Below are 60125 nucleotides of genomic sequence, written 5' to 3'. Positions count from 1 at the left end.
AGTTAACAAAATAAATTAGATATTTTTTATACGGAAAAGAATGTGATGATAAATCAATGCACCATATGTTTTCACTGCAGTAAAACAATCGGCTATCATAAGACATGAGAGCAGTTTTCTACCGACATGTCCATACCTAAGCTCACTTGTAGTAAAAGGAAAGGAGCGTAAATGCAATAGGCGATGGGGGAGAGGAAAGAAATACCAAAACAAACAGGACATATACGTGACATAAAATACGAAGCGGACAAAAACAACTTGAAAATAGGGGCACTGCCTTGGAACGGTCAATAACCTATATAAGAAAAGGACGTGTGTGTTGTGATGCGACGCACGTACTTCTGCTTTTTAACAGCTGCCTCTAGTCTGTGTCATTTATTATATGTTTTTCAGTCAATTATTCATTATTAGGGTGAAATGTATCTGGTATTATCACTGTTATGTTTTTCAATGGTAAAAATCTTTTAACTGGGTCAATTTAGACAAAATATGAAATAAAAAGAAAATTTGTTTTGTTTTACATGTAAGATAAATATTTTATTTCACTCATAAAGACCATCTCTTACATTTTCATTCGTGGCTATGTTACTCGTGAAAATATAGCATCCAGTGTTCGCTCGTCAAAGATATTTCAGTCTTGCACTAAAACAAACAAATACGTGATTAGCAATGAATCAAAAATGAGAAAAGGAAAGCCTAAATTGTACATATAAGGAATGAATTGTGACTTGCATATACAATACATTTGGCTGTTTAAAGTACACATTAATGCTTTTGACCTCATCACACATTAAACATTATTTTAAATTCCGACGACAACTTATTTTTCAGTTATACAAAAATAAACGCGGCTTTTAAGCACAAAAAAAAAACAGTGTCTTAGGTGACAGTCATTTAAAGTTATAAGCGTTAACCTCAGAAAACAGTTCTAATCCTTTAAGACATTCAGGTCAGGGCTGATATGATATAGTTCATGAACATGCTACGAGTAAAAACTAATGCTTGAAATAGGTAACTACGTAAATTTATATGAACCGAACAAACACTTGTATACTGATTTCTTACTTTTTTTCTTTTTGCATTTGTGCCAACACATGGTAACATACTGGCTGAATCAAATTGTGGAACAGGTGCTTTTTGTTATTTCATTACGAGCAACATGATCTTTACCTACAAAATAGCAGTCATTATTTATGTTTAGGTAAGCTGTGCAGTGTCGAAGACACAGTGTCCTTAAAACACATATTCATATCTCATTTATGTTAATAAAATGACGAGAAGGATTTTAGCTTATGCAGACTGACAGATTTATGGTCTGAAACATCCCTTTGCACTTTTTTCGACGTCATTAATTATTATCACACCGTTGCTGGCATTTTAGATGGTAATATTTTTCTGTTTTTGTTTGTGACCTATGAATAGTACATTGTTTAACGCAATATTTTTACTGCTATTTGCACGTATCCGGTAGAAACTAGCACTAACATGCATTTAATAAATCATTTTTGTTTAAAAGTATCTTGAAATTTAGTAATTTTTCTTGGTGATATTTACGGGAAAATGGAAATTAGCTTGACATTCATTATGTCGCAACTTATATATAAAGTACATCGTCTAAACACGTTTCTGGTTGCAGGTTTATCCCGCTACCAAAGTTACAAGTGTATTTCTGACAATCATATAGCTTCTTTATTTGATTCCAAATCACATCCAATGATGTTCATGTGCTACACAAAGTAGTCCCATTCATGAATAATGCGGATGAATTATCAATGATCATGCAGTTCTTATTCAACCTCTAACCATTCACTGACCCCTTAGATTATACAAGATCTATCAATGATAAATTATTCCAGCCCATGATTACATCACTGACTTTCAACTAGCAATTTAGAGAAGTTTATGTAAGGTCAGGTAATCAGAGTTAATCTTAGATATGAGGCGCATTTGCATTTGTTTCTTATACATGTATATTTATAAATTAACATTTAAACAGTAAATAAATCCAGCAAAACCCGCCACCACGGCTTTGATAAAACATTTTTAACATGTCACGTGTATATACATGGTAATAGTGTGACTATAGTCATATGATAGAGGAAATATGAACATGTACATGTTCATACTTATGTTTTTTTTTGGTTGGGTTAAACGTCGCACCGACACATTTTAGGTCATATGGCGACTTTCCAGCTTTTGATGGTGGAGGAAGGCCCCAGGTGCCCCTCCGTGCATTATTTCATCACGGGCGGGCACCTGGTTAGAACCACCGACCTTCCGTAAGCAAGCTGGATGGCTTCCTCACATGAACAATTCAACGCCCCGAGTAAGGCTCGAACCCACATCGATGTGGGGCAAGTGATTTGAAGTCAGCGACTTTAACCACTAGGCCACGGAGGCCCCTCATACTTATGATAATAATGTGTAACGAGAAGTTTATAATATGGTAATTAATAGTGGATGAACATATTAAGTAAGATTTACTTAAAATAGCATTACGAATACATAATTCTTCCGTGACATATTTGCATAGTTTTATCAACTCAAATTTACTAACAGAGTTTAAAAGTTGATGGTATTTGAACACAGATAAACATGGGCATATACGTGTACACAAAATGATTCTCATCTTCAATATGAAGTTTGTTACAACATATACGATAACGCTCATTGCATGGGGTATTAATTCTTGCATATCTGCCTGTTTGGATCAGTAAAGGATGGGCTGACACACGCAACTTACAAAAATACAAACGACCCTCCTTTGGTAACATGTTCAAAAAATTTTCATACTGGAATTCGTTCTTAAATACCATATACATATCAAGATCAGAACTATTACTTAAGGTATTCAAACCGGGAGTGACGGCGTAACGTCATTTATCCGGAAAACGTAGAATAAAGCCTGGATTCGGCGTATGGAAACGAAAATCAATTTATGAAATAATGGAAACATGTGAGTAAATTTATTACAGTGGCACTGTTGCTATATTTCTAAAGTCAAAATATGATGGCACGTTAAAAAATTCAAAATAACGTTTTAAAATTAGCGTGAAATGTCCGGTTCACTTTAATCATGGTCAGATATCTCAAAAATAAGCACATGGACCTATAAATGTTATTTCACTAAATTATAGGCCATATGTTTATTTACATCTGTGAGAAGTTTCATCAAAATCTACTTAGTAGAAAAAGTTCTGTTCGCAAAATGTTATGAAAGTTATGATTTTCTCATAGACTCCCATTATGAAATATTGCGTGAGGTCCAAATTTTTCAAATCAGTCTAGCAAAACATCAAACACACTAAACTATCATTTTTATTTGCTGAATTTTTAGGTATATACTGAGCGTCATTGAAAAGTTACCACTTAATATATACCTCTTTACTTTTTTATACAATATCGACGTCACTTTTTCATGGCCTGTCCGCGGTCTATTACTCATAGACCCTATCTGATCATATCTCCTAACCCATTTCATGACTGTCAGGTGAGAACAGCACATACCACGTGCAACTTCACGACTTTAAAGTTCGGCGTCAACCATGCCAATGGCCTTATGGCGTTGATCGTGCCTTAAACGTGGCATTCTTAGCAAGGCTATTCTGGCTTTTTTTTAACGTATTCCTCTTAGTTTGTCAACTAACTTTCAAGTGCGTTGAATGAATTGCGATAGAATTTTCGTACATGTCGACATTGCAGGAAAAAGTCATTTTGCACGTGCAGCCCGTGCCTCAAATGGAGTTAATCGAATTTGACAAATCTTTACACCAGTGACGTCTCAGTTGCGTCAAAAATATAGTTGTATTATGCTTTTAACACAGTCCAATGCGATTTTTAAAATATAAGGGCCATTAGGGTGGTAACTCAGCGACGCTGAGTATCTATAACTCTACATTTAAATACTTGCACAAATATATCAATGTTTATATTATGTATATCAATTTATAGTTTTCCAACATTACTAACCCAGTTACAATGTACTTTATTACTATTTTCTAGTGCGTGCATATATGCAACTTTTAACAATATATTATTTGTTCTTGATAATTTTAACAATTACTTTATAATCCGTACATATCTTCTAATATTTAATGGATATCTACCTAGTTCGTTCCCATATACAAAAGCTGAACATGTGTTAATTTTAACTTGTGATAACCGTTTGCAAATTCCAGATGTATTCGTTCTGGTATAGCCCCATACTTGAAGCTGGAAGTAACTGCGAAGACTTTGCATATATTATTTCCAAACATTTCAAGCTTTGATTACGTACTGGGAAACAGAAATTATCTAACAATATGGCCATAGCATGGAAACAGACTTAAGTCAAGTTTCGTTTCATTTGATACATCCGTTGTTAACATCTATATTTCATTCCCAATATGTATTTCAACGCTGATTGGGGTGAAAATTTAACGAAAGCAGCGGAGGTAGACATCCAAATGGTTACCTAAACTATGCTTCGCTTTGCCAAAGTATATACTTTACTATTGGAGACTATTTCAACACTTAATGTCAAGTTGCAAATGCCGCTAATTTCTTACTGTAATGAGTTGGAAATGCCATAAGCTATCCTGCTGACCCGGTGGTTTTATGCCAGTGCCCGGTCGCTCCGGATAGTCACCTGGGAAGTTCCTAGTCTTGAAGCGAAGAAAAGAGGAGTCACATAGCGATCAGCAGAAAACCAAAGTAAAGTTAAAGATAAGTCTACACAATGTAATAATTGAGCCGCGCCATGAGAAAATCAACATAGTACGTTTGCGACCAGCATGGATCCAGACCGCATCCGCGCAGTCTGGTCAGGATCCATGCTGTTCGCTTTCAAAGCCTATTTCAATTACAGAAACTGTTAGCGAACAGCATGGATCCTGACTAGACTGCGAGGATGCGCAGGCTGGTCTTGATCAATGCTGGTCGCAAGCCCACTATGTCTGTTTTCTCATGGTGCGTCTCAATTATCGATATTAAAATGTTAAGCAGGAGATAATCACTATTATTTTATAACTGCAGCTGTGATCATCTACAAACGAAGAAACAATGATCTAGTACAAATATTCTTGCATAAAACCTTTGTTTTTTGCCGATTTCGGGCATGCACAAACAGGGAAAAAACGTGTACAAACAAGGAGATTCTCGTGAGCACGCGCTGTTGGTGAACGTTTTGAATATGCTGTTGCGGGTCCAACGTAAGCAAATTATGGATCCCGAATCAATTCTGGCCGAAGTCGAAAGGTCCGAGATTTATGAAATCTTTTCATCTGCATTTTTATTAAAAATATCATTTTTCAACCTAACTTTACTTTAACTTGTAATAAGCGCTACCTCTCTTGATACGCGACTGAATTGACGTTCCTTATTATTGTATTATTACGCGTATTAGACTCAAAGTAAGTTTACAGGCCGCGATTTAATCCCTGAAAATGATAGGCAAACAATATTTACAAAAATACAGTTTCGTTTTCCAAATTAATTTGAGTCGAGAAAGTTGACATGCTAACTTTAAATCTTACACTAAAACTTTAAAAAAATGTTTGTGTCTACTTTACACATCTATGCAGTCTACTGATGTAGTGATGGTGTGTAATGTAAAGCATAAACATGACGAAGCGTAAAATTTGAAGAATTTTTCCATAGTTAATGAACATTTGATGAACAGAAGGTATTTATTATATATTTTTCAATTTATTTGTAGATCTCACCAACCATGTTTGAGTTTATAAATCCAATCTAAGTTGATTATATCGATGTTGGAAAAATTCAAATTTTTGTGTTTACCAAACTTTAATCGCGATGGGGTGGGGTGCAAAGCAAAATTTTCTAGTTATAGGCCTAGAGATTTCATTTTTAACGACATGAAGAATATAGGTATCGATACCAGTTTCTATTAAACGATAATATTTACATTTAAAAAGCGTAAGGGACAGACTATTAATTTAAACCAAGCAGAATTGTATTCTGTCGGCACCTCACCTGCAAATTGTCTAAAGACAGGATGCCGTGTACAGTATGCCCTTTTCTCATAATTCCGAGCCTTAAAGCTAAAGTTCCTACCGATATATCGGAAAAAGGGGAAGTCTTGCTTATTTTACATATATTTAATATTAAAGAAATTACCACAACAAGAATGTCCGTTTGATATGTATAAAATATGCACTGTTTCTGTATGCCCTGGAAATGCATAAATAAAACATGTGTCCATAACAACCTGAAACGGCCGACTTCGATCGGCTAATGTCAGCTGAATAGTCTTGCTTTTTCGATATTTCCAGCACTTTAGTTGTGTTTTATGCAAGAATAGCGATAACACACGTTTGTTTCGTGAAACAACATCTGCAGAATCCCTCGGGCTATGTTGGTGCACTCGCCCTACGGGCTCGTGCACCAACCAATCCCTTGGGATTCTGCAGATGTTGTTACACAAAAAAACGTGCGTTAACCCTACAATCATATCCCGTTATCATCAATGAAATGATGAAAAAGAGAATTTGCTTATGCCGACTGCTATAGCCTAAAACTTTCGACGCTATAAATTACTATAACACCGTTATTACCATATTACATTGTGATACATTTCACCTTTTGCTCGTCTTGTTACCTGTGCCAGCCACTGTTTTGCTGCGATTTAAATACGTATCCGGTTGAAACTAGGACTAGCATGCATTTAACCAATTCGTTTTTGTCTACTTAACCACTGTGATAATAAGGATATGAAATTCTTTACGACATTTAAGAGAAAGCTGCAATATTATGTTTTGTCTACGTAGTAGATTTTTTTGTAATATTCTGGATGTGTTTTCATGTACTTCGATTTATAACCCGCCGCCAGCCAGGAGGCGGCGGGTTATTTTTTTCGCGTGTGGGGCATTGAGCAAGTCACGTGACAGGTTTTCGATCCTGTAAAGATTATTTTATTCGTAGAAGTGTGATACACTAATACTTTATTTAAATGATAAAGTATTTTATTTATATTTATAGATTTCATTATTTAAAAAATAAGAAAAAATTTGGGTCACGTGACACGTTTCGACCATCTTCATTACACACCGTGAGTTCCGACCATCTACATCTTTCGCTTTCGGATGACCGTGACCTAATTCACACGATCCTTTTGTTTACATTTTTATATCTACAAGTGGTACATTTGACACAAGAATTTTATAATTTGGTGGTGATGTAGGATTCCATGTGGGATTTGTGTATATTACGCACAAACCGAAGTCCACACGCAAATTTTTAGAAAAGATGACACCTGCGGATGAACCCTGCCTGTAGACGATGCAAATGCAATTTTGTCAAATTAATTGAGCACTTGATATTACAAGCCTTACAAATATCGGGACACTGTGACTTATGTGTTTGTCACTGTATTGCAAAGACTATATATATATATATATATATATATATATATATATATATATATTATATATATATATGCTGGGACAGTTTTATTTTGGACAGTGTCACATTTTTACCAGTCAGTTATGGACATGTAGTTTTTTTAACACATTTGTAAACGTAAATTTATCTGTACAAAAAAGGAAAGAATCAAACTGGTACATGATAAAGAGGAGAAATGAGTTATTACCAATTTGCTTGTTGTTATGTGGCAACGTTCATCCTTGCCCTGGACCTGTTTCTTCTACTGAATATTCAACTCCAGTGAAAATGATTATAAACATTTCCAAAAACGTGGTTTACAATTTTTACATATAAACGTGCGAAGTCTTTTACCTAAACTCCATGAAATTAAACTTGTAGCACGAAAATCTAGAGCAGCTTGCATATGTGTAACTGAAACTTGGTTAGATAACTCTGTTCCAGATTCCGAAATTTTTATTGAAAATGACTGTATACAGAGAAAGGATCGTCACGGGCGAGGCGGAGGAGTGTGTATTCACATACAGAAAGATCTGACATACAACAACCGCAGTGACTTAAACCATGAAGATCTGGAAGCTACTTGGATTGAACTGTTATTACCAAAATCCAAACCTGTTACATGTGGTGCCATCTATAGACCTCCAACACAGCAAAACTTTTACCCTATTGTAGATTCAGTTTCTTCCAGTAACAGTAACATTTTAGAATATGAGACTTTAATGCTTGGAGATTTTAATACAGATGTGTCTAGTACCAAATCTTATCCTCTTTTACAGTGTTTTAAGTCATTTATTGATATGTTTTATTTTAGTCAGTTGATCAGTGAACCTACTAGAATTTGTTCTACCAGTTCAACCATCATTGATTTAATTTTGGTATCAGATTGTGAAAAATAAATCACAGTCAGGTGTTATGCATACATCTTTTAGCGACCACAACATGATTTACTGCACCAGAAAACGTATTAAATCTTTCATTGGTTCTCATAACAATATTACTTTAAGATCTTTGAAAAATTATAATATGGAAGACTTTCAAACTAGTCTTTTATCAACAGACTGGAATCCAGTGTTATTGACTGATAATGTGAATGAGGCATGGAATATTTTCAAGGAGTTGTTTATATCTGTGATAGACAATATCGCACCTGTTAAACAAACAAGAATTAAGCAGAGATCAGAACCATGGATGGACTCAGACATTCTTCAGGCCATCAATGTTAGAGACAAAACATTTAAATTATATACACGAGACAGAAATATGGAAAATTTTAATTATTTTAAATCTCTTAGAAAAAAAGTTCAGTATCTAGTTCACAATGCAAAGACATCCTGTTCCTCTAATGCTCTTGAACACAACAAAAATGATTCAAAATCTTTGTGGAAAACTATAAAAAAAATTTGGGTTACCTTCTAAGAAAGGTTCTACTGTATCAAGTTTAAATATTTGTCTTAAAATGGATGATAAAATTTGTTTTGATAAGAAACTTATTTCTGAAACTTTCAACAATTTTCATACAACTGTTGCATGTAAACTTGATTCAAAACTCCATAAAAGTGTAAACAAATTTTGTAAATGTTTTGTCAATGCATTTTAAGCAAATAAAGGTGTTTTCCAAATAGTTTCTCTTTTTCAAAGTTCTTAAATATTTAACTTCACTCAGTGCAAACAAAGCTACTGGCTTAGATGGTATACTTTACCGTTTCATTAAGGATGGATCACCTATCAGTGTAAGTCCCTTAACCCATATAGTTAACTTGTCCCTTTAATACAAGGTGTTGTACCTGATGATCTTAAGTCTGCTAGAGTTATTCCCCTTTCTAAGAAAAATTATAAACTGTTGGTAACTACAGACCAGTCTCAATCTTAAATATAGTTTCTAAAATCCTTGAAAAGTGGTTTATGTTCAAGTTGAAAATTATTTTAAGGATGAAGACTTCTTATATAAATTTCAGTCTGGCTTTAGGACTGGGTTTTCTACTGATACTTGTCTGATCTGCTTAACAGACTTTATCTGGCATGAAAATGTTAAGGGTAATTTTGTAGGTATGGTTCTGTTAGACCTATAGAAAGCATTTGACACTGTTGATCATTCCATCCTTTTGATGAAGCTTCAAGCTGCTGGTCTTGGTAATGACATTTTAAGGTGATTCAAGTCATACCTTTCTGTTAGACAGCAACTTGTTGATGTTTCAGGTGTCTTTTCATCTACTTTAGATATTACTTGTTGTGTTCCCCAGGGCTCATTACTAGGGCCTCTCCTCTTTTTTGGTTTATGTTAATGTTATTTGTTGACGATTCTGGAATATTGGTGTCAGGCAAAAGTTTATCTGATGTAGAAAATGCTATGTCTGAAGATTTGTCTTTAGTGAGTCAATGGCTTATTGTCAATAGGTTATCATTGCATTTAGGTAAAACTGAGTCTATTGTCTTTGGTTCAAAGCACAAAAAAAGGTCTAAATCAAAGTAAAATGTAACTTATAATGGTACAGCTATTGAAGCAATCACAGCTGTGAAGTATCATCGGGTTACTATAGATCAGCAATTGTCATTTGGTGCCTTGGCCGACTCAGTTATTAAAAAAGCCAATGCTAGGTTAAAGTTTCTATACCGTAAGAAAGATTTTCTTACTCAACAGACCAAAAAAACTGCTTGTTATGTCCTTAATTCAGTGTCATTTTAATTACGCTTGCTCTGTCTTGTATAATGGATTAACTCAAGTGTAAAAAAAAACAAGTTACAAACAACTCACATTTATCTATATATATGTGCGTATTTAATTTGTGTAGTATAATTAGAGGTGCATCGTTGCCGAATTGCAATGGTTAGGGCAGGATGACGTCTCAATATGGAGAAAATACGTAATTGTAAATAGCAAAAGTCACTTAAATGATCTATGAAAGAATACGTGGAGCTTGTTGAATTAATTCAGTCTGTTTTGGAACTCATCCTTGTACGGCTCAACGCAAATGAGAGCCACACACGATATAACTTAGCCTTAGTAATATCCGACCACAGTGACTTATGTGTTTGTCCCTCAATATCATTGAAGGTATTTCCTTGATATTAAGATTGTGATCTAAAATTTGAGAGGTTACATTGCCAATTCGGTGCATTGGTTATGGCAGGGTGACGGTATAAATTCGGAGTAAAATATTTACAGAGCAAATGTTTTCTAGACGTTGCATATGAAAAATACATGTCTATGGTACTGGGTGATTACTTTGAGCTCACGTAATTGAGGATCTCACACGATATAAGATGCCTTAGTAATTCGGGCTACTATGACCTAAGATATATTTCACAATTTAACTTTTTCAGCTTTCACAAAACGCATCCGTATACGACACAACGCAGGTAGGAACCGCATAACAAGCCTTTGTAATATCGGGCTACAGTTACTTATGTATTTGATTCTCCCTGTCATTGAAGGTATGTCTTTAAGGTTAAGATTGTGATCTACAATTTGAGGGGTTACATTGCCAAGGGCAGGGTGACGGTATCACTTCGGAGTAAAATTAAATATTTACAGAGCAAATTTTTTATACGTTGCATATAGAAATATATGGTACTGGGTGGTTACTTTGAGCTTTCACAAAACTTATCCGTATTAGATTCAACGTAAATGAGGACCTCACACGATATTAAAAGCATTAGTAATTCGGACTACTATCACCTAAGATATATTTCTTTATTTGATTTTTTCAGCTTTCACAAAACGCATCCGTACACGACTCAACGCAGGTAGGAACTGCATTACAAGTCTTTGTAATATTGGCTTCAGTGACTTATGTGTTTGTTCCTCCCAGTCATTGCAGGTATTACTTTAAAGTTAAGATTGGGATCTTCAATTTGAGGGGTTACATTGTCGATTTGGTGCAGGGTGACGGTATCAATTTGGAGTAAAATTATATATTTATAGAGCAAATGTTTTCTATACCCTGTTGCATATGAAAAATATATGGTACTGGGTGATTACTTTGAGCTTTCACAAAACTGATCCGTATAGGACTCAACGAATATGAGGAGCTCACACGATATTAAAAGCATAAGTTATTAGGGCTACTATGACCTAAGATATAGTTCATTTGTTAATTAGAGGTGCATCGTTGCCGAATCGTAATGGTTAGTGCAGGACGGTCTCAATATGGAGAAAATATGTAATTGAAAATAGCAAAAGTCATTTAAATGATCTATGAAAGAATACGTGGAGCTTGTTGAATTATTAGTCCATTACTGGTTGAAAACCAGTTTCGGGGACTATAGAAATGCACTTTTCCGTCATTCCGTCCGTCTGTCCGCCCGTCCGTCCGTCTGTCCGTCCGTCCGTCCGCAATTTCGTGTCCGGTCCATAACTCTGTCATCCATGAAGGGATTTTAATATTACTTGGCACAAATGTTCCCCATGATAAGACGACGTGTCATGCGCAAAACCCGGACCCCTAACTCAAAGGTCAAGGTCACAGTTGGAGGTCAAAGGTCAACAGGGCTTTTTTCCTGTCCGGTCCATAACTCTCCCATCCATGAAAAGATTTTAATAGTACTTGGCACAAATGTTCCCCATGAGGAGACGACGTGTCGTGCGCAAAACCTGGACCCCTAGCTTAAAGGTCAAGGTCACAATTGGAGGTCAAAGGTCAACAAGGCTTTTTTCCTGTCCGGTCCATAACTCTCCCATCTATGAAGGGATTTTAATATTACTTGGTACAAATGTACCTCATAATAAGACGATGTGTCATGCACAACTTTCAGACCCCTAACTCAAAGGTCAAGGTCACACTTAGCAGTCAAATGTTAACATAGCATGAACAGGGTCTGTTTTGTGTCCGGTCCATAACTCTGACATTCATTAAGGGATTTTAATATCACTTAGGACAAGTGTTCCCCATGATGAGACAATGTGTCATGCGCAAATCCCGGACCCCTAGCTCAAAGGTCAAGGTCACAATTGGGGGTCAAAGGTCAACAGAGTTTTTTTCCTGTCCCGTCCATAACTCTGCCATCCACGAAGGGATTTTAATATTACTTGGCACAAATGTTCCCCATGATGAGACAACATGTCATGCGCAAAGCCCAGACCCTTAGCTCAAAGGTCAAGGTCACAATTGGAGGTCAAATGTCAATAAGGTTTTTTACCCATCAAGGGATTACAATATTACTTGGCATAAATGTTTCCCATGATGAGACGATGTGTCATGCGCAACACCCAGTACCCTAGCTTAAAGGTCAAGGTCACACTTTGAGATCAAAGGTCAAGAGGATTTTTTTCCTGTCCGGTCTGTAACTTTGTCATGCAAAGCAGAATTTAGATATCAGCTGGCACAAATATTCCCCTGGATGAGACAACATGTCATGCGCAAGAAGCAGGTCCCTAGGTCTAAGGTCAAGGTCATATTTAGAGGTCAAAGGTCAAATTCAAGAATGACTTTGTACGGAACATTTCTTCTTCATGCATGGAGGGATTTGATGTAACTTGGACCAAATGTTCACCACCATGAGGCACCCTTGTTTTTAGAATTACGTCCCTTTGTTGTTACTATAAATAGATTTTATTGTAACTTTTTATTACTGGCGGTAGAGAAAAATCGAGACCACTTTTCTGTGGTATAGCATGCATGTTACATCCAATTTTTAGGTGTATTTTGACCTATCTCTACCTGGTAAAGAGTTTCTTGTGGACTTATATTATATAGATATTTTTTTTTTTTTTTTAAAAAAAAGATTAATTTCCCTTTGTTGTTACTATAAATATATTACATGATAACATATCAGATATCAGTTCATTATGTTATACTGCAGAGAAAATTAGGTGCCTTCCAGTAGGGGACTTTGTATTGCATGGCAATACTTCATTCACTTGTTTCAGTATGTTATGGAACTCATCCTTGTATGGCTCAACGCAAATGAGAACCGCGCACGATATAACTTAGCCATAGTAATATCCGACCATTGTGACATGGGGCTTCACTGCCGAATCGATTAAGTGTTTAGGGAAGGCTGAGGGTATCAATTTGGAGTAACAAATTAATATTTACATACCAAATATTACTCTACGTTGCATATGACAGATATATGACACTGGTTATTTTTTTCAGCTTTCACAAAACTAATCCGTATAGAGGAACCGCAAAATTGCGTAAAATTATTTTAAAATCGGGCTAGCAGTTTAACACAAGAAGATTTTTAAAGTTTCCACTATATACATATAGGGAAAAGTGACCACTCCCTCTGGCGGCCATGTTTTTGACGTATCAAAATAATTTGAACAATCTTGGTAGAGGGTGACATAAGGACCATTTGTGTGAAATTATTTCAAAATCAGATCATCGGTTTAGTAGGAGATGTCGTTTGAAGATTTTTCTATTTCAGCTCTGACGGCTCCTATTTTCAACCGAGCGGAACCGTTTGAACAACTTTGGTAGAGGACCATCGACACCTTTTGGAGTAAAATCTAGCTCTGCAAACATATGCGGCACCACATTTAATATAGTATATTTCTGCCCAGGTACGTTTCATTTTTATAACTACCACACCCTATAAACGACTGTAGCCCCCTCTTCCTCTTGCGAGTGATCAAAACAATAAACTGACAGCTAAAAGTTAAAAAATAACATTTTAAAGTGACTGATTTGCTTTGAAGGTATGTATATTTACATTGTATTGGAAACTGAACATGATTTGTTTCTGTATATGATGTGTTAGTCTGATGACAGGTAGAATTATAGCAAAACACTTGATTGATCACTGATTTTGTCCAGAATTATACATTGTCGGCGTCAAAAGTACTTATTTTCTTGCTTGAAGAACAACCTACATGTAAATTTCACTGTTTCATGGATGAAGAAACAATACTAGTTTGGTAAAATAAAATAAAATCATTGATAAATTCTCCAATATGTTCATACCCGTCAATGAAAGAAGATTCGGTGTTATTTCCTGATTGTATGCGTGCTTGCTTAAATTCTGTACAAGTCCTTGCGAGTTTCGTAAAAGAACTGTATGCCTGTTTGTGAGTGACTTCTTTATAAAATATCGGCGTTTCCTATGGTCCTGTAGTACTTCTTCATAATTATAACCCGCAAACAAAGTTTGAAGGAGGGTGGAATATAGCAGTCAACATGCGGTCTGTCTGTTCGGTCTGTTTGTATATGTGTTTTCATATATTTGGTTGTGCAATTGCTTCAATGCTATTACACCTACCTCTCTCAAAGATTACGTACAAACATCGGCAATATGTACTTAATGTCCATCTTATTATTTTCCTTTTTCTTTTTAAAGTAACACCTAAAGGTGAAACATGGTCTGCTTTTTTTGTGTCAGTGCCGTAGGCTAACTTCTTTATGCATTAAGGGATTTTGAAGTAACTTGGCACAAATGTTCACCATCATGAGACCATAATTAGACAATGTGTCGCATACAATTCTATACTTTCTAGAATTTCAAACCATTGAAACCAGTATATAATCGCAATTACAATTAATAAGATGTGAAAATATGAACAGTGAATGGGGTGATTTGGAGTGAAACGGCGACAGACTGAATCTACTAATCCTTTGTGAATCGCTTTCTTGATAGCGTCGCACAGTAAACAGCATTATTTTAGTTTGTCTTTGTATTTGACATAAACACACGAACTTTAACATGAAACTTGTCTTATTTTACTGAAAATACATTCTGCGAATGAAATAAGTTCCCATTTTACAAGCAGAAGTGCAATTAGAGGAAAACCTAACCTGAGCAAGAAGTGCTCAAGGTGAGCTTTTGTGATCACCCTGTGTGCGTCGTCCGTCGTCAACAATTTGACTGTTAACACTGAGAGGTCACACTTTTGGTCCAATCTTAATGAAACTTGGTCATAATGTTACCATCAATAGAATCTTAGACGAGTTTGATATTGGGTAATCAGGGCTCAAAAACTAGGTCACCAGGTCAAATCCGCAACGACAGATTCCTGACGTGTTATCACTATCAAATGTAAATTATTTCTAACCTGAGAAATAGCAGTAAATCTTGACAGGTAGTAATCACGACGGCTGTACTACTCGCGCACGGTATTTATAATGATAACATGTTTATGTTATTATTGAGGAAGGGGGACTCGGGTAGTTAAACCACTAGGCCATTCATGACAAAATAGTTGTACTACTTTTGAATCATGTTGACTGGTTTACCATGAAGTAAACTCTGAATTACTAATAAGGACTTAATCGACTTTCCCGGTAATGTTTTCGTTATCCTTTTCTATTTATACGTTTATTCGCAGGATACTTGCGGGTGAAATAGTTTTTTTTTTTAAAATCAGAGGATCATTTTATTGCAGACGGACAGACAGACGGGAGTCAACCTATAGTCCCCTCCTGTCTCATCTCATATTTATTTTAAAATCGTCAGATAACCGTGATTTCCGTAGGGAATCGACGGTTTATTTCTTGCATGAAATAGTAGGGACCCTGTTTATACTTTCAGTTTCTAATTCGTATTTTATGATAGTATATGCTGTGACAGGATAGACGTACCGGGGACAATAACTATCAGAACAAATCAACACCCATTACAATATTTACAAATTTATTTACAGAAAATGATTATTTACAATGAATAAATGAAAAGTGAAACAAAAATCTTATTATAAGAAAGAAAGAAAAAAATCTGAGCTCAGTAACTCTTTTGTGAAGTGTAAAGTTCTAACACTGACTGTTCGTTTGACACAGATGTTTCCGTTAACTTTGAACATTAAGTAGCACAAAAATACAAAATATCTTCAAACAAAGTCCCTTTAAACCGTGAATACGTTGACTCCGTTTTGGCTCCCTATGATGGTAGGTGATTGCATCCCTGAGCTGACTTCAGTGGATCACAAAAATCATCGTCTTTGCAGTTTACGGCACAACCATGGGACAAAAGCTCTGCGCTGGGAAAATCACATCCAGGCGAGTGAAGACAAATGAACCTCGGGTATTGTACTTCCGGGTCGTGACCGCATCACCAGGTAAAAGTTGTCTGGTGGAAGAAGCTAAAATATATAACATATGGTAAGCACCATAGCAAAACAAATAAGTAAGGGCATAAAACTGCTCCTTTGGGTACACCATACCTCCATAGGCTCCCATAGATAATACGTGCTACTTATACAAAATATTATGTGCTACTAAGTTCATACGTCACGTGATTAGAATACGTCACTTATTACTTCCATTATTTCTAAAATTACTAACAAGTCTATAGTTAAAGCATGGAAAAGATATGAAAAGTTTATGATGAAAAATTATAGATAAGGAAATGATAAACTGCAGCTGCTATTATTTATAATCACAAATTAATACGATGTAATGCGAAATAAACGTAATACAAAAGCTAGCATGAATATAATATCAATTTGATGTAAATTCTTCTAATGTCGAAAGTGGTGTGCACTAGGCATATCTAGTCCAGTCTATTTGTAGGGTAATGTCCCGTCAAATACTAAATTTCATGCGACTCACGGCTTATGCGTGTACTCTGATTATTTGCATTTTCACGGGAATCACATTATAGCCGGGAAATCTGACTACTTTGGCGCGGATTTAAATTTACAATTTAAGGCCCGTTATAGTGGTTTTGGGGATAAAAACATAAGTTACTGAAGTTTATAAAATACCAACTTTCTTGTTACTGAACCGAATTTAATAAAATTTACATGGAAATTCAACTTATGAAATACAGAAAAACATGAGAGGTATTTTATGCGTAAAATCTGACATTTACCTCAATAATACAAAAATCTACAAGAAGATGATGCAATACCTGTATTTACACTACAGATACATTGAGGCCCGTATGTTAGTTTGTGACATATGTGTGTAAAACCAACACCGAATACTTGCATGTAAACGACGCTGAAGCATTCAATTAATTATTTAATTAAGTAGGATAGCGAGTCACAGACACTCCATCCCCACCCCCAATGGATTAGTACAAGTATCGCACGAGGGGTTAGACATTAAATGACATTATAAACATGACGACTGATCAAAAGAGACAATTTTGTTTGCATTTAAAATTTCATTGACGCCTTTAAAGGACATAAATCGCCTACTGTACTCGCAAGATGGAATACAGTATCACTCGCAAATACGCGTTCAGATCAAATATCAAAATTGGCAAGTCGGCATACAGTTAATGTTTTTACACAGACTAGATAAAAAATCAATTTCATTCAAAAACGCAATAAATACGAAACATTTTATTTACATATATTTATGGAGTATGCATACATATTACAGAAAGCATCATGGATAATTGGATTACAAATCAATTTGGCGTAATCTTTATCAGTTTCGTGACTTGGTCGAGTGAATTTTCATGCAATGAGTGTGATTAGTCAACATTTTGTAAACATTACCTGTCAGTTTCATCTATTATATCACCATATACACATATTTATGTTAGACTTATCGTTAAACTTTAATACACATACAGTGTAAAGCAAAATAATGAATTTGAAGACGATTCTTACCTTTCGCGTGTCTGTTTATTGTTTTGATCACTCGCAAGAGGAAGAGGGGGGCTACAGTCGTTTATAGGGTGTGACTACTGGGTGTGTGTGTGTGTTTTTTTTTATAAATCAATATTTACTTTCAACATAATATGAATATAGAACTAAGAGTTTCCAAGAATGTCTACAGTATGTACTTTTTGCCCAGATCTCAGTGAATTTCTCTACTCCCCTAATCCATGCATTTAATTTTATGACCGTTTAATGGACATTAGTTAATCAAAAGCTGTTTATTCAGACAAGGTGATATGATCAATGGTAATGCCTCACCTAACTATGGTTTAAGAAACCATTGCATGGCATCCATCGCAGAAATAAATGGCCAATACGATTTATAATTTACATTCACTGGTTGAAAGATTCCAACAATAAAAACTTTTTTTCCATCAGTCTGAACAGAAGTTTAACCAAAACCTAAAAAAATCTTTGAATTTAACATCTTGATTTTTTTTTTATTTTTTATGAACACAGCATTTTTTTAAAGTAATGTAAAATAAAAATTATCTGAATGCAGCATAAAGTTACTGGAGTTATAGCTGTAGTAAATATAAAAAAGGTGTTATGGATAAAAAGCGTTGAGTGCATGGTATAAAGTTTTATGGAACTTTAAACTTCTTTTGCACGACTCCCGCTATACTTTTGACCTAGGGTTCTTATAAAACCTCTATTTTATAGGGTAACAATTATTGTGATTTTTTTTTAATAACATAAAACGTAATTTAGCATTTCCATACTTTTTTTATTTAATCGTTAGTCAGATATGCTACATCATTTTTCTCTATAAGTTTTCCTAAAAATTTTTAAAATTTCATTTGGTTCGAACACCTATGGGCGAAAAAATTTAGGATTTTGATTTTGATTTAAAAAAAAGGTTTCGAGTGAGTTTCAGTAAAAAGTGTGTTTCGAGTTTAAACTCACCCCTGTGGGTTGGAAAACCTTTCTTTGGTGCAGAACCCGGGGGGGAAGCCTCTAGCGGGGTGGTTTTTCTTGAAAAATGCATGGGGGGGGACCTGGGGCTTCCTTTAAACCTTATGGAGGGGGACCCGGGGTCTTTCCTTAAGTACCATGCATGGGAAAGGGGACCTGGATCTTCTTTTAGTACCAGCAGTGGGGACCTGGGTCTTCCTTTTGTACCCTGCATGTGGGGGACCCGGGTCTTTCCCTTTTAATACCATGCATGCTGGGGGGACTGGATCTTCCTTTTGTACCATGCATGCTGGGCACCTGGGGCTTTCCTTTTTAAAACATCATGTGGGGCACCGGTCTTCTTTTATAATGGTGTGGGGCACCGGAGTCTTTTTTAGTACCATCATGTTGGGGCACCTGGATCTTCTTTAGTACATGCATGCTGGGGGACCCGAAGTCTTCCTTTATACCGGCATGGGGGACACCCGGGCTTCCTTTAATACCAGCATGAGAGCCCTGGAAACCTCTCTAGTACCATGCTGGAAACCACTTGGAAGGACACCTTGGGGTTTTCCTTTTAAACCATGATGGGGGGCACCTGGGGTTTTTCTTTTATACCCTGCATGTGGGGGAACCTTGGGGCTTCCCGGCCCCTCATAGGGGCACCTGGGGGTCTTCCTCTGGGACCATGCATGGAGGGGGGACCTGAGCTCTGTTTTGTACCTACATGGGGGGGACCTGGTTTTTCCTCTTTAAGCATGGAGGGGGAGCCTAGGGAAAACGGGGGGGGGGGGGCAATAATTTGACCCTTAATTAATTCTCTTGCAATCCCTTTGACACGAGTCAATTTTCTGTGCCCCATTTTTTAGTTTTTTGATTTTTTTAAAAAACCAAAAGAATTTAAAAAAAAAAAAAAAAAGTTTTATAACATTTTTGGGAATTTTTGTTATAGGGGGCGACTTTCAAAATGTTGCCGCCCTCCCGCCCCCCCAAACTAAAAGCTTCATAGGCCTGAGGGGACCGGGTTTTTTTCCTCTTGTACCAAAAACCTGGAAAATCTCAAAAAACAATTTCCTGTAATGTTTTGTTAAACAAAAAAAAACAAAATATGTTACTGTCCAATGAAAACCTTAATGCATGCATATATGATCACAACCCGAAAGAAAATGCACCTACCTTCCAATGAAAATTTAACAGTGACTTAATGTTAATGAACATTTAATGGAGACCAAATGCAAGTGGTATTAGAAAACTTTTTTTTCTTTGAAAAGATCAAATACCCAAAATTTTTATGCAGCTTCTTCAAGCCACGTGCTTTAACAAGTGCATGCACTTATTTCACATCTGCCAAATAAGTAGTGTATCTACTGTGAAATTGGCGAATTCACCCAGATTTTCCCCTTTTCAATAAAAACATATGAAAATGTACTCAGAATGTGAAACCCCTTATCTAATGCCTTGTTTTATAAGAAGACTTATAATATTTTCTACATGATCACAAGCACATACAGTAATTGTGGTCTAAACTGAAGTAAAACTCTTAAAAAGAACCCTTGAAAAATGAAACAAATTCCTTGAAAAACAGTACAAACTATTATCTGATGAATTGTTCTTCCACCGCTATAAACCATTTATCTTCCTGGTACTAACAACCTGCCGGTAATTATTGTTTTTTAACCGATATTGCGCTAAGTTCAGTGATTTGAATATTACTTTTTTTTCTTTAAAACAATGCAAAAAAGTACTTACATATCTTAAAGATGATTATCTCTAAGTGAACTGAAAAAATAAGGCAATTAATTTGGATGGCAAGATATTGGAACCACAAACTGGTTTGAAATGAAATAGAACGGCCTGAAATACATAGTTTGACGTGATATGCGTTCTAAATCCAGTTAGACCTCAGATTTTTCATTTATTTCTTTTTTTCGGCGAACGCCGTCTAAATTCGTTTTCGTTTCCTATGCCACGTGACTTCAGTTTGCAAATCAAACTGCTTGATAACGCATTATAGATAATTTATCAAAATGGAAGATTTATGTAACAGTCTGCCTGATTGGACGAGAGTGTCAATTTCTTTCACTCTGTTGATTGTGCTACGCTGATTGAAATGTAGACAAAGCGTTTATCCTAAACGACGCTGTTCACAGTTTTAAAGCTAACTTTGGCTCAGTATATTTAGCAAGAATATTGATATATATCAAAATGATAAGTAAGTTTAATAAATATGATAAAAACCTGTTCAAATACCAACATATGTCAAATAAAAGAAAGCGCTGAATACGGTCTGCGTATCACATGAATAAGGGTGTGATAAGAGTCTTTTATGTAGAGAAGTGTTTTTTAAAAGATTTTCCTTGTTACAATTGTCGTCTGTATATGAAAAGGTTTCTTGCTTTTGTGACTTATTTAGATTGCATATGTTAAAATGAGTGCTTGTTTGCTTTGATATATTTGTTACAAACTATTTAACTGATTTATTATATATGAATATTTTTCTTTAGTATGGTATGCAAATATTGAACTCAGTTGAAATCTGTTTTATTATATATATGCTATATAACGACTGAATCTCATTACACTAAAACGGAGGTACCTTGCATACAGTTTATCTATGTGATATGACTACGGTCAAACTTTCCTTATGAAACAAAAATATTGAAATAATTACAATTGTATTTTTTGCTTGACCTTCACTTTTTATAGGTGTGACGTCATTGTCCAAAGATTCGTGAATAGCGAATATGCATTTGTTAAAGCGGGATCAGTTGGCCTATTTTAGAAATAAATAAAAATAATAAATAAAAAAATCCTTTAATTGATTTTTTTCTCATGTATTCTAATCAAACTTGATTTGTAGCCAACTTTGTTCAGCTGTGACATTTGACCCCTTTTAGGGGCTGCTAGAGCTAAAACTAGAAATGCCTTCATATAGCGTCTCATGAACAGCTTGGTGGATCTTTGTCATACTTGGTCTGGAGCATCATTATAAGGGCCTCTTCTAAATTTATTTATATAGGAACTTGGGCCCTATTAGGGACCACTATAGCTAAAAGTAGATATGCCTTTCTTCGCATTAACCACTAAAATGTTATGGATTTTTATCAAACTCGATGTGTAACAATATCGTAAGGTCTCCTGCTATTTTGTTACAAATGGGGATAGGGACCAATTTAGCTAAAAATATAAAAACGTTTATTGACCTCGCTTCATGAATCTTCATCAAACTACTGCTGTAATTATTCGTCTAAGGATAAACGAAACAAAATTGCAACCCTACGAAACCTTTGCGAAAAATTAAAATAGAACCATTTAAATTGTTAAAGTGCGGTGTTTAGTTTTGCAATTTGAAAAATGTTAGATGAAAGATGAATGTTACATGAAAAATTCATAAACTTCTTTCCTGATTACAATTCGCCGACCATCATTTTTAAAGATATTTCTTGTTTATGTTCTGTTACATTTGTGTATTTTTGGATATTTTGTTTGTTAGTTAGAACACAACAGATACGCCATGCTCATTTATAATACGTTTTTGCAATGAATTATAAAAGATAATAGGTAAGGGTAGATTTCTTGGAAGCACCATACCACAAACACAGCCTCAAAGCCATGCATTTGCAAAGTAAGCCCACAACAAATAGAAGCTGTAACGGAAAAAAAATATTACAGACAGGTTTCTTCAAAAACCCAACAAGTATAAAATGCTTAATGAGTTTAAATAAAAGTATATAGATATATATGTATATAATTTTTTAACACGAATATCATTTAGTGCTGGTTTGTGACGCATTTATATGGTGGCTGATTTCTGCCATCTCGTTCTGACGTGTTGGCGCGTTTGCAGAGCGCCAAGACGCCAACACGCCAGGACGACAATTATACGCGCCAAGACGACAAAATCCATATTTGTCGTTTTGGCGCGTTCATTTGTCGTCTTGGCGTGTTGGCGCGTTGGCGTTTGCAGGGCGCCAAGACGCCAACACGCCAGGACGACAATTATACGCGCCAAGACGACAAAATTCATATTTGTCGTTTTGGCGCGTTCATTTGTCGTCTTGGCGTGTTGACGTCTTGGCACCCCCCCCCCCCCCCCCCCGCCAACGCGCCAAGACGACAAATGAACGCGCCAAAACGACAAATATGGATTTTGTCGTCTTGGTGCCATCATTTGTCGTCTTGGCGTGTTGGCGTCTTGGCACCCCCGCCAACGCGCCAACACGACAAATGAACGCGCCAAAACGATAAATACGGATTTTGTCGTCTTGGCGCATATTATTGTCGTCCTGGCGTGTTGGCGTGTTGGCGCCCTGCAAACGCCGACGCGCCAACACGCCAAGACGACAAATGAACGCGCCAAAACAACAAATATGGATTTTATCGTCTTGGCGCGTATAATTGTCGTCCTGGCGTGTTGGCGTCTTGGCGCCCTGCAAACGCGCTAAGACGCCAGAACGCCAGGACGACAACTTCCCAATTTAGCGTGTTGGCGCCCCCGCCAGAACGACAAATGTCTTGTTTGCCGTCTTGGCGCTTATAATTGTCGTCCTGGCGTTCTGGCGCCCTGCAAACGCGCCAACACGCCAGAACGAGATGGCAGAAATCAGCCACCATACATTTACACTTTTGACACAGCAGTATATATCGTGATATTTTACGCGGATGCCAAGCATGTTCAAGCTAATAGAATTGTTTTGAACATAATAAGACATTATTACATCATCTATCAAAGCAAATCTTTTAACCCCTTCACTGCTAAATTTCTATAATGAACTTGTCCATCTTTCAATTAGAACAGTACCATTAACTGTTAAAAGGGATGTTTACCAGCTTAATGGCGAACAGTGCTGATCATGATTAGACAGCACGAATATGCAGGCTGATCATCGTCTACACTGGTCGCAAAGGCAGAATTAATCGTGTCCAGCCTGGTACATGTCCGAGCAAGTTGGAGCACTTGAACAAAGTTGGACTGTACTATATTTCGCTGAACAATTATAAAGTTATATATAAATATTTATTGGTACATCCCAATATCAAAACTTTCAAAACAGCAACATCTTAATTAAAGATACATGTTTTTTCTTCAAAATCATGTAAACTACGTAAATGATGTGAATCATAAGGGTATTTTTTTCTTATTTTTAACAGAATTCGCTCATCTGACTTTGACTGTTTGACCTTAATTGTGTGTGACACGTTAGATCATAAATGGTTAGATCTGTAGGTTAGTGCCTTTAATACTTTTTCAATAAATGAGCATGAAACGCTGTTCAAACTAAAACTCTTTCTCAAAGGGACTGGACTCGAGGTTTTGGCTAAAAATGATTTTCTATTAAAACTGAAGGTTTTGTCATATTACGACTTTTATAACATGAATGTTTATTTTCATTTTCTTAAATCCACATGATGCTCTATGCATTTGATCTTGGTCATGCAGTTTAATTAGGAAATAGAATATGGAAATTGATGTAAATAGTACTCTTTATAATATTATTTTCGGATGATGTAGAATAACAAACTCGGGGCTTAATTAGAAAATACAAAATGCTTAAAATATATACAAATTTTACTTGATGTTGTTTGCCACAATTGTAAACAAACACATCTTTTTGAAATAAATTTCACAATATTGAATTATAAATAACACAGACTTCCTTTTGTAATAGAGATTCAAGCTATGACAATACATGTACAGATCAAAATAAATTACTATTGTGATGACCTGTTGTCCCATAACTTTACATGGGCCAGGAATTTTACTGCTATAGTGATAAGGTTAATTGCTTCACAAGTAAGCAGGGGCCCTAGTAGTTTCTACTAGGAAAACTGGGCAAAAAAAAACATACATAAAACATACTGTCTATTTTATGTGAGAAAAATAAGTTTTTTAATCAATTTTGTTTGCTCCTTAGAGACAGACACGCCTAAGATATCGCCTGAAGTATGGAAAGCAAGTCAATGCGGAGTCGGTCCTCCATCCATCTACATTAAGCTGAAATCTTCTAAACACCAATGCTTACGTTGAAGTCCAAGGCTGCTGTAAAGTTATGCATACGTTAGAGGTCAGTCACTTACATAAAATCGTCATTTTACATCCATTCTTATACTCAAAAGGCTCTCCTGGGCTTCTTCTTCTTCTTCTTATTTAAGTTTAATAAGGGTCCATCCGCCCGTTAGGGCACAGTATAGCATGAAAGCTATGTGGAGTATTGACCCCTGGCATGTCACCAGGCATGCCGTTAAAGATAATTTTTGAAGCCAAAGTGGTGAGAATTTACCTCTACGCAATTTCCGTAGAGTATATGCCAAAGATAAGTAATTTTGATGCCGAAAATGAGTCACTGTCGCGGCCAATGAGACCTAAATGACAGCTCCCCTGTGGTAGCCAATAGACAATATCCAAGAAGGTGTGGCAAGGCTTTCCTATTTAGTTGTTTTTATAGACACCTTTTGCAGTAAATGTACCCCTGCAATCATGGACAGCATCAAGTTAAATATAGCACTTTTTGACAGGAGAACATTTTATGAATAAAACAGGTGGGTGTATTTTATAGTATTATATTCATCTGACAAATTTTCCAAATGTGGAACTAAGAATCTCTAAAAATGCTTAATTTTGTGTAAGGAAAATGAATGTTTCATTGATTTCAGCAGCTAAAAATTTAAAAATAAAAAATTTAGTGTCCTCAAACCGATGTTTTACTTGCCCTTCATTGTGAAAATAGCATCAGAAAATATCATACGGTGAAGTGCTTAGTGTTTCTTTAATATTTTATTATCATTAAGTTTCGCAAAATGTTTGCATTTCATGATATTTCGCTCAATAATACTAGTATTAACGCAGTTGAGCAGACTTTTCACAATTACAACCAAATGCCCATATAGCTTTCTATCTTAACTTTCATGTAGCTTTCATAAACGCTGTCTCCTTATATTCTAGTATTCTGTTAATAATACTGACCTGTCAAATTTTCTAAACACCATTGCTAGGCTGTCAAATTATGCATATGTTATAGGTCAGTCACTTGCGTATAACCATGATTATAAGAGTCTTATACTCATAAGGCTGTCCTGGACTTTCCTATTTAGTTATCGCTAAATCTAATGTATCCACGTCCAGCTGATGCTTTTCGCCTTCCATCGACACCTTTTGCAGTTAAATCTAGCTCTGCAATCATGTGCAGCATCAAGTTAAATATAGCATTTTAGCGGATACGGTTTGTATAAAGGAAGTGGGTGTGTTTTATAGGTATTTATATTCAACTGACAAATTTTCCAAATGTGGAACTAAGAATTTCTAAGAATACCTAGTTTTGTGTGAGGAAAATGAATGTTTTAATCGATTTCATCAGCTCCTTAGAGGCATCCTGATGAATAGCTAGCAAGTGAACACGGAATCGGTCCTCAATCCATCTACATTAAGCTGTGATTTGCACAAAATGCGTAAACGTTTACGGGACACTTTTCTAAACACCACTGCTTACGTCGAAGTCATAGCCTTTCAAATTATGCACATAATACGAGACAGGTCTTACTAGGAACACAATTTGGGCCATTTTCGTCTTAAAATTTAGTGTCCTGAAACTGATGTTTTACTCGCCCTTCATTGTAAAACTAACACCAAAAAATGTCATGCGATGAGGTGCTTATATTATTAGTGTTTTTGAATATTTTATCATCATCAAGTTTTCTAAAATGTTTTTATTTTTTATTTCATGATATTTCGCTCAATAGTATTAACGCAGTTGAGCGGCTTTTTCACAATTACAACTAAATATAATACCCATATAGTTTTCTATCTTAACTTTCATGTGGCTTTCATAAACGTTGTCTTCTTACATTATAATATTCTGTTTATTATACTGACCTGTCCGAGACCTGACTCTGAGATGAGGTCTTATTATAATTTGTTTTCAATAAGACAAAATTCCATCATTGACAAGAAGTTTAAAATAATTGTTCTCCAAAATGTAAAATACATTAGAGTACACCTCTGTTGGTTTTTTTTGGTGTGCAAAAGCTATTATTTTTTGTAATGATAAATATAGATAATGAGATAAAGAAGAACACAGTAGAACGAAATTATCTACTACCTACAAAGTACGGACCAAGTTCTTTGACATTCGGAACGCATTCGAGGAAAAGCCTTATTTTGCATGTACAAGACAATCGATAAATGAAGCATCATCTATGTGACAGAAGGTATTTTATCACTTTTCTATTCAGACAGTACTGCATGTCAATGAAGGTTACCAGGGACAGAATTATGCATGTATACCACTACTGGCATATTTGCAAATGTCATCACAATTGTTTTCAATCAGACAAAAACCGGGTTCATACAACTAGATTTCGATGCACCAAACTGCTGAAATGAAATTACTTTATAAACCTTTTTAGACTGCGGTATTTTTTATTTGTTATAAAATACGAAACGAATGGGTCATGTTTTATTTAGTAAGTATTTGTATTGTCACAGATGCATAAAAATAACTCAATACGAGACCGAAGGCGTATGTCCTGAGTTCCCAGGAGCATCTGAGAATATACAATTGTAAATTACCATGAACCGACCTAAGACACGTTGTTGACGACTAGAACTGTTGTCTGTTATACCAAGTCCTTTATATTTACAAATGTCAAAATTTATGACATAAAAGATAAGAATGTAAAAATGCATTCATTAAAATTACAAATTACATACATAGCGACTCATAGATTTACAGAGGACATTTGATTAATTGAACGTTGTCCAATTGTGTCTTAATTTGTTTTCTAACGACGGCAAAGTCTGTCAGTCTATTACAAATCATTGCTTGTTAATTAAAGATGTGATTGATTTATTGTGTAAACTTCTTAAAACTGTACTCGTTGAAAGCTTGAGACTATAGGTTAAGACGAACGAGAGAAACAGCTGAGATTGACATATTTCCGAAAGTCTATCTCTAACTGCAATTTATCTTCTTTTTTTTTTGTATTTCTTTTCGGGCTTCAAAAACAATGGCAAAGGTACAACAGAAATAGCCACTGAAACTCTACAGCAGTGTATTTGTGGAGGTGTGAAGATGATTGACATCCATAAATGGAAAAACATAATGAACAGTAAGTTAATATGTACAAAATAAAAGAAAGGAACATGGAGTGACAACGCCTTGTTATGTTGCAGAGGGTGAATACTTGTGGTTTTATGCGGCGGCGGTGATGTAATACTAAGACACGAGAACCTAAAAGTGATTTCTTAATCTATGTGTGACGTTGTGGGGGTGGGGGTGGTAATGTAGATTGTTGCACTCTTTAAATCGTTTCATCAACTTACATAGTTTTAAGTTGTCCTCTGAACACAAAATACAAAGGACTAATTTGACATTTGAACCCAAGTTGTGACCTTGAACTTTGACCTACCAATCCAGTACATGTGATCAAACAGATTTGACCTTGCTTCAACGTTGTCCTTTCACCTACATTTTTGCATAAAAACTACTTTTTTCACTGGATCTGCCCATGTATAAACGGGAGAAAAATCGTGTGCAAACAAGGCAATTCACGTGCTGTTAATACATGATTTTTAATTTTGAAATGCTTTGCCAGGGATATATGTATGTATTTTTGCGCACACTGATATTTGGCATCTGCGTCTTGTTTCTTCCATAACAACCACTTCTTGTAGCATTATAGATACAATGTAATCCATAGTATGTTTAGCTGTATCTGTTTCCAACCCCAAACGTACTGCCCCCATCAATGTACGCACTAGCTTCTCTTAGAGTTCACTCCCTTTACAAAGCGTCTGTTCAGTTATTGTAAATAACTGTGAATAAATAAGTATCGCGTGTAACTTGTGCTATTGTTCGTTTTAAGGTATTATATTTATGATTTTGGTAAGTATCAGTCGGTATGTTTTTATCTAATTTCTCGAAGAATTTAAATAAACAGCTTGAAAACTTGACACTACGTTCGTACTCATCCGTACTCCAATGGCGTGTCCGTACTCAATATAACTCTAAGGTAAAGTTATTATTCTTGAAATTGTGATCGAGTCCACCAAATTGTGAAATGATATGATAAATTATTGGTAGTTTTATGTTTGTAATAATGAGAGATATAAAAAATCGCTTAAAAACCTTCAGGATGTGCTTTTGATAGTGTTGGTTATTTCCGGGCCCTGGATACGGATATTTAAAACATGCTTACCGTTTCCAAGAACAACAGGAATGATAAATAAAAAATGTACCGGAATCGTCAAGTCATCACATATGAAAACAATACATAAATCGTCGTGAAATATTTTTTATGCAAGAATAGCAACAATACACGTTTGTTTTGTGTATTAACGTCTGCAGAAGCCCTTGGGATATGTTTGTGACCTCGACCTTCGGTCTCGGTACGTCTGCAGAAGCCCTTGGGATATGTTTGTGACCTCGACCTTCGGTCTCGGTCACAAACAATCCCGCGGGCTTCTGCAGACGTTAATACACAAAAAAGTGTATTATCCCTACAGAACTGCACATCAATTAATTAACATCTACCTACATGCCAGTCAATGTTTTGAATGGTTATCGATTTATGTTCCGAATCATCATATGCGAATACCTTAGGCTATATCTGATACATCCTGACTCTGGTCTTTTCAGCGGTGAATAGCAAGCAGAAGGTGAATATTATTTATCTTTTCATTGCTTGGGAAAAATACGAGTCCTTCAGACATTGCAGTATACATTGTACTAGTATGTGGTGTGACTGTAACAGTGCATCCAACTCTTATTTTCGGTGTCGGTCCACGAAATTTTAAGAACTCATTTCCTGTATAGAAAATTCTAACAGGGGAAGTAATTATTAAGCGTACGTTCACTCGAAAATGATTTTCGAAGATACAACGGAAGATTCGTTTGACTGAATTGCTGAACATGTCGATCTAAATTGGATTTGTCGTTATTAAAAGAAAGAAGACTGTGTACGATAACGGATGGTATGATAATGATATCTAAATACAAATAGACATATGTTACATGGATATCTTATCTAATAACTGGTATTAAATGTTTCAAATTCTCAACAACTAAGGCACTTGATTATCGTTGATAAGACCATGTCTTTATCAAATAACCATTTACAAAGTTATAAATCAAGCTTTTAAGATTAAACCTGAAGCCTAATACCGATTTTTCACATAAGTTTCTATTCTACAGTAGTGTACAAACTGTATGCATGTTAAGAACGTAATTTAGCAAAATGGCAAGTATTACAGAATCTGACGAAGTCGTTGAAATGTTTTGTGAAATATGTGACAGAAAAGGTAAACGTGATGTAATTGCGGTAGGATTTTGTGTGGCTTGTGTGACATATTATTGTGATACTTGCTTGGACTATCATGCACAGTTTCTTCCGGACCATATACAACAGGACAGAAACCAAATGCCCAAAGATTTCTATCTTGAAAAATGTGAGCAGCATTCAAAGGAATTAGTAAAGTTCTACTGTCAGTCCTGTGGAAATATAGCCTGCTCAGTTTGTAAAAACACATTCCACAGGGCATGCCAAAGAGTATGCCATTTGTCAAAACTAGCGTGCCAGTTTGAGTTGGGGGAAGAATTCCACATTGTTGATGACTTACTAAATTCAGTTGAAACAGAAGCTGATACTAGTATAGAAATGATGCGTGTAAATATGAAACAAAATATTAAACACGCAAAGGCTGCTTTACTAGAACAGAAAAAGGTGATCTTGACCTTATTTGATGATTTTGAAAAGGAAATCAACAAGCACGAAAATGATTTTAAATCTGATGTTGAAAAGGAAATGAAGAAACTTGACCAAATTAAAAGAAACATTCAGACAATAAAATCAGATATTGACAATAAAAAACTGGCAGCTGAAAGGTGCAAGCTATTTCTTGCAACAAAGGCAGCTGAACGTCAAATAAAGCATATCAAAGAATGTCTGAATGCTGCCAAGCCATTTGTGGAGAGTACAAATGTTACAAAGTACACCTATGAACCTACAAAGAAAGAGATTGGTCCTGCAGACTTAGGAAAAGTAATTATTTTAAATCGACATCAAACATCCGTGTCATATCCTGAAACAAGCAGTTTTATCAGTGCAGACAAACAGAGAACCGTTTTCAGAGACAGTAGTGCAAGTTCAGACAATAAGTCATCTACGCAAACTGTCAATAGCTCAAGAAGTGGGGAACATCACTCTTCTGACAATGTTAGTCTTGTTACTGTAAAGACACAAATTTGTTCCGACAGAATCGAGACTGAAAATCCAGAGAAACAGCGTGTAAATGAAATTTTAAAGGTAGGCATTTCTTCAAAACGGCAGCATTGCAACTCAAAAAAGCAGTATCTAGACGCATTCACGACCGGGAGACCTGAACAATATAAGATGATAGATGCACATCTTCTAAAGTCCAAAAGGATAGAAACTAAAAGACCAAATATTAGAACGGACATTTTTTGCATTTTATGCAGCTTTTTACTGTTACCAATAACTCATATATTAGTACTACTTCCCACTTCCTCCAAAAATGGAATTCAGGATAGAGAAAATTTCTTCAAGCTTCACTTTGAACCAAAGTGCATTGGTCCCTTTTCGACTGATCATCTTTTTATTTTGGACAGTGAATACTTTTATACATTGAACTTAGTACATCATCAACTGAAACAGTTACTACCGTTGAAGAACACAGTATCACCTGGTGTTGTCAAACTGAACGATAACATGCTGGCAATGGTATTTCCTTTCGGCCAAATTCGCTTTGTTGAAGTATCAGTATCATCAATTAAAAACCTAAAACTGGAGTACATTAAAACATTGGCAATTGGTAATAACTGCACAGACCTTGTATACGCTAAATCTAGACTGTTTGCTCTCTGCAGTGATAAGAACAGAATAGAAAACTTAGATATAGACGGGAATTTTCTACCAAGTTGGCCTCTACATAACAAAATTCTAAATCCTTCAAAAATTGCAGTTAGCCCTGACTACAATTTCATATATATTTCTGATACAGAATCAAATACGGTGTTTCGTCTAACAATAAAAGGAATTCTTAAAGCTTCATACAAGCATAAAAGACTAATTGGTCCGACTGGGATGACATTTGATACTGCTGGAAACATATATGTGACTGGGTTTCACTCTCATAATGTTTTCATGATAGATGCTGATCTTACTGATGGGTATGAATATTTCAACAAAGACGACGGTTTAAACCATCCAAGCAGTATTGCGTATGACAAAATTGAGAAAACACTGTATGTTGGCTCACTTGGTAGTAAAACAATACAGGTGTTGAAAATCGATTAAGTCAATATTTCTTAATTTATATTTTTGACACATGCGTGGAATTATTACAGTTTCATTCTTTGTTTGTCAGATTAATTAGTTTGTTTTTGGTCTAATCCCAGTTTTCAACAGTATTTCGGTTATGTAACGACGGGCAGTGAACCTAACCAGTGTTTCTTGACGACACTGTACCAGTACAAACCTGTTCTCCGCAAGTAACTGCCAACATGAATCTGAGGCGGAGAACGAATGTTTTTTTATTAAACCTGCGTCTTGTTTGTCAGATTTGACAGTAGCATAAAACTTTGTTCGATGTTGTGACATTTATACATACGGAAGATTATGACAGTTCCAAAAGCTTAAATGTCACATTAATTTCTGTATGTACCAGATTGCGACAATTTACATCAATTGTGTGTATAGAGTGGTGTGTGACAAGAACTTAAATTGTATGTGTCAGGTTGTTACAATAGCATTAACTGTGTGTTTGCCAGGTTATGACAATACTGCATATATTGTGTATATGCCAGGTTACGGCTAAAGCTCAAATTGTTTGTCAGATTGATTTATTAATTGTATGTAAAATGTAATAATAGCTTAATCTGTATGTGTCAAAGTAACATAAATTGTGTGCGTGCGTGCGGGCTGGCATATGTGTCTACGTGCGTGCGTGCGCTTCTGTGAGAGCCAGATTGTTGCAGTTGCGTATTTTTATCAGCTTGTTACAATTAAATAAATAAATGTTTGTCTGCGCAAGATTATGACAATAGCACAGATTTTGAGTGCGTCACTCTGTGCTAATTTCATAAGAGAATAATTTAATCTAAAATACTGAAAATTGCAGGAAAGGTAGGCTAGATCATTACGACTGCGTCAACTGTGAATTGCAAGTAAAAAAGTAACACATGGTTACATGTTTCATTGTAAAAATACTTATAACAGAAAAATGGCTCCAAAATGAGACAAGGAATTGCAGCAATGGTGTGCAACTGTAATTTTTCTAAAATGAAATGTTGACGAAACTAAGCTAAGGTGAGACCGCTTAATGAATTCACACCTGAAAAACTTTAAACATTACAAAGGGTGAACAAAGGGAAGTCTAAAATTAGTGACTCGGAATCTTATTCTCTGAAAGACGTTCTATTACCTTTTGTGTTGCACAATTACTACTTTAAAGAACACTTTTTGTGCAAAATAGTATCAAAAATATATTTTATAAAGATAGATATATCTACATAAATTAAGCAGCGTGACAAGATTTTGTTGATGTAATTCAATGTAAAGTGAAATATTATTTGTGTCAATTTGATTCTCATAAAGTTTATACGTCTGTTTGCATGAAAGTATGCAACTGAAAACAAATTGCATGTCTAACATATTCTTGAACCGATTGTGTATTCAGAAAACTTGCAAAATAAAGAAATCGTTTAAATATATTAAATGTGTTCTTGGATACTTTACAGGCCATTCATACCCCATAAAATTTGACTATATACTTATCATCAGACATAGTAGCATTTCATATGTATGTCCTTCCTACTGATGTCATTACGCTCACACATAAAAAGTAAACAATTGTATTCTACTTAGTAAAGTTGTATGCAGTCAAACTTGTTAGACAGAGCGCCTCCTAATAATTACAAACTGTATAACCTGTCTCCAATGGTCTCCATTATCTAAAAACTTCAGTAATACCTTACATGAGAGGCCATCTTTAGGACGATTGTATACACAGGTTTGATTATAACTATGCTATGTTGATACTAACATACTATACTATTTATTATTATGTCCCACTCCCTTCAAAGGAGACAGTGTATATTGTTTTACCTAGGTTAGTCAGTCCCCACATTTGTTTGTAATCAATAGCTTGAAATAGAGAAACTATGTACGGTGATTTCTGTGGTCTGTAGATGACCCATATTGCTTGAGGGACTAGCAGGTAAAAGGTCAAGGTTATAGTGATCTTGAAACTGAAAACACTTTCTGATCAACAACTGGTAACGTTTTGCCCAACAGTTGTCAAACTTTGTATGATGGTCGCCTGTGGTCAGTAAGTGACCCCAATTATTTTTAATCAGATGGCCAATGTTCGGTGATCTAAGTAACTTCGAAAACAGTTTCCATTATGGGAAAAGAATTGAATAAGGTTCAATTTGGCTTATGGTTGTCACACTTGGAAAGGATGACTGCTTCGGGTTAATTGGTGACCTTTTTGTTTAGGAATTCAAAGTCAGATATTTAAAACAGTGACTGATTAATAGTTTGAGAATAAACGGTCCCACATCCAGCCAAATTCATAGCTCAGTTGTCCATTATGATGATCATAATATTATATAGTGAAAAGACATTGTTACAGCATACTTAAATATACTCAATTGCCTCGGACAGGCTATCATGGGGCTATATTCTGAGACAGAATTTAAAGAATAGATGGGATATGATTTTGTCATCCACTTGTAATTGCCTATAATGCCACAAACTTCCAATCTCAGAATCCTACATACAAACGGTAATTGATAAAGTAATTTCAAATCCGGTTTTAAGAAAATACGTGTTAGTGATGTTCCGATTGTCGCCGATGTTCGATTAATCGTCGCCAAGGTTTCAAAGTCGGCGACATCGATTCTGACCAAAAAGAATCGATTCTAGTCGCTGATTTTGTTACAAAATAAAATCCCGCTTTCAGGACTTTTTCAGATACTTCTCGCTGTTTAGCTTAAATACTTTTGTTCTTTCATAATCTTTGGGTTAGTATTTCAAAATATCTGCTCTTGAAAATGGAGAATGCTATCAGGCCAGCTGTCATGATCGTAACAATAATAAAATTTTGTTTCCATGGCAGTAAAAAGATCAGACGCCTTGAAATATTTTGGGTTCTACATGAAGCCTGAATGCCGAGTGTTGGCTCCTTTTAAGGAAAACCTTGATACTATTAGTCTAAGAGCTGTTGGCAAAATATGCTTTAAAGCGTACATTAACAAAGTATCCCGCCCACTTTTTTCTAACTGGAAATATTTTTCAGATTTTATTTGACAAGCTTTTATTATTCTTCCAATTCAAAATAGCGGATTTACTTTAAAAAAAAAGATGATAAACTAATTCCAGACCTGCCAGCAATGTCCCCAGCATATATTCCATATCAAATCTGGCAGTGCATCTAGCTTGACTTGAATCCCAGGCCTTGAGTCATAGAGAAAAGATGAATTCTAGTTACTTTTGCATTTAGTCCAATAGTTCCTCCCAGACTGCAGTTTGGACATATTTGTTCGAACCTTTGAACAGCCGGTTTAAGCTATCGGTTGGTTAACTTTTAAGGCGATATGTTGACATTTTAGAAGAATTTGAAAAACAAATATTTGAGTTAAGGACTGCCTTTATAGTGAAATAAAAAAAAATCCATCAAGACAAATATTTTAATCAAGATCTAACCAACAGATAGGTTAACAGCCGATTCACACAACTGGGCCATAATTGCCCAACAGCTGCTGAAGGTTGTACAGTACAGCAGCTGTGTCACAGAATTCTTCATAAAAAGTAATAAAAGTAGTCATACAATAATCTGAAAGGCTTGAGAAAGGTTTGCTGTTACTACCATATTGCCACATTACAAAAGTCTATATTGATCTTTCGGTTCCGATTCTTTCGATTAATCGAATCGCAGAAAGATCAGAATCGGACCGATCAATCGATTTTGATTCAGCTGTCCGATTCTCATCACTAATATGTGTATCAAAGACTAAACTACATAATACATTATGATGTATAATGATTGCTACCTTTCAAAATGGAACTGACTCCAACACTAATTATTGGTACGTATTGAATTACATAATAGTTTATTTCCTCTGCATTTGATGTCATCTATTGCTATTTACTTTCAGATCATAATGCTGAAAAAAAAGAAAAGATAATCCAAAGTGTTTCTACTTGTACTTGTTGTTTTAGAAATAATATATCTAATTATGTGATTTGTCGTTGAATAAAACCATCGTAAGGAATTATATCACGAGGGCGCATTTGAACGATAAACAATGATTTTATTCAAGAGCAAATCACAACATGAGATATATACTCGGCGTCATTGAAAAGTTACCACTTAATATATACCTCTTTACTTGTTCATACAATATCTACGTCACTTTTTTACTTCTCAAAAAAACGGACAATTTTCCAGCTAAACTCTACGTTACGCTTTGTGTAAGTCTGACGATTTAATGCGTCATAATCTTAAGGTACGTCATAGATCATTCACGTAATAATATCATAGGAAAGGAAATTTTAAATCTTTTAAAAACATATTAATTTCATTCGCGTCCGCTTCCAGCTAAAATAGGGATATGCTGAAAACCTTACAGAAACAATGAAAATGACGCCAAGAAATGACTCCCACTGAAAAGGTGCCGTTAGTGGCCAAGTTTGACAGCGCACCAAACAAATGTGCCTTAAATAAGAGCCAAACCAAAAACTGGAATAAATCAGAAATGTCCTCAAATTTCTTCCGAAAATTTTTCATAGATCTATCTAAAAAAAATTTAAAGGTCGCACTGCACCTTAAGCAGCGTGACTAGATTTTGTTGATGTAAATCAATATAAATTGAAATATTATTTTCGTCGGTTTGATTCACATAAAGGTTTTAAGTCTGTTCGCATGAAAGTATGTAATTAGAAAAAAATGTTTGTCTACCATATTCTTGAGCTAATTGTGTATTCAGAAGAATTCCAAAATAAAGAAATAGTTGAAAATATAATGTAATACTTCAGGGTACTGTGACCTACTCAGTGGGATTGTAAGCTTAACTGTAATTATACTAAATGGTTTCAGGCTATTTTAAATAATTCTTGATCTAGTTTGATCTTGAAACTTTTGATTTAGCCCAGGTTCACCTACGTTATAAATTTAATAAGCAGCAATTCTTGTTTAATCACTAAAGTGTCATTGACTAATGCGGCTATGTATCTTTTTAAAAAATACTTCTTGTTTACTGTAAGATGACACTTGACATTATATAACAGGATTTGTATGTAATTATTATACCTTTGTTCGTGGGCAATCAATTTGGTGTGTTCGTTGTATTAATGCAGATTTACTAAGGATTAAAGACAATTTAACTCATTCAGTCCCGACGCTGTGCACATTTTGTGATACGTGTTTGCGTGTGTATGTGCATGCGTTTGTGTGGTGCGTGCGCGAAAGCATTTCTGCCTACTTTACTACATCAAATGTCAACCGTATAATATTTGATTTGTACTCTTGGCGATATTGTGTGCTCCATCCTTTTCAAGCATTTGCAAACATTACTAGTAGTTTAAATGCTCGATTACCAAATTGTTTCGCCTTTATTGGACACCGTGGCCCATACATTTTGATTTGTGAATATGACCGTTTGTGATGTATAGTTCATATTTGACTAGCATATTAAATAAACCGTGTATATAGATGAATGTTGAGTCAGAGACACTGTTAGCATATATCGTTTCAGTATTTGCACATTATTTAATTTGTCATTTAACTGAGGTGTAAAATCTAGATTGTGCAGCTACTTTTGAAAGTGAAATATATTGATTCAACCATTAACTTATAAAGTCATTAAATGTTAAGAATGACCGTGTCAACATCAAAAATAAAAATAGATTATATGAAATCAGCTGACAGACTCTCATGTATAAAATATTTCAGATAATGGCCATATATGTGCGTATATCACAAAATTCAACCGATTGTCCACATTATTTTTGTTGATTTTAGCCCCCACTATATTCCATTATTTGTTTTGCTCTCCCTCTCTTATAGTCTTAGTCTGTGTGGTTATTAATCATGCGCATAGTTAAGGGAACATTGCCTTTCCTATTTAGTAATAAGATATTTATCATTTTGTGGTGATAGTTCTATATAGATGTCATGCAATCATACTGGGAAATAGCCTTATGTCATACCTCATTTAGACAGAACATGCAGATATTCAAACTCTCATAATTGTATAACTTAATTTTATTTTGTAAAGTATCGATTATAGCCTGAAACGAACCGGTTAAAAGCAAAGCAAGATTATCAGATTTAGAAACTGTCAAGAGAACTTGATTTCGATCTATGCTTTCCGAATATAAAACAAAACTTATCGAACTTTCAGTGACACGTGCAAAGTCCTGAAACAATTGCAGTATCGTTCTCGACAATATTTACATATATCGTTCATATATCATCTAACCGAACAATTAGTCTTTCTACATTTTTGATGTGAAAAGTCGTCTACTCTTAGAGATACAGCGTGTAAAACCTTTAGTTTAGTTCACATTTTGTCATAAAAGTGCTTTTTTCCAAAAAAATGGTTCTCAAAACGAACATTCAAGTATATTTTATGAATAACAATCCTTAAAAAGTTACAGACTTGCTTTCAAGGCAGTAAAAATATTTTAAAACATACCGAGCTCGTTAGTAATTACAGCTCTACTAGATACTTATCTCCCCTATATGGTAAAGCCCAAGTGTTTTTTCCTGTATAAAATACTTGTGATACTTTTACATATATAAAAGATAACAGCTATGAATAAATAGTACTTGTACTTAGGGTCAGTGTTGTTATTTCTAGTCTTTTGAGTTCATGGACTTTATTTTTGTAAAATTACGGTGATAGAGGGTGTAGAATAAGTCGGACCTAGTCTGCTATTACGTTGCCTGGTTTCATTCTAAAATTCAAAAGGAACTTCTGACTTACAGACTGCCACTACAGCAGCCTTAGTGCCGTCCGGCTGTAAAACTTCTATCCGTACTTAGACTCAGTGTTGTTTCTGATCATTTGGACTCATGAAGCCAGTGCTAATAGGGTAGGGGAGGAGGAGGTGATGAACTGGGTTGATATCTCCGGCTGTGTATATCTTCTTTTTATTTTTCAGAACGCTGTACCTGGTAGATAAAAAAATCAACAGATAAACAAATATCACACCTGTTAATGAAGAAGATGTTTTGATATGACAGTATAATAATTATTCTGGAAACCAAAACCAATCGACAATCATACATGTAAATTTCGATGAGAAAAGGCAATTATTTCTCTACAAATGCTTACCACAATTAATTTTATATGAAAACTGACAAAAATGACTCTCTGAGCGAAACATTTCTGTTCACAACTTGTCTAAAGGTATAAACAATAAACGTCAAAACTACTGTAATAACTGCACGTTAAGTACCACTTAAGCGTTATTTACGATAGCCTTAAATGACCCTTCCTATAATAAGACACGATGAACAAATTGTGTCAAGTTTTCTTCGCTAAGGGTTTTTCGGTCAACAGGATCAACGTGTCCTTCGTTCAAAAACAATTTGTTACTATAATTCATGCTGATAATGCAAAAGACCATGCGGAAAATATATGCGAATAGATTTTAAGGCTTTATTACTTTATTTTCAACTGATTACATCTGTTATGTTAATTGCAACGACATCTACGTGACGTTAATGTCACATACATTATCTGCCTTCTTACATGAAATCAAGAAACAAGCAGTACAAAAACAGTAGTTTCAACGACTTTCATTCTGTGTTCTTTGCCTAGCCTTTGAAAAGCCGGATAAAACTGTGTCGCAGCAAATGTCTCCGCGTCCGACTTTATTTAATGCGACTTTTGTTTTCATGTCAGTTAAAAAACTGATAAAACATAAGTGATGTGACTGACGAATGACCTCAACAAAATATTTGTTGTCTTCTACGAATTCTCTCCGGGTACCAAATATATTTATCATGGCTATATATAAATTCTTTCAAATACACCAAGCTTATAGACATGATATTAAAACTGTTCTCAACAATTTGGTGTATATTTTGTAAACTCCAGTGGTGTGGGGTAACAAAATACATTTAGCTCTTCTAGCTTCTTTAAGGCACCATAACTATTACAACTCTCCTTTCATTAGCAGTGAAGTTAGGCACCCACCACATACTGACTACAGCCTCCAATTGTTTTAGTGCCACCGGCCGTCCTAGAGTGCTGCCATACTGTGTTGTTTTGTCCTACTTGTCCGTTGGCTTTGTTTTTTACTTTGTGTGTTTGCGTGCGTGCGTGCGTGTTCCATGTTTTCACAATCTAGGGAAACGGTATTTATGGAGCGTGGCTTTCCCTCCACTTATCTTTGCTTTTTTTCTTTTGCCACAACACTCCAACCCATTTCTCTACCCAAAACCCATTTCTTACATCTTGAATATAATTACAATGTACCTGTTGTTGGATTTTAGAAGCAACCCGTCTTCTATATCTTTCCACTAAACTTTCTATTTGTTGCGGGCCTTCTTTGCGATGCACGGCTCAGTTTGTATACCTTTTAATTCCATGCGGAGTTACGTTACAGCTTCCTTTCAAGAAATAATAACTTTTCTTTCACAAGGAATATTCAGATTTTCACATCAAATATAAATAAAAATTATTATTTGATCAGCTTTATTTAAACCATAAAGGCTCTTTTACCACTTAAATATTTTAGCAATTACGTAAAAACAGACTATTAGTGTTGGCGAAGTTGGATGGCGTGTGACTCGCGAAAAGGGCAACGATAGGTTTAGGACTGCATGACAGCTGGCCATTAAGTGTTATAATGACCCTGAACTTTAGTAACATATTTACTTGTATTAATTGACAGGTACATTGAGGTTTTGTGAATTAAACACTATTGTTGTTCTTGTCCTTATACAAGCAAAATTACATGTATAAATATATATATCTTTTCTTTTTTACAGCGGAAGCTCGGCTGTCAAATACATGCATCTTGAAAATGATATATGCTATTTATACAGACCTTTTAATAAGTGTGTCTGATTTTGACGTATTCTCAGGAAACGAAAATATTTCAAGAAATAAAGTCATCTTGACTGTGTGCTCAGACCTCGATCTTTGCCCCTAACAACCCCAAGTGGTGCTTAGTCCTCCTGTAAAGTTTAATCTTGCTTTAATAATTTCTGACTTAGAGTTTCTTAAGTTTGAAAGCCGTTGCTTCTATACTTTTTGACTAAGAGTCCAGACACCATTTTCAGTCTCAGTTTCACTGTGACATTGACCTTAGACCTATTGACCCGAATCACTAAAATACCCTCCACAAGTGGTGCGTAGTCATCCTGTTGTCTCTCAAGAAATAATCAGTTTAGACTGTATAACCTTTTTTTCCTAAAAAGATCATTTTCAGTGAGTAAATCGTAATTGATGAGTTTGCTTCACCGTAGTGTTTGATATAGTCATTGGATTTCTGCTGAAAACGTCCGCGATTATTAAATGCAGTTGTAATTCTATTGGATTAAGCATAAGCATAGGCACTTAGACTAGTTTGATTATTGCTTTACTAATCCCACTAGTAGGTAGGGTTGTAATATCTTCACTATAAAATACAGAGTGGTAATTCAATTTAATATCGAATGATTTTTGTTGTTGCTTTCCTTTTTAATGAAAGTCTGACAAAAGCATCTGTTGAAATGAAGCAACGGAAAATCATACACAGACGAAATTAAATATATCCTACTTTTGCTTTTTGTTTTAGGAATAATATAGCTCTATCTTATTTTGTGATTTGTCGTTGAATAAAACCATTCTTTGGAGTTCAGATGGGAAGGAATTATACTACGAGGGCGCATCTGAACGACAATGACAAAGAGCAAAACACAACATGAGATATATTATTTCGATTCTAACACGTTACCAAGGATTCGTAAGTACATCCTTGACGACATCCTTCAAATATTTACCTGTTTCCTGTTGATTTATTTTCCAGCGCGCCGCGCCCTTTGACAATATGACGTAATAATTGTAACGTCATAATAACATACAGTTTTCAGCCTTCTTTGTTTAATCATAATCATACATTTAATAAAAGGTGAGGGATACCGGTATTGTTTCTGTTGAAATTAGAAGAATTATAACTCCTTGTCAACTACCCTGACATAGAGATAGAACATCAAATTCTCAAGGAGAGAATAGAAAGTAATTTGAAGTTCGTCAAATAACTCTTCCCCCACCCCCACCACAAAACACCCACCCCCACAAAAAATACAAATGTGAATTTTGTTAAAGTTTTGTTTTAATCAATGATTGAAATTGCGAGATTTATTTATAGAATGACTATTCTAGGCTAAGGTGTAGTTATCTATCAAGTCTAGAATCTACTTAGAAACATAGATATCTACTTGTTTACTTCCCTTGCACGAATCGGCTTTGAACACAATATATTTATTTTTTATTCTAACACGAACTATTTTATTTCCTATTAATTATTTCTAATTAAGACTCTACTCTACGGGTTCATAAATTTCCTGATTTTGTAAACTTGATTAAACGATCAGGATCCAGTCATATCTAGTAGAATAACTTGTATTTCATGGAAATATTGTGTGAATCACTTCTAGTGGAAGTATTAAGTAGAACGTGTGGAAATTAATTGTAGTTCAACCGAAACCAATTGTTTCTAAGTGGTTGTAAGTGTACGCAATCACACATGTTGAGGAATATTAAATTTATAAAGAGAAGATATTACAGTATATCATGTTAGTTCTGTTCTGTTCTTTGCAGAAGTATGTCTAACTACGTAGGCGGGAGGAAACAACCAAGTTTTGGGTCCAGTCAGGGAGCGTCGCCTGAAAAGGGAGCCATAAGTTCTGATGTAAGAGAAAGTCCTGCGAATGAAGTAATAGAATATTAAAAAACTAATTCAACAGATGTTTCAGTCTCTAAAGATTCTACTGGAAATAAAGATTATAGCTGTGACGCTTGCAGCAATGTGGGAGAATATGTTGAAGCTCGTGGATTTTGTAATGACTGCAAGGAATATCTCTGTGATGCGTGCTTTCTTAGCCATTCTAAGAGCAAGTTGTCAGAACATCACACCCTTATTGACAAAGACGTAATGCCAAGACACTGCGATCCTTGTCATACGGCCGGGGGATGCTGCAGAGGCAATAGGCTACTGTCAGGATTGCAAAGAATATTTGTGTGATAGCTGTCGCAGGAGTCATTCGAGGAGTAAGCTATCTACGCATCATAAACTGGTGGAAAGATCTGAATGTCCTGTTTCACCATCTATTGCTAAAATGACTGTTAGTAAAAGAAAAACCGGTGATATGAAGTGTAAGGAAGAGTACACTTATGTCCGCGATATCAATATCAAGGCAGACACAGACAAAAACGACTGTTTCATTACAGACATGGCGCTGATTTCGACCACTGAACTGGCTTTGTGCGATTTCGAAAACAAAGCTTTGAAGTTTGTTGATATTGAGCAAAATAACATTAAGAAAGTTTCAAGATTAAAAGTTAGACCTCTTGGAATTGCATTGATACCTAACAATCAGATAGCTGTTGCGACAGACCAGAAAGTAATAGTGTTTCTTTCAATACTTAAAAAGCCAACCGTTCTTCGAACTTTGAATAAAGAAGGGGATTGTGTAAACTTGGAACTTGTAAATGAAAAACTGTATGTGTCCTTCCGCGTAAGTAACTCGGAATTTGCGAACATTCAGATAATTCAGCCGACAGGCGCAAAAGTTAGGAATATCAGTCTGAATTCAGAAGTACGAAGACATTGCAATTCGCCTCGCTATATCGCAGTAAGTCATGATGAGAGTGTTATTTACGTGTCTGACTACAATACGGACAAAGTTATGTCTGTTGGCGCTGATGGATGCTTGAAATCCATGTATCGTGGTGAGCTTCAAAAACCGCGTGATATCAAAATTTCTCCATTTGGATCAGTATACGTTTGTAACACCTACCAGCACATAGTGTACAAGATGACACCAGACCTGAAAAAAGCTACGCTAATATTAGGACCAGGAGATGGCATGTTCTACCCGCAGACAATGTGTTTTAATACTGACAAACAACATCTCTATATCAGCAGTGGAGTAGCGAAAAGCAAAATTGCACAAACATGTACAAAATATGCAAACTGCATCAAAGTATTTGACTGGAAATAAATGAGTTTTCCCTCAAAAAAGGCGGGTATGATAGTGTCTCAAATAAGCTACAAGCTCTTATTCGATCGATCTAATTTATCATGACTTGCTCTTGCTTTTCGTTCCGGTAAGATCTTGTTCTCATGACGATATTTCCATAGTGGTAAATCGAGTGTGAAAGTTAGTGCCACGTGACAGTAGCGTGTTGTCAGTATGCTCATTGCTACAATTGCATAGTTGCATAGCGTAATGATAATTCTTGTATTATCCATCTGTTTATATAAACGTATTTTGAGTGAATATGTACCGCTTGGCATTAGTTATAACTTGCTCTTGCTTTTCGTTTCTGTAAGCTCTTATTTGTATTATCTACATAGCGGTTATTGAAACATTTAATAATGACAATATATTACTTTTAAGCTTTTGTAAACGTTTTGATAGTTATTGTAAACATCATAGTTACACGAGTGTTGATTTTATCTTTATATTTTGTACATGCTTGTAAAATTGTAATGAATTTGCTCATTGTACATGTATATCTATATCATACATTCTGTAAATATGTTCTGCTCTCCCTCGAGGAGGAAATAAATGTATCTATGTATTACCATATATGTATGCACTTAAAACTCTTAGTTAGGAAGGTTGAGTACGCCACGCATGTACATACTCGCACATTCTTTAGCCTTTCTCGTTAAGTAGACTCTTTAAAATATCAATATGGAGGACATAATGTGAATATTATACTCTATTATATTTTATATACATGTTTTTAAATAAAAAATGTGGTTTTGATCGGATACACTTTTACATTTTATAAATATGTTGATTTTTGTCTACGCGTTGAACTACTTTAATTATGCGGTAAATATTTGTCATGTGACCAAGGCGGATAACACACGGAAAACTATATTAATCCGCTAAAAATATAAGTCGTCGGTAGCACCAATCTTTATAACGTGAAAATCTCGGATATAGATTTTCTTATCGAGTACATTTGTATTTGCAAAAAAAAATAGTAATCACTCATAATTAAAAATGCCATTAGGGCCCTTTTTCGGCGAACGCCGTCTAAGAACGAATTCGTTACCTATGCCACGTGACTTCAGTTTGCAACTCAAACTACTTGATAACGCATTATAGATAATTTATCAAAATGGAAGATTTATGCAACACTCTGCCTGATTGGACGAGAGTGTCAATTTCTTTCACTCTGTTGATTGTGCTACGCTGAGTGATATGTAGACAAAGCGTTTATCCTAAACGACGCTGTTCACAGTTTTAAAGCTAACTTTGGCTCAGTATATTTAGCAAGAATATTGATATATCTCAAAATGTTAAGTAAGTTTAATAAATTTTGTTACAAAAATGGATAGGGACCAATTTAGCTAAAAATATAAACACGTTTAATGACCTCTTCTCATGAACTGCTTCATGAATCTTCATCAAACTACTGCTGTAATTATTCGTCTAAGGATAAACGAAACAAAATTGCAACCCTACGAAACCTTTGCGAAAAATTAAAAGAGAACCATTTAAATTGTTAAAGTGCGGTGTTTAGTTTTGCAATTTGAAAAATGTTACATGAAAGATGAATGTTAGATGAAAAACTCATAAACTTCTTTCCTTATTACAATTCGCCGACCATCATTTTATAAGATATTTCTTGTCTTATATATTAGTGATATGATGCTAGTCTTGCCAACCCTCTTGTGGTATTTTGTTGATATGCTGCTAGTCTGCCTCAATTATTTTCAAGTGCAAACAGAGTACTATTAAGCGGATCAGTTGGATGTAGAAAATATTTGGCCTTCAACATAATGATTTTTTGATCTCACTTTGTTTTTTTTTTTCTTAAAAAAATTACACAGTTTTGTAAGACCTTTAAAATTTGTTACACAGGTTTGTAAGGTTAAAAAAAAGATTGTTTAGTTTAGAAAATAAACATTTTAACACTTTCTCTGTTTGTTCTCTTGGTTTTATGAATTAACATCTCACATTGGAAGATCCTGCCATGGTTGTCTGTCGAACCTGTGTTCAGTCTAGTCCGTTTGATTTTCTTAGAACCTTGCCAAAGACATGAACAACCCCTATTGATTTTGTTGTCGAGGTCAAAGCGACCTTTAAAGCCTTCGTCTGCTTTTACTAATGATCATACTTCATACATACAGACAGTGAAGACATTATAAACCCACTAAGCGAATGATCTGTCCTCAGTAACTGTGAGACTTGCTGTTCCTCATCTTGACCGCAGGAAGCAAGAGGATGAAGGCATTCGGAAGAGCCTCACACTAGCTATGATCAATGAAGACTATCCTCCGGAATCATGGACTCATGTCTATACAGACGGATCAGCCACATGCGCCGTCAAAGATGGAGGAGCAGGAGTTTTCATTCAATACCCATCTGGCAAGAGAGAAACACTACATGCAGCCACAGGAAAACACTGCAGCAATTACAAGGCAGGGACTGAAGCACTCATGAAGGCCGTCTCAATGGTTGAAGACTCGGCAGAAGAAAGTTCCTCAGTCGTCTTTCTCACAGATGCACTGTCTGTCATGGAGGCTCTAATCAACAATAAAGCTCCGCAGCTAGCCAGCAGAATGCAGAGCCTGAGTATAGCCTGCAAAGTAGCACTTCAGTGGATTCCATCCCACTGTGGACTTGCAGGCAATGAAGAGGCAGACAAACTGGCTAAGCTAGGAGCTCAGTCAGAACAACCAACAGAACCTGTGAGTTACAAGGAGAAAGTCACCATCATTAAGGCACTAACGAGACCAAGGATGGAGGAAGATGCTTTTCATCTCCTTGATCGGTCTGAACAAGTGATGATGGTCAGGCTACGCTCAGGGCACAACAAGCTCAATGCTTACATGTACAAGAAATACAGACTGACATCATCGCCAACTTGTCCATGTGGTGAAGAAGATCAGACTGCGGAGCATATACTTCAGAGATGTAAAAGGCATGACCAGGAGCGAGCTGCGACTTGGCCGATAGATACCTCAATAGCACACTCCCGTGTTCTATAAATAGAACATACAGTAGTTATACCATAATGCAATGCGCGCATTGCGGACAAAGGAGCGTTTTCTATACATAACGAATCATTAACTATCTAAGTAAACTTTGAAGGGAATTAAAAATGTAACATGCCACCTGTATAAAATTGTCGCACGTGTTAACAGAATAAATAACAGAAATGAAAAAATAACTAATTAAAGAAATATATTGGAAATGTAAGGAATATACCAAATATACAGACATATAATTTTAACAAGGCGATTCAAAACGGGCCGACTAAGCAAAAAAAGGAGCACTGTTTAAAATCATGTTGCATGCACATTACCCCATATTCTGCAATAATACTATTAAAATTTTTGCATCAGAAGAACGGTCTACATGTCTTAATAAAAACAAAATACAATATTTACGAATGCGGCACACCGAAGGGCACTTGTGGTTAAAAGAATGTATCAGTACAATAAAAATCACAACTACAATAACTGCATGTATTTCATTTTTAAACAACTGATTCACACAACACAAGACACAAACTTGATGATGATCCCGGATGTCTGCTGTGGTCAGTGTCCGTCAAACATTTCCTTATCAAAATACATATATGCATGCTTTGGTAGAAAATAATATGGTTGCATTAGATTAGCAACATGTTTAATTATATAACATCTAAATATTACTACCAAAAGTCAGATATCTACATGTCACACTAAGTGGTCATTTGTAATAAAACACTACATATGTATATCACGCAGGTGTTAATTGTTTCAACGAATAACTAGATATGTGGCAGAAAATAACAATATGTATGACAGTTTACTTTAAAATATAAATGTAGTTCATCATATTTCGATATTTCAATAAATCTAAATTATGCGATCGTAAGATTTCCTTTTACATTCACAAGTGGATCAACACTTACGGAAGATATTTTTTTACAAAAAAAAAATATTCTTTTAATGTATGACGGTAACCAAGAAGAACAACTTTGATATTTTCTGTTCTGTAAATACATTTTTGTTTTAAATATTAACGCTTTCCATTTGGTATTAATACATTTTTTCTCGAGGTTTTTTTTTCTAATTATTCTTTTTTTAAAACTGAAAGTGTCATAATATGAACAGAATAACTTAATAACATCTTCCATTCATTAACATCGTCCTTTCATACATTGAAGAAAAAGAGGTATGTTATATCTTAACATGGATATAAAAAATAGCTTCTCGGCTAGTTTATTGAAATTAAAAGTGGAAAAATCATTTGTTTGCGATGTGTAGGCTAGAAACCTGATCAAAAATAACCAATATAACGCAAAATCTATGGTTTACTTATGCTATTGTACAATGAATCATTGATTGTTTGTCCGCAAATTGAGTCCTGTGCTATTTTTAGGTAGAAGACCTTATCGGTGACGTCACAGATCCTTACATACGGTAGTGTGCTATCCACCAGAAACTGTATGGAGGCATTGAGGATCTGCGGCAAACCACAAGTTTCATCGAGGCTACTGATCTGACAGTGTAGTCGCGAACGAAAAGAAGAAGAAGAACATACAGACATTGGTTCCCTATTAGGTCTAGAGTTAAGTCAAATATTATGATTTGAGAAACCTTTACTGACTTTGGTCTGGATATGGGTTACTTTTTGGGTTCAATGAGTTAAAGAAAACAGGGAGCATTTAGTGAAATATTGCAAAATTATGAAATCTTTTCTTGCCTGGCTTCTCGATTAAAATGCATACCGGTTCAGCTACGCTTCCCTACAGTCCTCTCAGGGCTTTGATTGTATATTCTGTTTATTCGGATGTTTTCTTCCAGGAGAAAATGCTATAAACATGTATAATATAAATGTAATCGTTTAAAATGTGCAGTCAAACCGAAGGTAATGGAGGAAATGCAACATTCCAAAAATAAAAAAGTACCTTAATAGAGAATAACAGGCTACTGTCTTTAGATATCAATGTTATCAGGCCGAGGCTGATATGGGCTGGAATGGGTGAGGGAACCCGCATAGGATGGACACAAGACGTCCCATTTTTCAAACGGGGTACAACAAGATATAAGAGTTAGAACAGAGCAAACGTTTTATAGAGTTTACGTATTGATCTCAGATGAGTGTCCTCCCTGTCTGTTTTTATCATAATTTCTATCAAGTACTATTCAACTCTTCATATTATAAAAGTTTTTAGTTATTTTCTATTAAGAAATAGTGCAGCTTCCAGAAGAATATGACATCATCAGTGTTTGGACCAGACATATTTGGAATTTACATAATCGTTATCATTTGTGTTTATTTCTTATGTAGATAATCGTTTTAACTATTTTTATGAAATGTGTTACCCTATGTTTATCTAAAATATTGAATAGCATGGATATTCCTTCTTTATTAATGTTTATACCACCAACCAAGGCTTAACTATTCCAATCATTTGCCCAATTTTAACGGTTGCACTAATTGGATGTGTTTCCTGTGATAAGCAGGACTGGCACATTGTGATGCTTTAAGTATTGAAATAGTTGCTCTCATGTTTTGTTTTAAGAAGACCCTGAATAATGGTTGCCACGATTGACAAAATAAATATTGTTGTTGTTGTTGTTGTTGTTTTGAAACGCTATAATATAAGGGAAGTAATCTTAAACTGCATCTTTACGAGTAGGTCATAGGTAGTGTCCCTTCTCTAGACAAAATTCACTACATAATGTATTAAAAATGTTATTAAGGTTTAGGAGTATATCACCAAAACACAGAAATATTTTATAAACGAAAAACATCGTTACCAATATTTTACCTAACAATTACATGTTCTGCCGTACTGTCCTGTACTGAAAATATTCTGAAAAAGTTGTCCCTCTTTGAAAATGAATGCCATTTGTAAAGAAATAAAAATAAACAATTGCTGAAAACTGTGTTCCACTTAAGTTATGTGAAATTTCAACACTCGCATACTATTGCAAATGCATCAAAACAAACATGTGAAACAGTTCTTTGAAAATGGTGAGTTTTTGAAGGCGTTTGACTGCCCGGAAGTGGGGTCCCTTTAGGCAGTCCTTTTTTCGGAATTCAATGTTTATATTAGTATACAGACACTTGTTTTGTTATTTTTGTAATGATAGCGTGTATATTACTCTACAAAACAAGTGTCAGTATATTGATATATATAAGCATTGAATTCCGAAAAAAGGACTGCCTAAATAGGCCCCACTTCCAGAAAGTCAAGCGCCTTTAAAAACTCACCATTTTCAAGGAACTGTTACACATGTTTGTTTTGATGCATTTGTAATAGCGTGCGAGTGTTGAAATTTCACATAACTAAGTGGAACACAGTTTTCAGCAATTGTTTATTTTCATTTCTTTACAAATGGCATTCATTTTCAAAGGGGGACAACTTTTTCAAAATATTTTCAGTACGGGACAGTACGGCAGAACATGTAATGGTCAGGTAAAATATTGGTAACGATGGTGTTCATAAGTGCATAATCAATATGTACTCTTATTCAGAGTTTCATTTAAATGTATTTTACATACGCCAAATTGTCACAAATTGACATACGGGCCTTATTTTATCTGTATTGTAAATGCAGGTATTGCATCATCTTTTTGTAAATTTTTGAGTTATTGAGGTAAATGTCAGAATTCACGCATGAAATACCTCTCATGTTTTTCTGTATTTCATTACTTAAATTTCCATGTAAATTTCATTGAATTCTGTTCAGTAATAAGAAAGTTGATATTTTATAAACTTCAGTAATTTATGTTTTTATCCCCAAAACCACTATAATGGGCCTCAAATTGTCAATTTAAATTCGCGCCAAAGTAGTTAGATTCCCCGGCTATATCGTGAATCCCGTGAAAATGACAATAGTCATAGCTCACGGCTTACCCGTGAATCCCATGAAATTTAGTATTTGGCGGGACATTATCCTTTAAATAGACTGGACTAGATATGCCTTGCGCACACCACCTTACGACTTTATAGACGAATCTATGTCTGAATTATTTTCTTGCTAGAAATTTATGCTCGATCGAGGTAAGAAATTTATTTGTTAGATTTTTGTATGATTTTTGCATTACGATTTTTTATTTGGTAAATTTTTGTTCATTCTACAGAATTTTGTAACATTTACTTTTCGGCATATGATTTTAGCTAGTTTCGGTATGTCAGGATGATTTATTAAATTTTTCAGACTTTTGTAAATTATTTCGAAAGAGGAATCTAAAATGTTTCATTTATATAAGATGTAAAATTTGTACTGAAATTTGTAACATGATATTTATAAAGCACTGTTTCAAAAACTTATGTCAAACATTTTGTTAATTATGGAACGCCATTACTGCATTGTATGGTTATGTATAAATCTATATGGCAAGTCTAGTGCCATGTTTGTAATATATTATTGTAATATGAAATTGTGTGACAGTCTATTGCATACACATACAATGTCCGTTTTAGTGTATGGCATTTGATATTATATGGATGCCAACTATGATACGTTTGATTTACATTGAATTTTGTTAATTTGTAGTTGTAAATAATGGCTGCAGTTTATCATGTCCGTATCTATAATGTTTCATCATATACTTTTCATATTTTTCTCATACTTTAACTTTAGTCTTTTAAGTAAGTAATTTTTGTAATAATGGAAGTAATAAGTGACGTATTTTAATCATGTGACGTCTGAACTTAGTAGCACATATATTTTGTATAAGTAGCACGTATTATTTATGGGAGCCTACGGAGGTATGGTGTACCCAAAGGAGCAGTTTTATGCCCTGACTTTTTTGTTTTGCTATGGTGCTTTCCATATGTTATATATTTTAGCTTCTTCCGCCAGACGATTTTACCTGGTGATGTCATAACCCGGAAGTACAATGCCCGAGGTTCACTTGTCTTCACTCGCCTGGATGTGATATTCCCAGCGCAGAGCTTTCGTCCCATGGTTGTGCCGTAAACCGCAAAGACGATGATTTTTGTTATCCTCTGAAGTCAGCTCAGGGATGCAATCACCTACCACCATAGGGAGCCAACACGGAATCAACGTATTCACGGTTTAAAGGGACTGTATTTTGAATTTAGAAGCTGTTTTGTTTGTGCTACTTAAAGTTCACAATTACATTAAAGACCTGTGTCACGTCAGATTAGAATGGACTATAAGAACTTTTGTATCTAGAGATACTGAACTTTCTTTTTTTTTCTTTCTTATAATCAGTTTTTTTTTCTTTTCATATCTATTCATTGTTAATAATCATCTTATGTAAATAAATTTGTAAATATTGTAAAGGGTGTTGATTTGTTCTGATGGTTACTGTCGCCGGTACGGCCTTTCCTGTCACACAAATATATTCCATATGATAGATATGCTAAGTTTTAATATATATTTTTCAAAAACAGAGGAGTTTCAGAATTTAAGGGGACGCATACTTTGAAATTAGAAAAAAGTTGGTGGGGTATGATAAAATTTACCTGCAAAAAAGTACAAGGTTTTGGTACATGAAATGGATACTGTTTCAACTGTTATAAGTACACAAAGGATTGCTCACTAAAATAAAAGTGAGAAAAACTGAAACAAGAAAGTTATTGTTGAATTACATAAGACTTATTGTGTACATTCAAAGTCAACAATTAAGACTTTTTGGTGCGAAAATAATAGTGCTTCACCTAGTTCAAACATTTATCAATGTCCTACAGATTCTAATTTAAAGAAAGAATGTGAAATAAGTTCACTGTCTTGCTTTTCATTTCGCATATGTAAGCTAAAACACATTTAGTTTGTTTACAAAGTAGTGCATAAGAAAAGATATGGTGGTCAAGGAATGCCACATTCCAAAACTAAGAGTATATTCCCCTTAATACATTAAACATTTATCGTTACAGAAGTCTAGTGGCTTACAATAAGGGCCTAGAAATGTTGCCATTATTAATTTTTAACTTGGTATTCATGAACTACAATGCACTTAAATATCAAAACACATTCAACAAACTTTTGAAAATGTATTGTCTTAAAAATCCCTAAAATAAGGTATGAAATTTGGTTGAGAGGTCCAATCAATGTGTATATGTGCAAAAGTAACATTCTAATCTTGTTCACAAAAGTTACTAATACACAGCAGGAATGTCAATGATCAAAACTGGACGAATATACAGTTATCCTCACTTTAATGTCATTTATAATTTGTCCTTGAATTCTCCACCATACTTTTCATAACTCTGTTTGCACGAGTTGCACGAGAATGCTGTCATTCACGTAAAAAAAACGGGGTCAAATAAGTTGTAAATGCAATATCATCTAAACGTAATAATGGATTATGCAGTTCAAGATAAACTTTATCTCATAACGTAACGAACATGTATACTGTTGTAACAACAACTTTACTTACACTGATTTAAGTAGCAGTCGGTTTATAAGTGACTTTATTGATTCATTTTGTGTTTTGTTATTGTTGTCAAAAAGTATAACGGAAGTGCCTCACAACTGAAGCGGAAACCAGTTTGATGCGCAAAGTAGTCCACTGTAAGTAATATTTTTTGACAAATGTCCACAGAAATTAATAATTTTCTAATATTAAAGACGAATATCTGAATAGGATTCATTATTTGGTAAGAAATTATAATCATCGACATGTTTTGTTTAAAAATCGTACACGTGTTGACACCTAAATTGTCTACCGTTGTTTATTAGAGTTACCTTTCGTCCGGCGCAGTAATACGTTTGCAGTGAATCGCCGAGAAGTCGTGGGAAAATTAAAAACCATGTAAATAAACTAAAGTTAACCACCTTTTCAAAATGAATTTCAAGTGATCGACATTATGCATTTAACCTGCCTGACCTGTGTAGCATCTTAGATATCTGTTCTAAGGTATTCATTGTGTAGAATGTCATGTTATGCCCTTGCAATGCTAATCCCACTCTGATTTTTTTGTTTACATTTTTTATCAATGGGAAATATGGCGTCCATCCCGAGCTGAAATGACGTGGCGTTAAATTTTTACATGTTTAAGCAAACCTGGTGTGTTAGAAAGAAAATCTCATCCCTTCAACATTATTTGGAACACTGTTATTGTAAAAAATCTGTTTTTTCCTTATACAAAAGCTTAATATTTTGTGTTGAATGTACTTTCACAAAGACCTCTGTTTTCCTATTACATTCATAGTACCGCATCCTTATCCACAAAATACTGAATATTACAAGTGTCCATCAGTATTATATCAGTTTAGGAATATGTTTTTTATTTTCCCACCATCGATTTCTTGAATATGCACCCCTTCCGCATTTCTGTATGAACTGTGAATGTAGCAATATGCGTCCCCTTAATGCAAAACTTCATCGGACCAACTCAAATCGAGCAGAAGGTTCTAAATTTAGTAAATACTGCCGAAATTTGTTTACTGCACAGTACAGATATTTACTTTTTTTATTATTTTGGACAAAAAGAATAGAATTATGACTGTCGTAGAAAATGAAGAAATATTTATGTTGGAAGAATGGAAAAATCCAAATAGAAAAACAAATATTTTCTTTGTTTGATTAACTGATAAAATGACCAAGTGTCTATCCCATTTTATGGTATACATTATAATTATTAACATTTGCAAGTGTCTACTATTTCTGAATCCATAGATATTTACTACAAAAATTCTTCCTTCCTTAATTGTGCATCACTGAATACACAAATTGGTGAATCACTAAATATATAAATAGGCGCATCACTAAATTCAGCAATTGGTGCATCACATATTAAATGGTACATTAGGCATCAATTGGGCTGTATACAAGACTTTAATTTTTCCTCTCTTCGTCATTTAGATTTTAAATCATCTTGTTTTCATATTTTATATCGTAAAAGTTCGTGTGTCATGTACGGAAACGGAGGAAAATGACGGGTTGTGCTGTCGGATATTTCTTTAGCATGTTTTGCCAAATAAATAAATACTAAATAAATAAATAATATGAATAGAATATCGGACTGTTCCAAATAATTAACATTCCTGTATGCTCTAAATTTTCACCAGAAATTAGATATTTTTACGTGCATTTCTTACACAAGTACAAACATGTACAAGGACAACAAGATATGGTACCCCCGGAAAGTTTGCCGCCCTTACCCCAAAGTTCTGGTTCTGTCACGTATAAAAAAAAGTTCAGCATTAGTACCTACTCTAACGGTTATAAAGTTGGTTCTGTTAGTTTCCATCTTGCAATGTATCTATGAACGATACGACATAGAATTTTTGTCCGCCATTTTAGATTTAGGTGGAGGTATTTTTGTGGATGAAACATCAAGCTCATACTATATACTTTACAGAGCTGACTCCTAAATATGACTGCCTTATAATACTCGTACGAGTCTTTTTATCAGACGATGTCATCCATGATCACGTTTCATGATAACTGTTAGCTAAAACATTCAGCATCAAGGATAATTCTAACTTACTGCTGTAACTACTGCTAACTGCCAACTTCCTACTGAAAAGCCGACAGTTCTAGTTTCCGTCTGTTGTGTTAGGTAAGTAGATTATGTTAATAATGAGAGTCATCTATGTATTTGACAGCTTCATGTATCTTGTCTATGTGGTCTGACCACAGAAAAGCCACTAATTATAAAACATCACTGATAAACTCTTGACATTTATCTGTTTTCTCTAAAAGGAACTTTTCATCTATCTTAAAAAGATTTGCTAATTTCCCTATGACGGTGGAAAACATCTTAAATACCAATTTTCAACTGAAAGTAGGAAAGAGAAAAAGTAGTATTTTGTTTGTTCTTTGGTTTCTTTTATCAAACGTTAACCTTTACCCTGCTAAATTTCTAGAACAGACCATCATTCAAATTGGGCAGTACCACTAATAAATCAAAGAGATGTTCACTGAAAATTTACTGACTGAAATAGCGAACAGTGCAAACCATGATCAGCCTGCACGGATGATCTTGGTCTGCACTGGTTGCGAGGGCTTAATCAAGTGCTACCAGTAGGCTAAAGGTTAAATAATATCGAGACTGTTTTTTACATATGTCAACAAACTGCCAATATAATGTATTTAGAAAATGTCGTAAATGTCCGCTTTACACTTTCTTCTTACATCTTAAAGCAAAATTAACTTTCCTACACTGCCAATGCAACATTTTTAAATGTTGTCATTTTATTCTTATGATTTTTTTAAAATTTTATGAACGTTTCAAAATATTTTAGATCTAGATCTATTTCCTTTCTGCACAAACCCGTCATAAGTTATAATCTTGTTTCTATACACAACACGGTAAAAAAAAAATTGTTAAGTACAATATTCATATTTCACATTAAAACGACAGTTTTTATTTTTGCATTTTTATTTATACTGTTTTTTCTTTTTTTACAAATAATAATGACAGATATCACAACGATACATTGGAGCTGGATTCGCAGAAGTCGTTCCCTTTACTTAATAAAGTAAAAATAATAGGTAGAAGACAATATTGCAGACGATATTGCACTGTATTCCTGGCTGAAGATCCTGTAAGAAAAAAAAATCAAACTCTATTAATGACACTGTTTGTTTAAAAATAGTATACTTTCATTTATATAAAAAGAATATATATTAAAGTGAATATATTTAACTGTTAACACAAATTTACTAGAAGAATTTGCTCTAGATTTCACTTTAACTGAAATAACTTTAAATACCAAACGAAACCAAGCATGTTCAGTAAATAAATGTGTACGAATGCTTGAACTATAAGCAATATTAAGTAAGTGAATTTCTAAACAAACAATTACACTTTTATTCGTTTCTTTAGATGTTAAATTTTTGTCTGAACACGGATAATTTACTTACTGTTTAAACTCTTCTTCGGCCGTATCCAGTCGGGAATTTTGGAGGAGGTTTCTTTACAGGTTTTGGATGAACAAACGGACCTTGACCAAAGATATCCATGCCAACACGACTTCCTCTAATCATGCCCGAGCCTTTACCATAATTGTCCAAGCCAACACCAACACGTCTTCCCCCAGTTACGCCAGAGGAGGCCATATCTAAAGTCTTACCAGCAACATGAAGAGATTCTCTCACAAGACCATGAGTGGCGGCAACGGCAATTGGATCGCCAGCAGATACACCCCCTCTTGATCCCATCTCTACGGCAGCAGCTGCTTCTCCCATCGCTTGTTTTGCAATGCCGTGTCCTAGGGAAGCAGCCAGTGGATCATGACCCATGCCTGCAAGTCCGGCCTGTCCAACTTTGTTTACATTGTGTACAGGATTTGTTGTTTTACCAACAATTCCAACATGTGGTCTGCCAACTCCGCCTGTAGCTTTTGCAATATCATGACCAACTGTATCGAATGGGTCAATAGCAACATTACTTGTTGCTTTTGCAATGTCGTGTTCCATTTGAGAGGCAATTGGACCGCCAGGGTTCAAGAAGCCTATACCAACTGGACTACCCGAGGATTTTGCTATGTTATGACCTACCACAGCATCTGTACCCAGAGTAGCCTTGCCAACTTTATGAGCGATAACTTCAGGAGCATCAAATCCGACATGTCCCACATTTACTGGACCGAGCTTGGAAACTCCAATATGTCTTCCACTGGATGCTTTAACGGCTCCATGAGATACTTGTCCGAATGGATCAATTCCAATCCCAAATGGATCAGCTCTAACTACGCCTGTTGATTTGGCGATGTCGTGAGCCATTCGAGTAGCAACTGGACCGCCAGGGTTAAGGAATCCTATACCGACTGCTCTACCTGAAGTCTTAGCTAAATTGTGACCGACAACAGCGTCGGCACCGAGAGTCGATTTTCCAATGTTGTGACCAACTGGATCCATCAAAGTTCCAGCTGACCCAGTTCCAAAAGTCATCTTTTTATCTATGTTGTGTGAAATGGGATCAACACCAATGGGACTCCCGACAACGCCAACTCCCCCTATGGTTTTTCTTGCAATATGGTTTGCTTCTTTGACAATGTTATGTTCAGCTTTCACGGTATTGTGACTTGACGGTACACCACCAGAAATGATACCTCCAGTTTTTGCAGCAACGTGGGATTCTTTTGCAATCTGGTGTCCAACTGAGCCGTCCTTCTTCACTACATATCTGTTTAATCTTGTATCAAAGACCAATTCTTGACCATTGTAGTCTGTTGGAAATGCAGCTCCATTCAAAGGGTCGCTCCACATGTCAACAGCAGAAATAATAGGTTGATTAGGGTCTGCTCCCCAGCCGTTCACGAGTCCATCTTCATTTAGTGTGCCCCCGTGTCGTGGAAAATCACCCATGCCCCCAACAATAGCTTCACCAGTAACTGTACTCCCAAGTATCTTTTTGATGTGATCGGGCATAACGCGCCTCCGACCTCCTCTAAGTCTACCTACACCAGTACCAAAGAGATCTGAGATGGGGTCAAATCCTGCTGTACGAAGGACCTTGGGCCGTCTTTGCCTCCTGCCATAACCTGTGAAATAAGAAATTAATCAAAAATAAATATATTACCGATCGTTCACATAACAATTATTATTCAAAGAATTAGTTATACTAAAATTCAGTAACTCGAAGCGTAACTGATTTGTGTTCTTCAAATAAGATTTCGATTTTCAAAATGCAATTTAATAAAAGAATACGAATCTCTTAATTACTGCCTAAGTCTACGCAGGTATGTATTTAGTATTTATTTACCTCTTGTCAGGAATGGTTTGTATTTGTGGTTGCGTCAATTAAACTATACGATTGTTAATGATAAATCTTCATCACTTTTATCCGTACCGCTTTAATTTATGTTTTTTAATGTCTAAATGCAAATAAAACTGTTTTCTTTTAAATCATTCGTTTTTAGATAAATTGGTGTTTAGTCTATTTATGCTGCGTGTAGTTTAAAGCAAATTTTACATATTACTTAAAAATAGATAAAACGAAAATTAAGCTATTATAATGAAACTTTAGATTGTTAAATTCTGCTAGACATAGACTGACCACCCATAGTTCGTAATAAAATTTTGGAAATAAGACTCCCTGGTGCAACTTCGCAGAAAACTAAAGAATGCCTAACGAAATAATTGTTTTATATAAAGATATTTTTTCTATCGATCCGTCTTTGATACGCTTCAAAATCGTATTACTTTTAGCACACAAATGGGGTCTACTGTTTGGAAGATATTTAACCAAATGTTGTAAATTGTAAAAATTTCTTGAGCGCAGCGATATGTTGATAACAATATACATTTTGTGAATTATCTTAAAAAGTAGATATAATGTGCACTCAGTATGAAATCTGAAACAATAGATATAAATATTTTAGAGCACTCACCTTGTCCAAACACTGCTGCTACGAAAACGAAACATAAAGCTGCTTGTAAAAAGAGTTTCATCTTGATTGATTCTCTTTCAAATCTGAAATTAGAAATATACCATCTAATGCTACCGTATAGATTAACTTATACTACATGTAGGACATAAAATTGTCTTTTCAACTCTAGCTATCAAGTAAAATGTTAGATTTCTTCATTTTTGTTGGCGTTAACATATTTTTATTATTATTATATTAACATACATTACAATGCAGATAATGCGCAATTGTCAAGAATCTCTGTATCATCAGTTAGTGTATCATGTTTATAAATCGAATATCATCTGCTTTTTAAAACTAAGACAAAATATCCCACTTACCTTAAATTTGTTTTGTCTTTTGTATTTTCGTCTTTTCTTAATTTTTCTTATTTTTTTTATAATATTATATATATTTCTTTTTGTTTTTTTTAGTTATTTTTTTCGTTCCTAAGTAACCGTTCCTGCTGCTCTAACCCTTCTGACGGGTTGTGTTTTTTTTCTGAAGTTTTCAGAAATCCCGTCGCGTTTATATACACAATCAACGCTGTCTTGAAATGTCATAAAATCAAAATCGCCTGTGTTACGTCACAGCTGTCGTCCAATTGTAGACGAACGTTAAGCAGGTTCATCCAAAACTGCAAGCGAACCGCCAACCGTGTAGTATTTCCTGATACGTTAATGGATCAATTAACGTTAACGTCATGGCCATGTAAACGTTGACGCATTTTTCATCAAATGTACACAGTGAATTGATTAAGACA

General features: G+C 35.1%; 2 protein-coding genes across 2 annotated transcripts; one reads left to right on the top strand and one right to left on the bottom strand.

Moving 5' to 3' along the window:
• The first annotated feature begins 30055 nt into the window (after nt 1-30055).
• Nucleotides 30056-42995, top strand: LOC128558879 (uncharacterized). Its single transcript, XM_053549127.1, has 5 exons — nt 30056-31123; nt 31493-31649; nt 31839-32082; nt 42661-42775; nt 42807-42995. The coding sequence occupies exons 1-5, from the start codon at nt 30056-30058 to the stop codon at nt 42993-42995; spliced, it is 1773 nt and encodes a 590-aa protein (XP_053405102.1).
• Nucleotides 42996-56370: 13375 nt separating this feature from the next.
• On the bottom strand, nt 56371-59964 carry LOC123566484 (uncharacterized). The gene is made up of 4 exons (XM_045360625.2): nt 59704-59964; nt 59345-59427; nt 56874-58495; nt 56371-56552 (listed from the first exon to the last, which is right to left on the bottom strand). The coding sequence occupies exons 2-3, from the start codon at nt 59403-59405 to the stop codon at nt 56877-56879; spliced, it is 1680 nt and encodes a 559-aa protein (XP_045216560.2). The 5' UTR covers nt 59406-59427; nt 59704-59964; the 3' UTR covers nt 56371-56552; nt 56874-56876.
• Between the last annotated feature and the right edge of the window lie 161 nt (nt 59965-60125).

This window comes from Mercenaria mercenaria, chromosome 8, assembly GCF_021730395.1.
Source record: "Mercenaria mercenaria strain notata chromosome 8, MADL_Memer_1, whole genome shotgun sequence".
Classification (NCBI taxonomy): domain Eukaryota; kingdom Metazoa; phylum Mollusca; class Bivalvia; order Venerida; family Veneridae; genus Mercenaria; species Mercenaria mercenaria.
Note: the sequence above shows the minus strand (reverse complement) of the source record. Positions and strands in the feature narration are given on the sequence as shown.

Coding starts and splice junctions, on each gene's coding strand:
- LOC128558879 (XM_053549127.1), top strand. CDS start 30,056: ATGGCAAGTATTACAGAATCTGACGAAGTCGTTGAAATGTTTTGTGAA. Junction 31,650..31,838: donor CATTAAAACATTGGCAATTG/GTAATAACTGCA, acceptor TTTCTGATACAG/AATCAAATACGGTGTTTCGT. Junction 42,776..42,806: donor GAGAAAGTCCTGCGAATGAA/GTAATAGAATAT, acceptor CTAATTCAACAG/ATGTTTCAGTCTCTAAAGAT.
- LOC123566484 (XM_045360625.2), bottom strand. CDS start 59,405: ATGAAACTCTTTTTACAAGCAGCTTTATGTTTCGTTTTCGTAGCAGCA. Junction 58,496..59,344: donor AGCAGCAGTGTTTGGACAAG/GTGAGTGCTCTA, acceptor CTTATTTCACAG/GTTATGGCAGGAGGCAAAGA.